Source organism: Ostrinia furnacalis, unplaced genomic scaffold (assembly GCF_004193835.3).
Source record: "Ostrinia furnacalis isolate ACB-3 unplaced genomic scaffold, ASM419383v2 OfSCF7341, whole genome shotgun sequence".
NCBI lineage: Eukaryota > Metazoa > Arthropoda > Insecta > Lepidoptera > Crambidae > Ostrinia > Ostrinia furnacalis.
Window position 1 is genome coordinate 593 of NW_021137580.1, and position 72,089 is coordinate 72,681.

The 72,089-nt window shown below is 37.3% G+C and overlaps 4 protein-coding genes across 4 annotated transcripts in view; all 4 read right to left on the bottom strand.

The window, feature by feature from the left end:
- Window positions 1-12,088: 12,088 nt before the first annotated feature.
- LOC114364043 (organic cation transporter protein-like) lies at window positions 12,089-15,247 on the bottom strand. The gene is made up of 7 exons (XM_028320024.1): window positions 14,863-15,247; window positions 14,258-14,462; window positions 14,086-14,186; window positions 13,800-13,951; window positions 13,108-13,710; window positions 12,634-12,815; window positions 12,089-12,388 (listed from the first exon to the last, which is right to left on the bottom strand). Exons 1-7 carry the CDS (start codon window positions 15,027-15,029, stop codon window positions 12,185-12,187), a joined length of 1,614 nt encoding a protein of 537 aa, XP_028175825.1. The 5' UTR covers window positions 15,030-15,247; the 3' UTR covers window positions 12,089-12,184.
- A 6,473-nt stretch (window positions 15,248-21,720) lies between these two features.
- On the bottom strand, window positions 21,721-24,001 carry LOC114364042 (juvenile hormone esterase-like). Its single transcript, XM_028320023.1, has 3 exons — window positions 23,779-24,001; window positions 22,350-23,605; window positions 21,721-22,006 (listed from the first exon to the last, which is right to left on the bottom strand). Exons 1-3 carry the CDS (start codon window positions 23,965-23,967, stop codon window positions 21,811-21,813), a joined length of 1,641 nt encoding a protein of 546 aa, XP_028175824.1. The 5' UTR covers window positions 23,968-24,001; the 3' UTR covers window positions 21,721-21,810.
- A 5,498-nt stretch (window positions 24,002-29,499) lies between these two features.
- LOC114364051 (uncharacterized) lies at window positions 29,500-31,608 on the bottom strand. The gene has a single exon (XM_028320033.1). It carries the CDS (start codon window positions 31,606-31,608, stop codon window positions 29,500-29,502), a length of 2,109 nt encoding a protein of 702 aa, XP_028175834.1.
- Window positions 31,609-65,402: 33,794 nt separating this feature from the next.
- The window catches only part of LOC114364044 (solute carrier family 22 member 3-like), an 11,341-nt gene continuing 4,654 nt past the window's right edge, over window positions 65,403-72,089 (bottom strand). The window contains exons 2-7 of the mRNA XM_028320025.1: window positions 70,765-70,876; window positions 69,855-69,955; window positions 67,472-67,623; window positions 66,552-67,160; window positions 66,116-66,297; window positions 65,403-65,675 (exon numbers count right to left, since the gene is read on the bottom strand). Of these exons, the coding sequence (XP_028175826.1) occupies window positions 65,430-65,675; window positions 66,116-66,297; window positions 66,552-67,160; window positions 67,472-67,623; window positions 69,855-69,955; window positions 70,765-70,876 (1,402 nt within the window). The 3' untranslated portion in view covers window positions 65,403-65,429. The remainder of the gene's footprint in view (window positions 65,676-66,115; window positions 66,298-66,551; window positions 67,161-67,471; window positions 67,624-69,854; window positions 69,956-70,764; window positions 70,877-72,089) is intronic.

Below are 72,089 nucleotides of genomic sequence, written 5' to 3' on the forward strand. Positions count from 1 at the left end.
TGTTATTCGTCCGTCTGTCTGTCAAGACCCTTTTTTTCATATGTATAGATAACAGCACTTAACATAAAAAATATGGTCTCAATGACGACTTTCAGTAGCAACAACAGGGTCAACAGCAACAAAAACATGAAATAAATTAATTTTCACTAAAAATTAAAACTGTAGGCTGCCAGTGCTGCCACCGACTCCGAAAATATCAATCATGGTAAAAATTTGACCTAGTAAATAAATAACGGAATATATTTTCTACTTTTACTTTACTTATCTAGTGCAGTTTGTTTTGGAGTCGATTTTTTTACACTAATAGATTCTATTTGGGTAGATAATAGCGTCCAAGCATGCCTTAATTCAATCGTATCGTCTGACTTAACGTACTCTATGAACAACTCTGACATAAAGTATATTGTCAAACAAAGGCTGGGTTGCACCATCTTATTTTAAACTAGCGGCCGCCCGCGACTTCGTACGCGTGGATCCCGTTTTACCCCCTTCATCTATCTTACGCGGTTTAGATTTTTTCATACAAATGTTTTTTCCCGCTAACTCCCGTTCCTGTGGNTATAGGCTATAATTTATGACGATCTGTGACAAACTAAATTTCACGCGGGTGAAGCCAAGTAGGCAAAAGCTAGTTTAATAAGGCTTCACAAAATTTCCCGGTAATTCAGGATTGTAGTGGTGTTTTCCACCGCAGAATCCATAAGTGGGTCCGTACTATATTAAGGGGTGCCAATCAATCGAACCAACTAGCAACTGATGGAACTAAGTACGGGTGCATTAGGCGATTAGTTGTCCCGAGGTTGTGAGCAGCCCTATTAGGATCGCATACATAATTTAGTATCTGGATGTGGGTAGTTGGAATTAGTTTGTATTACCTAATAGAGATCATAAAATAAGAAAACGACCCTCTTCAATATTCTTGTTTAGCTGAAAATTGTATGTCCGAAATGTAGCAAAAAAATTATTTGTGTACCGGAAAACGCAGCGTGGGACGTCCACCCACAAGGTGGACGGCCTGAAAATAATTATTAATAAGTTATAATTATTTTTTTTTGAAAAAATAGTAATAAAAACATATTAAATTAGTTTCATTTTCCATTTTCCCGAACAAACTTTACACAAACCACAGACAATGCATACTTTTCTAGTCTGTGCACAGACACGGCACAACGAAAAAAAAAACTGCACGTCATTTTCCACAAAAAATATTGTGCAGATTGACCTTATTTCTTTCCTATAATTTCTAATGTATCTTTTTGTGTCATTTCATTTTGAGTTATCTTTTTCGTTTTAGGTACTCACACAAATGGCAAAACAGTGGCAGTGGCGAAATCGTGGTTCTCAAAACTAAAAGACAAAAGATAGTCGGTAATTTAAAAATTGACTGCATCTGTGATATTCAGCCAAAAAGTGGGTAGTTCGGTAGTTTGCACATTAACGGTGTCACGCGCGTCGCGAATCATGAGCGAACTTCTGCTTATTTTCCGATAATATCGCCATTTTATTCGGTATAAACTATGTTTATTAACAGTGTGGTGTTATAGTGATTGTGTTAAAGTGTTATTTATTCGTGTTCGTGGAATCGGAAGAATGGCGGCCTATCGTGATGTGCTTCGTGGGGCGTTCCAGCTTTCTTCAGCTTTTTGTCAAGGTAAGTGGTTCCTACTTATCTTTTTCTTGTTCTGACGAATTATTATCGTTCTCTCGGGGAAAATGTAGTACGATTTAATACGAGCCTAAGTAGGTATATTCTTCAAATAATCGCAAAATTACGATGATTGACCACAATTTTTTATTGTGGGTGTATTTTGCAGTGATTTTTGTACTAGCTTAATAGTGTATTGTAGGATATGATACAAGATGGCTAAACCAGTAATTTATCATTTTGCAAACCAAGGAACTATTGAACGGCCAATAATAAAATTGCCTAGGTTGTATGTATTGTTAGTAGGATACGATTTAATTACCAGGCTTACTTCAGTACAAATTTTGCTTTACATTGAAATAAAACGATAGCTTTCAACATTTATGTAAAGTGCGATATTAATTAGATTTTTTTAACTTTTACTTAGTAATGTAATAAAATGTAAATCATATTACAACCAAAGCAACGAACAATAAATATTTTATTCCAGTCTTAAAGTTCACTCACACTATTCACTAGCACGTGAAAATCGAGTGTGTTCAGAGTCAATTTTTAAAGGTAAACCCACTCAATATTGTAAACATATTCGGGAGCGCCTTAAGAAGTTAATGTTTGCCGAGCCCCGGCGAATTGATTGGCGGTCTGAGTGACATGGGTCGAACACCTTGGCTAGACCGCGAGGTTGTGTTGGAGCCGTATTCTGGAGGAGGCTATATCGCAGGTTTTATCACTTGCCATTTTCTTACGTTATCTGGGGTTAGCACGGCACGGTACTATGTACTTTGGGATGTTAGTGTAGGGATAGGTATTTCATGAAAAGTTACTACTTTTTGGCTTTTAGCCCAATTGACATTGCACACATGGAGGGTTTTGACCAGCAGTGGACGTCTTTCGGCTGAAACGAACGAACGAACGAACTGGAGGGTGCGCATTTTGTAGGTCTTGTTGACATCATAAGTTTCTGTCTTCGATGTCTAAAAGCCTATTTCAATCGATTGGTGGTATCAGCTATCTAATTTGGACTTTTTATGTAATTGTAAAAATCACTCATGAACATCTCGAAAATATTTGTAAATGAGTTGATATTACTAGGTAGGTATTTAATGTAAATCGAAATTAAATACCGATACAAATCCAATATTATGTTCAGAAAAATAAAAATAGAAGTATTTTCTTCAAACTCACAAAACTCTTAAAACTCATTTATTTATGCAAGTAGGCTTTTAAAAAGCACTTTTACACGTCCCAGTAACCCTGCCACTGCTTCTGGAAAATAAATGGGCCAGTTCTTACCAGGCTGCTTAATTTTGTACCGAACGATTCCAGAATAACCCGTTTCCAATATTCGTGCGGAATTTGCGTAGTTCACGGAGGTGCGTTGTTTGCGAGAAATGAAATATACTGTCGTTGAGAAGGGCTGACGGGAGAACGTACGTACAACGCCAATTTTTGCCAAAACTCGTTTTAGATAGTGCCGAGATATCCCTCGTATCATACACTCATTTATTTCGGCCTTTTGAAATGAAAACAATGCGATTTATCAGGATTGTGTTATTCGTAACGATACACACTACGGCTGAAATTTCGAGTGTTTTATCTCATAGGTATGTTAGGTACATGGAAAGTTAATATTTTTGTTTTGCAATCCATTTAGTATTAAAATGATCATTTTTGTTATTGGTCTACAATGAATGAAGACGAATTTTTATTTTTAACGGAATAAATACCTATCTGCATATTACTTAGGTAGGTATCTTATTATAGCATTATGAATTTAAATGATACTTGTCCACCCTACTCTATATTTTCTAAAGTTTTACCCTACTCCATATTTACTTAGAACTGTTGGTTTTTTTTTCAAGAGTAATGATTCTGGCATGAAAACTATCCATTAACATGTGATGTTTGTGTTTTCTATTATCATAATGGGTTGTAATAATCCCAATGTAACGTATCTACTATATCTTTACCATTCAATGAATACTATCGGCAGCTCATTAATAACGACATTACCCCTAATCGGAGCAGACATATACAGCCTCGCATTACACACGTATAGGGTTGCCAGGTCCAAAAACACAAGCCGGACTCTATGCTTCATTTGGCCGGACATTTTACCCTAAAGCCGGACATGGCAGGGGGTGGGGGTGCAATTAGTGCCATAGCTCACGAGTGGAGTACTATCATCATCGGTTGCCTAACATCCTGATGCGTGCGCTTGATATTATTCTGTAGCTCGACTTTCGCCTAGCGCGGCAGCCACATAAAAAGCCTAACAAAAGCCGGACAAGCCGGACAAGACCATAAAAAGCCAAACATGTCCGGCTAAAGCCGGACACCTGGCAACCCTACACACGTAACGAATAAAACACAATATCTCAATTGGTACACAACGCAGTATCAATAACACAGTCATTAGTGACTAGCCGATCGTAAATGAACCTTAACGACTGCCCTCCGAAATCACGAACGTAATTTCGTATTTGTATGTTTTATATGCCAATAGCTTAATATGTTAGTAGTAATACTACTGATAATATTGGATACTTACGCATTCAAAGTGTATGTAATAGTGACTGAGTTTCTTGCGCTGCTTCTTCTCAGCACTGGCCCATTTATTGTCCCGAAGCAGTGGTAGGGTTAATACAGGACGTGTAAAAGTGCATTTCAAAAGCCTATTTGCAATAAATGAGTTCTATGTTTTAAAGATTTGATAGAAACTGCTGAAAAGCGGTTTAGGCTTTCATGTGTAGAAAGATCAAGCTAACTGCCGGAACACAATATTGCTGTTAATGGTGGTGCACAATAATGATGGTGGTAGCTAGCCAGGCGGACTTAGAACAAGCCCTACCACCAACCAAACCGAACAGAAAAATCTGCCCCCACTGAGAATCGAACCAGGGACCTCTGCGTCTGAAGCAGGTGGTCTTACCACTAGGCCACAGAGGCGGTTGCAAGTATTTATGAAAGAGAGTATGCTCGTCAGTGATATGCAAAAATAGGAAAGTAACCACGTTCCCGTCTTGACTTTTACAAATCATAACACGTGAAAATTGAAGGAAATATTAGTCAGGTTATGACCTATAAATAGGTATAGTTCTTGCAACTCACGAAGGCGAGTGAGCTTTAGTTGTGTGTGTGCGTGTACGTGCACATAACAATAGTGTAATGTCTATCAAAACTTTTGAAAACAAACACTAGCGAGCCACCACACATGTAAAGCTCACTCGCCTTCGTGAATATGCAACAAGTATACAATTTGTATTAACAGTACGCGTTGCATATCTTTAATTTAGTAGGTTACAAAAGTAAGAATACATGACTCAATTTAAAATGTGTCAGTACTTTAAAGTAGCAGCTGGTCTAGTTTCTCAAAACTACAAATGATGACATTTTTTTTTCACTTTCTATCATAACCATAAAGCCTTAATGCGCCATATTAAACTCAGGAAACAAGAAAACATGTTATTATTTTGCTCTTTAACTCCTTTGTGTGCCCAAAAAATTCACTCTCTGACGACTATAGCTCGTAGATTTTTTATTATTATGAAGTTTTCTTAATAAGTAGGTAGTTTGCGCATGGCCATCAAGTCTTAACTCTAAGTAATAATCCTACCGACTCAGCCTATTCTATGTACCGGCAGTAATTCATATGTTTTCCTGTCGGCTTATTATCATTAATAAGTAAAGGCGTACAAATAAAATAAAAGAGGAGTTTATTACTGTTGGGTTTTGTTCTTATGTGTTCGGAATTCGGCGCAGAAACGTGATACTAAGATAATAAGGTTTTCGTAAAGGTATTAGGTTCATTACGAAAAAGCTGACGACTCACATAAGTATAGCTTTGTATCTAGAGTCATGTTAATGACATAGGCAAAGGTATTACAAAAGCGTATAAGACGACTGGTTTGTTTTTTATTGGCGGTAAATCTGGACACACTGGATAGTATGCAGAACTGACGGCCGATGGGGCAGCAAGGTTCTGAAGTGGAGGCCTCGTACCGTAAAGCGCAGCGTAGGACGTCCACCTACAAGGTGGACCGACGACCTCATAAAGGTAGCGGGAAGGCGCTGGATGCAGGCCGCCACAAACCGGCCATTGTGGAAATCATTGAGGGAGGCCTACGTTCAGCAGTGTAAGTCCTATGGCTGAAAATGATGATGATGATGAAGCTGGACACAGGAGTTGCACTATTTCTGTTTAATTTATCCGATTTTAGCCGCAATAGATAACATAATATTGATTATGTTTTAGGCTAGTGTGATGATTGATAGAGGATCGTCTATGTTGGTAAAGGTTATGTCTCAGTCACCATTATCACTGGTAGTTTCACACTTCTAGGTTTTAGACCTTTCTTTAGGTGATGCGGGAAGCACAAAAGTGCTTAGTAGCGAATTAGTGGTATATTCCTCTTGCTCTCTTTACTCAGGTACAATTAGCATCGGATTGCGTTATTTCGCCGGTGTCGCGGTGTCGGGTGCCCTCCTCGTTAGTTAGACGATTAAGCCCATTTTTGCTTGGCAAGTCGCCTTTTAATTACTAACCTGTAATTGTCGAGTGAATACTCTTTGTGAAGATTAGGTTCCGCTTACGGAGACATTTATTTTGTTTTTTGCCTAGTATTGTGTTAGGGACTGTCGGTGGTTTACATTTGACTTAATTACAGAATAATAAGGCTGAGTTGCACCTCCTTATTTTAACCATGTGTTATATGGAGTTTGACTTGACGTTTGTTAAAGATAATGTTATATTGTGTATGTGTAACCCAGCCTTAATGTTGACTAATAGAAATGAGATTACATGTGAGTATCTTGTAAAAATTTTGGAGGAGATAAATTCCATTATTTAATTCCATTCCATATTTACTGATAGTTATTCCCGTAACATTGCAAAGGTAAATAAAATATTCTCGAGAATAAAATATCAGACTAAGAAAAACAGAAAATAAGTTCTAGGTTCGTCTATAAGTAAAGATGATGAAGGCTTAACAAAGACGTATTTAGGTTAAAGTAGTTTACATAATTATTTACATCTGACCTTATTCTACCGCGGTTTTAACCTCAAAATAATATAAGTCACACAGTGCCTCATAGTGCAGGAACCGGTGCAAGCACTTTGTATTGTAATTTTGAATTCTAATGCATACAAATTGCTACATAAGCTGCTTTGTGCTTTCATATACGTCTTGCATGTATATTTAACTAGCTTTTGCCCGAGGTTTCACCCGCGTGAAATTTAGTATGTCACAGATCGTCATAAATTATAGCCTATATGTTAATCTGGTTTATAAACAGTAATACTGTAAAGTTTCAACAAAATCCGTTCAGTAGTTTTTGCGTGAAAGAGTAACAAACATCCAGACATCCAAACATCCAGACATCATGACATCCAAACTTTCGCATTTATAATATTAGTAGCATTAGTAGGATTTCCTTGAAAATGTACTGAAAATGTTCAATCTTGTGCAGTAATTGAACGGATTAAATTGTTTGTGTATATCATTGCTGATTGAATGCTAATAGGGTCTTAAGTCTTAGAAGATATTCTGCAAAATTTAATTTGAATATGTGCGAGACACAGGAGGAAATTCGATTGGTTTTGAATTCAATAAAGTGTAAAGCCAATTTACTGAAAGAAAAATCTTTATACTGAATTTTTAGCAGACTGACCTGAAGTTCAGTTTAAAAATATTATGATATTCGTTTTTGAAAATCGTTCTCTTACGCTCTACACACTCTATAGATATCAGTAGAATGTGTAATTCTCGTCGTGATAGATCAATGAATTTTCCAAACCACAACCCGCATTGAATCATAAGTTCAATATGCATCCAGCCAGTCACTTGGCGAGTCATGTATTCTGCAGAAGGATGCATTTGTGCAACATATATCTTGTTCGACCGGCAATATATCGGTCTAGCGTCGTAAAACGGGCACTAAAATTGGTTATGTGGCTATAGTTCACTTTTTAGCCCGCTTCGAATGTAAAGTAAGCAAACGTAGAAGGCCCACCATTTTGTGTACACAAACAATGCTTCTGTTATCCAATTTTGTCGTTACGTTTTAATATAAAGACCTTTTAATGAATCAAGAGGTAGAAAGAGAGAATGAAAACCATGGAACCGGTCATTTCACAAGATTTTCAACAAAGAATATCTACCATAATGTTATCTGCCTTACTGTTTCATTTTGGTATCCTGACTTTTACCCCCTGTATCTTTAAGATGTTTATTATGATTTATAAATAAAATATGTATAGTTTGTGTAAAATGGGCACACTTTATCTCTTTACACTGTGTCCGGAGTCCAAATAGAGGTCAGTGTTTTAAATTCAATACGGTGCAGCACTGTACAAATTGATGGCTTTTCTACTCGGGAATTGATGAAAGGTCTATGATTATGGGAATCTATTAAAATAGTAACAATAAAAATATCAATCAAATACGTCAGAAATCGGTATCAATCCAGAATATCATGGTAAGGTACAAGATTCTGTCCTTCCTTTTAAAACGATTTTGACAGAGAGTTACTTTGTAGCCTACGCCATTTTTTTACTTTTATGCAGAAGAAGGCAGGTATTTAATCGCAATCACACCTGATATTAAGTGAGATGCAAACATTCAATCAATGATAGTTATTTACTTACCTGTAACATCCAAAGAACCTGAGTATCCTATCGTAAACTGTAACTATTTATTAGCAAAATAGTTAGAAATTGTCAGTTCAGACGACAGCTTTGACTTGATCCTAGAAAGGAATGCCAAATGCCACAAAGCATATCGCATCTTGGAAATTATTAACAATGAATTTCACAATAACATTCTGGTTGAATAAACGATGTCCTATCGTTTGTTGTTTGAAATGTACAATTTGTGTTGTAATATTTGAAAGCTACTTAGGATGCCATTCTTAAAAAACCTCGAAAATTATTTTATGAGAAGTAACGATCTTAAAATTATTCAATGAGCGTTCTCCGCATAACTTATTACTTACAATTGCGGCATCAAAGCAATAAAATACCATTGCAAACTATCTTAAAGCACTACCGTAAGGTCGTTAATGGAATACCCCCGTTTACACTTCCGCCTTAACTGTACCGTAAAAGGCAACGGATATCCAATGCGCTACGCTTGCATTACATACGTGTTCGGTATTCCAATAAATGTAACACAATTCGGTAATATTACGGTAATATTACTTGAATTGCATTTTAGCTATCTACAAAGGAATTTAAAGTGACTTCGGATGAATCGAATATGTAGAGAGTAGAGTTTGGATGACGGGAATTTTTAGGTACATGTAGGGTTGCCAGGTGTCCGGATAAAGCCGGACATAGTTAGGCTTTTTGATTGCGTGTCCGGCCAAAATAACCGATGTCCGGCCTGTCCGGTTTTTGTTAGGCTTTTTATTTGGCTGCCGCCCCAGGCGAAGCCACAGAATAAGGGGCGCACGCATCAGGACGTTAGGCAACCGATGANTTTAAGTCTGGTCGCCATCGCTGCACGCCGGCTGATCGCGTGTGATCGCGTTGGTTTGGCCGAACTATTTTATTTTTATTTATTTTATATTTTATATCCTTGGACATTTTACACTGCGCTTCTAGTCCCAAACTAAGCAAAGCTTGTACTATGGGTACTAGACAACGGATATAAACATACTTAAATACTTTTTTTTTTGCATACATAAATATTATACATAGAAACACACCCAGTCCAATACAAACAAATATGTTCATGCACACAAATGTTTGTACTGTGCGGGAATCGAACCCGCAGCCTTCGGAATAGTAGTCCGCTTCGAACCATTACACCAAACGGCCGACGTAAGTCGAAGTTTGTTGGGTAGACGAATTAGTCGTTACGTTTTAATATAAAGACCTTTGAATGAATCAAGAGGTAAAAAGAGAGAATGAAAACCATGGAACCGATCATTTAATTTTCACCTGATTTTCATTAGAATATCTAACATAATGTTATCTACCTTACTGTTTCATATATATATAAAATATGTATAGTTTGTGTAAAATGGGCACACTTTATCTCTTTACACTGTGTCCGGAGTCCAAATAGAGGTCAGTGTTTTAAATTCAATACGGTGCAGCACTGTACAAATTGATGGCTTTTCTACTCGGGAATTGATGAAAGGTCTATGATTATGGGAATCTATTAAAATAGGTAGTACAATAAAATTATATTATTAACCAAATACGTCAGAAATCGGTATCAATCCACCAGAATATCATGGGTAAAGTACAAGATTCTGACCTCCCTTTTAAAACGATTCTGGCATTGAGTTACTCCTTGTAGCCTACGCCATTTTTTTACTTTTATGCAGAAGAAGGCAGGAATTTAATCGCAATCACACCTGATGTTATGAGAGGTGCAACCATTCAATCAATTATAGTAACTATTATTTAACCTGTAACCTCCAAAGAACTTGAGTATTCTATCGTAAACTGTATAAGTTAGCAAAATAGTAGTAGAAATTGTGAGGTCAGACGACAGCTTTGACTTGATCCTAGAAAGGAATGCCACAAAGCATATCGCATCTTGGAAATTATTAACAATGAATTTCACAATAACATTCTAGTTGAATAAACGATGTCCTATCGTTTGTTGTTTCAAATGAACAATTTGTGTTGTAATATTTGAAAGCAGCTTATGTTCGGACGCCGTTCTTAAAATTCCTCCTCGAAAATTATTTTATTAGAAGTAACGATCTTTATATTATTCAATGAGCGTTCTCTGCATAACTCATTACTTACAATTGCGGCATCAAAGCAATAAAATACCATTGCAAACTATCTTAAAGCACTACCGTAAGGTCGTTAATGGAATACCCCCGTTTACACTTCCGCCTTAACTGTACCGTAAAAGGCAACGGATATCCAATGCGCTACGCTTGCATTAGATACGTGTTCGGTATTCCAATAAATGTAATACAATTCGGTAATATTACGGTAATATTACTTGAATTGCATTTTAGCTATCTACAAAGGAATTTAAAGTGACTTCGGATGAATCGAATATGTAGAGAGTAGAGTTTGGATGACGGGAATTTTTAGGTACGTGTAAAGATATTTTTAAACTTGTCTTTCCCAGAAACCATATTAATATTTTACCATTATATCACCCCAGAACTTTGCGACTTAACTTTTGGAAATAATATCATTCTAACTAAATGGAAAGAATGAAAGGATTCTACTGGCAATATCGAATTCTCCTTTGTAACTACATTTTACGGTAAACGAGATAAGTCAAATATAAATTAAATATTGACCTTAAAAATCATAATAATAAAAGCTATTCTCGGATGTTAAATAAAATTACCTCATTTGCCACTGAATTTCCCCCATTCTCTTCCCGCAAAATATAAAACGCTCACCTGAATTGGACATTTCAAAAATTGGCTATTCCAACGTGGTTGTCCAGCATCTAAAGTCGGGCTCTCATGTAATATTAATACAGCCGTGTGTGCTTCAAAGTACCAATATATATTTTAAAAAACTCTTTCCACTAGCTCGTAGTCCCTGAGTGCTCATAGAATTTTCTAGCGGCGTATTTGTTGCAACGTCCGATGCAATTTAATGTTTTCAAATTGAATTTAATGAGTTGTGGTACATTATTTAGGTTTAAAAGCAACCTGTTTGAGTATTTAGATATGAATCTGTCAAAATTATCAATATTAAATGAGTACAACCGAATTATCGTCATTTAAATCTGAACTCTACTCATGTAGCTCCATACATCTCCATAAGTCTCCTGTAACATAAAAAAATACCTTTAACCAATTCCGCTTTACAAGTTTTAATTGTTAAACAAAATATTACAGAGCAATTTAATGATAGAGCCACTTAAAATGATTATGGTAGGTAATCATTAAAAGTAAAGAGTTTAATTAATTTTAAATTGTGGTGACAGACGGAAAACTATTTTGAAAACCTTCCAATTTTATGTCCAATTTTAACTATTATTTATTTTAGTCTGTAGAAAATCGTCCCCCGTCAAGATAAATTCGTCCGTCCACCGGAGCGTGCATCAACAACTCGTGTCGCGAGCTCCGCAAATGTTTGCGGGCCGCTAATTACCCCGATATTGCTGTTGTCGGAAAAACAAGACGGCCGACATTATTGGCTTTTTGTTCGATCAGCTGTATCCCTGATCAACGTCTTAGCAAATGAAATAAGTAGTAGCAATAACTCTGTCTTTAGACGAACAAGATGAGGATGTTTGATGGGAAACAACTTCTCGTTTTCAGATGCCTATTTAGGTGCTGTAGCGTAGAGTGAAATTTTGTAAGCTCTACTTAATCGATGTAATTTTTTTTGGTGGCAGGTAAATAAAGTCAATAAGATATTCTCAAAATATTATTTTAATCCAAGAATGATATACATTGCCAGCCAGTCTTTGTACTTTTTAAGATAAATTCCATCTTATTTTGGTCCTTTCGCCCATTTTTCTGTCCTTGCTTAAATTTTTCAACAGTACAAAATCCATTACGTTTTATTACGTTAATAACTTTTGATTGATTTTGTCACTTCTAAGCACTTTCCGGATTTCGTATTTTTGTGTTATCATTCTCTACGCTGTTCAGTGGTAGATGGTTGTTGCCAAGGTTCTCAGCTTGTCGAACGTTGTCGGGTAAGGGTTCGTCGGCCAAGTCAGGAACGAGAAGAGTGGTTAGCCCGGCTACGATGGATATGCCTCCGATGAGGAGGGTAGGCAGGCTTTCCATGTACTGAGTCTGGAAATGAGAAGGTTAGTTCTACTTTAGAAAAGTAAATATCTTCAACACTCCCATATATTGTGTTGATGTATACTATTCTGTACCCTGACATATTTCCTCACACATACGCAAAAAAAAAATACTGAAGGCTACTATCTTGCAATATTATTTAGCTTGATGAGACGTCTTCAACTCTTCACGTCTCTATTCGAACACTCCTCTCAAATTGTGCTATTAATAGTAACATGGTTATGAATACTCACCAACAATGGGGTCATCGGAGCCAGTATAGAGCCCACTCTGCCTATCGCGGAGCAGAGCGCATGCATCGAGTTTCTGGTATACGTAGGAAATAACTCGGATGTGTACATGTATACGGTTGCAAACGTGAACGTCGTAACAAACCGACCCAAGAAATACAGACCAGTCGATAACCAGACGTATTCTGAAATAAACAACACTCAGTGTGCCTACCATGAGTTTACGTTAGGTGAGCTCGCTAGCGAATACGTCAAAAAATTATATGAAGATTTTATTTCTTGAAAGTAGCCGCTAGGGGCGCTGCACAATATGTCATACATTTAAATGTCATTTTTTTACGCAGTCGCTAGCGAGCACACCTAACGTAAATTCATGGTAGGCACACAGTTTAATATTTCTTACATTAAGTATATATGAATTTCATAAAACATTAATGCAGATATTTATTTTATTATTTTATGGTTGTAATAACTCACTTTTAGGCACAAACGGTTGGATCAGACAAAGCACACCAGCGCTCATAAATGAAGTGAACAATGGCTTCTTTCTCTGGAATCTCCTTAAAGTGTAGACCATAGCAAAACTTGCAGGTATATCAGACAAAGACATCAACCCCAAGTTAATATATTTATCTCCAGCCAAAGATACCACATTCACAACCATCCCAAAGCTGACGAATGTACACGTGATCCACCATATCAAGCAAATGGAAAATCTCTTCACAACAATTTTAGACCGAAAAGTGTCTCTCAGGGGAGAACTCTTAGTCTCAATCTGTTCACACTGAATATTATTGAGATCTTGTCCATTTAAATCTAGTCCATTATTTTTTGCCATTTTAAGCAATATTTGAGTCGCTTTCTTCTTCTTCCCTTTGCTTAGTAACCATCTCACGCTTTCATCCATTACGAAAAAGTAAAGCAAGTAAAATAGTGAAGGCAAGTAGATTGCTAACACGAAGTTTCTCCAGTAAGGTAATAAGTAGGCAGCTGTTGCTATAGTTACTCCTCCCATTGCAAATATTATGCTGAAGAATATTTGTTGCTCTAATCTTCGATCGTTATGTACCAGCTCTACGCCTGAAAACAATGATTAAACAAGTAAAACGGTAATTGGATTCTATAGACGAGATAAATTGAAAATGTTGACAGGAATGTTCCTGACTTACTCATTATAAATGCTGGTGAACAATTATCTCCAAAAGTAGCTTCCATTAGTTCAAGAAATAAATACATTAAATAGCCATTTGCAAAGCTTTTAGCGATGCCAAATAACGCGGCCGCTAAGCCTGCAATTATGATGGTAGCCTTTCTCCCGATCCTGAAAACACGAGTAGCAGCATTTTAGGAAGAATCCTGCAATAAAGTCAGGAAAAGATCTATGATGAAAATAAAGTAGTTAAATTTATAAATTATAATTCGTGTTTGTTTTAAAATTTTAAACAAAAATCATACTTATCGGATAGTTGACCTTGGAAAAAGAGGCCTAACATTAGTCCTACACTGTGGATCGTTCCGACGAAAGTTCGTTTCCATTCTTGACAAGCTAGTCCAAACTGAAAATATTCATATGAAAATTAGTTTGCTTTGAAGTTTCAAAAACATTATTCTCTTTTCTAAAACGTACCTCTGATACAAAACTATGTTCGTCTTTGTAAACCCAATCAGTGCACGGTTGAATAACCTCAGCATCGAAGCCATTCTCTGAGCATTCTGAATTATTTTGTGTGTTTCCATACCTATAGCAATTTCTGTAGTCTGTAGGTGCGGTGAAATTGTACCATTGCGCTTCAAACGTCTGAGTTTGAGACTCACATGCGTCAATTTTGCATCTGTAGGATTATAATGATTTTTTTAATATCAAAATTTTTAAATTAGATGCTATTTTGTTTGTTTAATTATTGATTTTTATCAGAGTTACACAGAATAATAATTTTTATATCATATTATCTTATGTATGAATGCTATGACAAATTTCCATAAACCAAATGAAATACCAGACCTTATTATGAAAATTCCCGTGAAAGAAGCGAATAAAAATTAAAACTACGCTGGATAATTTTCATCTCTGTCTGTCATATTAAGTAAGGAGAATATTAAATATTTGCTGATTTCAGTCTTCAAGCTGAGAGGATGAAATAATTATGAAATAAGATGATAATGAAGTCTTAATAGACGTACCTACCTAGGTATATTTTATTCAAAGAAAAATATGTACTTGTGTATTTTTACCTGTAAGGAGTCTGTTCGGCAACAAATATGTAGTTTATGCAATGCATGCCGTTGGTAAAAAAGGCGAATCCAACGAGTAGAGTCATTTTGGTTTGGTATCGCCCAAACAGGCCAAACCTTTGTAGTATATCATCTAGGTGTATTCCTTTGTCTTTCGGTTCCGCCATGTCTTGTATCTTTTCACTTGGAGCACTGAATAATGTTCACTTTATAAAAACACATTATAAAGACATTTTGTATGAATAATACTCCTAGATTATCTGACACATTTTTTCACAATAATTTCANTAAGTAATTTCAAGTACACTTGTGCTACCTTTTCCACGCTTTAGTTTAAAACCTTACTATTTATTTTTTCATTTGTATTACGTTAGCGTCTGTTGTCTCTGAGAAGGCGACTGGTCGGCCAATCTCCTTCCAATTGATTGTTTCCTCGGGAACTAAGGGGCAAATAGAATAAGTGCTAAGGAGCACCACATCTCAATTGATATATCCTCTCCTTGTTACTTTGTTGCACTATTTCTACATCGTTTCCGGATTTCATAAGGTTATATTAAGATAGAGGTTTAATGGTAGGAAATGATTGTTCTTATATTCAAATACTAGCTGTGCCCGTGACTTCGTATAATATTTCATGTTTTTGCAACATTTTTCTTTTTTACTGTTCTGCCCCTATTGACTGTAGGCCTTAAAGCCTTCTTCGATAAAATGGCTATCCAACACAAAAAAAAAAATCAAATGGACCAGTAGTTCCTGAGATTAGCGCTTTCAAGCAAACAAACAAACTCTTCAGCTTTATAATATTAATTATATTTATTTACCGAAATAATCTGATTTCAGGTGCTCGTACGATAATATTAATCTATCTCATATTTTTTTACTCGTGGATTACCTTAAGTCTGAATCCTATTCAATGCCGGAATTCCGCGAACGAATTAATGTCGAGAATATTATGACAACCTAATACCAGAAGTTCTTGGTAAAAAACCTTATCAAGTCTCTATGAGGGTGATTACAAAAAGTCGTTGCTAAGACGGAATTACTCTAGTACCCTTAGATTCTTTCCCTTTCGTTGTATTCCTGATTCCGGGAAAAATTACGTTTGTGAAATGGGACAAGATCACAAACGGTTGTGGCAATTATGTTAAAGGGTTTCTATCCCGTTTGTAAGTTAACCTTTTCAAACGAAACGAAACCATATTCGGGTCACGATTATTTTTCTTTGTCTATCTAACTATAAAGAAAAATAATCGAACTACACTATACTAGAGTTAAGACGTAAAAGTTTCTTCTAATATCTATAGCTTACTAGCTGTGCCCCGCGGTGTTACCCGTGGTAAAACGTAGCCTATGTTTTAATCTAGGGTGTCAGTTAACTCCATACCAAATTTTACTAAAAGCGTTCCAGCCGTTTAGACGTGAAGAAGTTAACAAACACACATTCGCAAACTTTCGCCTTTATTATATTAGTGTGATACTAAGATAAGCTCCATGGCACACGTTTAGAAAAGTTTTTAGGTTGAAAATTGAGTGCATATTTATAGAACAGCCATTCTTCTAACAATAGGCATGCATTTGGGATGTGACGCATGCAAGGGAGGCTGGGTATAAGGGGAAATAGCTCGGAGCGCTGGCTAGTAATCTACTAATTAAAGGCATTGTTAGAAGACGGAATCTCTATCTAGATTTGCCTAATTACCCACTCGAGCCGGTAACTTAGCGGACACACGAATGGAAAGCCTGGCGAATGAACGATTGATTCACATTTATAACGATGTGCAAAGTGATATTTACAACGAATTCTCGAAAGGATTTGTTCTTCAACAGTTGGTTTCTGGAAAAATATTTCTGCGTATGACTAATGCCCGTTTTCACCATCAATCCCTAATTTTTAAGTGACCCCTATGGTAACACATATGAGGAATTTTGTTTTCAAAGGGGTCGCTTAAAAATTAGGGATTGATGGTGAAAACGGGCATTAGTCTCCGTTCATCAAACTCCTTAATTTTACAAGTTTAAATTAAGTTTTATGTAGAGTTAATTATAAGGTCGCAGAAAGAATAACAGTTGACGTGTTATTTTTTATGTATAATATGACCGCAATCACACCTGGTGTTAAGTGAGATGCAGTATAGGATGGTACATATTGTACGCATATCAAAGATGTATAACCCGCAGATGTATTAAATCGTGGTTGATAATTGTTAGAGTTCATACCCAAATTCTAGCTAGAGCAAGAAGTCATATTTGACAAACTGGGGTCCCGTGTGTCAGTATTAATTTTAGCGGCACCGAGGGAGTCCAGATTTAGACGCTTCGGAGGCTAAAATTAAAACAGTATGATTGGTGCACCTCTGTTGTATGCAGATGAGCACTATCTCACGTGAGTTCCGCTTCCGCCGCTCTTAGTATGAATATTTACCGGAAACTATTCAGGATAGACCTATTTGAGACTGAACGTAAGAATAGATCTCAGATAGATGAATCTCCTAAAGAATTTGTGCGAAGATGCTTTCTGAAAAATTAAAAGTCTAACAAAACATAAAAAAGTTGATTCAGTACGAATACAAATGGGCGGTGAAATGAACGTGAAGATAGTTATTAATTATTTACTTTTAAAGAAAAATGTAATAAATAAAACGTCATTGCTCAGCTCAAAGCTAGTCTAGTTAATTAGCGAGCGAACGAAAAGAAAATTAATGAACTTCATGAAGCAACTATAGGGTTATTCACTATTTTAATGTTCTTACAACTGAAATGGTTTTACTAAAAAGATTAGGTCAAAACGTTATTTGCATTTTAACGGAATATTCTTAACTCTTTGAAAAAGAGTTATTAATCCTTTTACAAGTAAAGTAGCAGCTAATAACAATGATCCAAAGATTCATTTCCCAGATTCAAATCTACGGAAATATTTTGTCTCAAGAAACGGCACCATCGATCTCGAAAAAGCATAAACAATAATGATAACGAATCAAAGGCTGGAACGACTGTTCTTTATCTACGCCTCACGACAATGCCCATCTCCTTTATTAACAGTTCGTTTTGATGAGAAACAAGGCGACCCCCCATTAATTTTGAACGACTATCTTGGTTCATTATGAGGGGGGCGCTTTATACAAAATAATTAATTATAACCTGAAATATTACTGGTTCGGATATTTAAAGTTTAAATGAGTGTTTTAGGTTGATTGCAAGTGTCAAGCGGTTTTCATGACAACAAGTTAAATTAGTACCTACTTGTACTTTAACTATTGCATTCTTTATCTTGATTAAATATTTAGATCTAACGATACAAATTGACTGACTAACCACCTTTAACCGCCTCTGTGGTCTAGTGGTAAAACCACCTGCTTCAGACGCAGTGGTCCCGGGTTCGATTCCCAGTGGGGGCACATTTTTCTGTTCGGTTTGGTTGGTGGTAGGGCTTGTTCTAAGTCCGCCTGGCTAGCTACCACCATCTTACCTAAGTCTGTCGCCATAACAACAATGTTAACAGCATTGTTGTGTTCCGGCAGTTAGAGGTAAGATAGCCAGTTCCTTCGTGGTTGAGGATTCCGGGTGAAGCTCGCTTCCACCTTCGGCCTGATCATCACTTACCATCAGGTGAGATACAGGCCAAGAGCTTCCTCGTTGTGGATAAAAAGAAAAAGACTAAACACAGTCCCATTAGAAAGAACCATATTAAGAGATGTCTTAGCTATTAAAAAACTATTTTCATGTGTGTGAAGACCCGCAGACTCTTAATACAAACATTGTTTTCGATTCGCTGACTTCATAAAATGTTTTACTATGTTTGTTTTGGTAGTTTCAGTAATACAATATCCTATACAGTATTGCAGAAAGCTGTCAAAATAATTGACTCTAAAATTAAATGAAGCCACTGTTAATTAACAAGCAATATAATACTCTGATTAAATTACAAAACATGACTAACGGATAAACATTCATGGTTTTCATGTTGTGGATTAGTTCAAAATTTGAACCAATTTGAAGGGACTAATTATTGATTTATAGGAATCCCTATTAAGAACTTCCATAGAATATACATTCGTAATATTAACACTACACGCAGACTAATTGATTTGTTCATTGTAGCAGCCCATATTACACGTAACAACAATATAATAATAACAAAATAGCCTAAACATAAATTACTATATTAAATATCAATATTCCCAGACCCCAAAGTAAATCCCTTCTTGTAAAACTAAAAGGATACTGCGACACAAGCTATGCTTAGTGCAGAAGCCGCTAGTCATAAGAATACTCTGTACATTGATTTAATGGCAATAAATAATAAAGACTGTAAACCGTTGAAAAAAATGTCTGACAATAGTGACTGAGTTTCTTGCGCCTCTTCTTCTCAGGACTGCGACTGGCCCATTTATTATCCCGAAGCAGTGGTAGGGTTAATACTGGGACGTGTAAAAGTGCTTTTTAAAAGCCTATTTGCAAAAATAAATGAATTTTATGAGTTTTTTTCTAAATATTTTTATTATTATTACATAAATAACGGCACATCAGAATTATAATAGTTTATTACATTTTGCAAAATTGTCTCTAACACAATACCTATGTATAAAATTTAAATATGTACATTGTTTAGATTGATGTGCAGTCAGCTGTCTTCCATTTGTCAGCATCTACTATTGGGAGTAAATAAGTTAAAGCGATCAAAGACAAAACGAATCTATCTGTTACCGGCTTGACGTTAAAATTGGGTTAAAATTATCCGGATCCGAGTAAAATATCCGGTGTTCCATCCCAGTTGAAATGGCTTTAGGTTTTCATTAAAACCAGCTATAACTCAGCCGGTCAATGGGGTATCGTTTCTAGATAACGGACGTTATTACGTCAGCTTTCATTATGCAAGATATTTATGACGACCAAATTGAGATTATAGAAAATATTGCGCGCGCTTCTATTGTTTTGTTCGCGTTTAACGTTAACTTTTGTAAAGGATTGTAAGTTAGATAAGTAAGATGTAGCGATTCATTTGTCAGTGACACTAATTATAAATACCAAAAATAATACTTTAGGAACTGGTTTACTCACAAAAGTAACCTAATCCATATCTTTACTTAAATTACTATTGTTACGTTCCTGTCATATTTCGCTTGTCTATTGTATCGGATTTTTGTAAAAATAGGCTTAAGCTAGGAAATAAATGAATAAAAATAAATAAATATTTTTAAGTAATAATTGACATAAAACGGAAATTCAGTCAAATGACTCTCTCTTTATTTAAATTAGTATTATTTCGCCCGAAGAGATCGCTTGTTAGTGATAAGATCGCCTTTATCGTTATATTTTAGCTTGCTTTACTTATTAATCTTGATTGCCAGCATTGGTGTACCACGAGGTTTTATGTAGTTAAAATTTAAATTATCACGTAAAGAAAGCACAATTTTATTTGTATTCAGGGTCTTGTCTCCCAACAGATTTAAACAGCTGTGTGACGACTCGAAAACGTTCTAACTGAACATACACGTAAAAACCACTTGGAATTCGCGGCTGAGCGTTCGCCGGCAATCCATCAGAGGACGCGACAAGCGGGATACGTCTGAATCTAGACTTGGTTGGATGGTTACGTAGACCGTAAATATGTAGGTATAACTTGGTCCGCAGCACTGCCTCACTTGGAATCTACTTAAGAATGTTATTTAACATTGCAGTTATTTAACGATTTCCTCTTTGTTTAAATTCGGTATGATTAGGACTGTAGAGCTGCGTCATTTGGTGTCCATTTCGAATGTCATTTAATATTGCAGTATTGCTTTCAATGTTTAAATTCCTCACTTTTAATCTTTGAGTAGGGAAAGGACTCTACAAGTAGTGTTTTCCGATGAAGTAGTACCTATTATGAAAAATTGATAGGGGCCTGAAAATGCGGCGAAATGGTTCCAGTAAAGGATGGTACGGCAGTGTTTGCTTCGCGCTCGACTTGGCGCGGGCACTGCCGTGCCCCCAGATGTGATTTCCACCAGTTCCAATTTTTCTACACAAGCTTCTTTTAAATTACTAATATTATTTTATTTAAAAAAAGCGTAAGAAGCTATACTTTGTGCTGAATAATAGCTCATAGTTTTGCCGCACGTGAATTTTTTGACAAGTTTAGCACACTAGATACTAGTCACTTTATTATAGTCGAGACGTAGTTGTCTAATATAAAACATAACAGAAAAGCTTCATAGTACAAATCAGACCTGAGACGCGGCAGCTGCCATTCATTGTTCTAATATGACATACGAAACCCTTAAGATAAATAGACCCGCTGCTTTTTATCCAGAGGCCGATGTTCCCTTCAAGTACGAATGCCGCGATAAAATATGACGTGACAAAAAGTGAATTAATGAGAGCGGACGCTTCTGTATTAATTACGTTTCGCTTTCAAGAACGGAGCGAGCGGCAGCTCTTTTGAGCAAAAAACGGAGTTCACTTTAATTGTTTGCTGAAATGAAATGTCATGTTGATCGGTATCACTCTTTGTGTGGTATTGGTGTTACAAAGCTAAATGTAAAGAGAAATAAGTAAATAAGAAAGCGCTAAAATGCTAGAGAGACGACTAAGGTTTTTTTGTTTCTTAGTCTAGTGACCTGAAAATAAGAACAAACTATTTAACGTAAATAATTTAGCTGTAAAAGCTCTGATGTTTTAAATAGGGAAATACTGTTTAAGTTGGTACTGAGGATTGAAGAAACACCCTACAGTATTCAAAACGCAATGACTCCAGTTACCTTGATAAAATACGTACAAAAGGTCGAAATCTTATTAAGAAAATAGATTTTTGCCAAATTTTCATTATTAATATCAATATATCGTAAAAGATGCAAACAATAAATAAAATTACTAAAATGTTTACACAAATCCTTATTTTTTTTCAGTCTATACGGCTGGTTTCAGCCAACCTATAACATTATTATGAGTTATTGAATTCAAATAATATTAATCACTTCCAGGGTAAACAATTTCAAGGTCTCTGTTAGCTCTATAGAAAAGGTCCCAGAAGGCCATCCTGCGGTGGAAAGGTCTGGTGCCCATCTTGAGTTCCGAACCCAAGTCTAGGTAGTGGTAGGGAGATCCCTTCTTTATCGGCGTCCATTCGAAGGGCAGTAGTTCCGAAGTTTCAGGTGTAGGATTGCTGAAACAAAAATATTATCATTAATCCGATGTTAAAGTTGGTATATTCATGTTCTATGTTTTTAGACAGTATATCTTTTCCTCTATTCGCATCCTAATTTCAATTTCTACGCCTGCTTCATTCTGTGGATTTAGCTGCGATTCAATCGTTTTAAAAAGATGATAGAAGATGTATACCTACTCAAGAAAATGCAATGATTCGTTGAAGACTAAATCTTAGTTTCAAGTAATTTATTTCCTAAGAAAATATGATTGAAGACAATTGAACTGACGGTTTAACCTGTAGTTTAACGTTAAATGCGAGAAGTAATAAGAGGTTGGTTGTTTAAAAACAAAACACATACCCATATTTTGCAAAATTGGTCCACAAAGTTGTCATTTGGTCAATTACCCGTTGATCTTCTGCAGTCGGCGTCTCTTCATACAGAGATATATCAAATAAGTATCCGATTTCATCAGCATGAGCAGCACCACCAATATTTATGTTATTTTTTCTCTTGATAAAGTTTCTATTGCCCACGTATGAAAACATATAGAAATAAATGTTAGCTGCATCGTTATCCAAATATTTTGAGATGCTTCTATACGTTGGATGATTAAAATGGATGTCTGAATCAAAATCGATTATGTCCATTACTTGTTCAGCGCTTACTTCCTCATCACCTAGATAGAAACGTTGAGCAAGCTCCTCCATTCCATCAAAATTGGAGTCAGAAATATTAAATGCCAGATTTAATCTCGCCTTAAAAACATCAAAGGCGTTAAATTCACCAGCTGTATCACCAAAGTAATTTGATAATCTCTCATGATCATTAAAACCTATTAGTATAGGCATTCCGTTTACTTTCGGCATCGGAGCTTGCTTCCAATCTTCAGTAATAAAACTTTCGACGCCTTCAAATTGCTTCTCTACACAAGGTCTGAACCTGAAGTTCAATCCAAGTTCAGACGTCGCGTCAACAATCAAGTTTGTGTCTGCGTTAGATAAAAATGATAATGCATCGTTGATGTCATTCGTGACATAACCGAGGTGTTCGGCAAGGATCAACGGAGAATTTTTAAGTGGTTCCGGAAAAGTGGGTAGCAGTGAAGTTCCACTTTGGAGAATAGCTCTATCAAAAAGCTTTTCTTTCTGCGTTAGAATTTGAAAATCAACAGAAATTCCACCGGCACTTTCACCAAACAGTGTTATCTTATTGGGATCGCCACCAAATGCTTGAATGTTCTCTTTTACCCATCTCAAAGCGAGCAATTGGTCTTTGAATCCTTCGTTGCCAGGATTCTCGGGAGTGTCCAAGCACATAAATCCGTAAGCACCGACTCTGTAGTTGAGTGTCACTAGTATGACGTCATGTCTGACTATGTATTTCGGGCCATACAAGAGTCTTCCTGCAAACCCGATACTAAATCCTCCACCGTAGATCCAGACTAATACAGGAACGGGGTTCGCTGTGTTGGCTATAGTAGGGACGTAGACGTTGAGATGCAGGCAGTCGAGGCTACCGGTCGTAGTTTTATTGAATTCTTCTATTTGTGGGCAGATTGCACTGTCATCGTCTGCTTCAAAAATGTCGTCAAAGGGTTCTTGAGGTATTGCTTTCTGAAAAATATTATATTCTTTATTAAAGACACTAAACATAAGTCTGTAGTGACTTGACCGTTTTACGTTTTTCATCGTGTGAAGTGTGAAAAGAAACGACTCATATCAATTGATTCGGCTGTTGTGTAACATATTTTAAGTATTTATTGTGGTCATAAAGATCACTCACTCACCCCAAATGGGTTAGATGCGTTGACTTGCGCGTACGGTATTCCCATAAACATAGCATAGTTTCCATCTGTAGCCCTCACACCACGTATCAAACCCAAATTTGTGTTCACTAAAGGGTCCACTCTGAGAGACGCATCACTGCTATGCAATATTAGCAAGATTGCCACAAGCGTTGGTATGCAGGGCATCATGACTGCCTACTGTTAGTCCGATTCCGAAGCCAATGGATTCAAAATATNCCAAATATCAAGATAAGTTTCGCAATCAGCTGATATTACTTTGAAGGACGTTGATAAAGATGAGAGGCTCAAGATAGTGACAACAAGAAAGCCGTACGATGATCTCTTATCTAGATTGGCGGAGAGAAACTCATTGATATTATTATGCGACTTGTATTATACATTCGAAAATGTATTTTCACTCCAATTGAAGCCAAGAATTTTGGAACCGAACGAAACAATACACATGTTTATCAATTAATTTGATATATTTTATTGTTTGAAGTATTGTTGTTGTTTGATAATGAACAGCAAAATATACTGTAACAATAATCTAATCAATCCAATCGGGTTTAATCGGAAGCTTATTGCAATTTGATTGCCTGAAAGAAAAGAAGTACCCAGTATTTTTATTTTTTTTATTAGGTCTGCTAAACTGGTTTTACAGAGTTACATACATAAAATAAACTTAACTTAGTTGGCATTAATAATGTAAAACCTCCTAGATGCAAACACCGCATGCATACAATAATATTGTGTAAACAGAAAATGTTAAATGCCTATGTACTTAAAGTTTCATTTAACATTAGAGCAGCAATAAAATTTACTTAGTAATGCCCGTATTCACAAACATTACTATGAAGTCTCACAGTGCGCGTGGACGCACGAATAATGGTGACACACGAACCAATCACAGACTATGCTTCACTAAAGCAAGCATTGTTTGTGAATACGGGTGTAAGTCTAAATATAATATAACTCAAAGGTGACTGACTGACTGGCTAACTGACTGACTGACTGACATAGTGATCTATCAACGCACAGCCCAAACCACTGGACGGATCGGGCTGAAATTTGGCATGCAGGTAGATGTTATGACGTAGACATCCGCTAAGAAAGGATTTTACGAAACTTCACCCTTAAGGGGGTAAAACGGGATCCACGAGTACGAAGTCGCGGGCGGCCGCTAGTCTACTATATTTTTGTTTCTCGACAGCTCCAATGAGCAATACTATCTAACAATCTGTGCCAATACCTCGACATCGCAATTAACCATTTAGCGGAGTGGTTCTTGTAGGTAATTCGCGGGGTTAATAGAAAACTGTCAAAAACTGGAGGGCATTAATTTAACACGCCATTACCTCGGCTCGGAGCGATATCGCGCTCGATATTATTTCTCGCATTGGATATTATTTTTAGCTTTCCGTTAATTATACGTATCGGAAGTTTTGAGATGATTCTGTTACTTATTGTGTAGGGCAAGTTATATTTGGTATATGTAAAAGTATGGGAAAGGGTCCACAAAGATATTAAGGTTGGCCTTAGTCACAGACCGCTCTACATGATTGGAAACGATTCTTTTTGAATTTTTGAATCCATTATGGTCTTGTATGAAAATGTGTGCTTAAATATGTATTGTAAGGATTGATCCCCACAAACACTGCACAATTGATGTTTAGAAAACGTGAAATAGGAATGGAATCACATATACCTAACCAGTAACAACCTCAGAATGTAGGTAGCTACCGGCGTATATTAAACCATAAATCAGTTTAATAATGTGTCCGATGACGGACTATGACTGATGGCGACCGCAATCATCGCATAGCTGGTCCCCACCGAGATTTACTGTCCAGTTATTGCTGTTAATTGAAAATAGCTCAGCTAAGCAATGCACCAAATTAATAATACAAACAAAGGTTCCCCTGATCGCAATTTCGGTGGCCATTGTCGGTTTGAATCCAATTCGGATCCAATATTGAACGCTGTAAAATCGCGAGCTAAAGCTCGTAACTTACTTTGATTTTTTAAAGACTAACAGGTAGACTCATTCAAGCGGAACTTGAAGTGTTTTAAATCAAAATTATTATTTCTCAACCGTTGAGCTACTTTGTAATCGTTAACATTGTATCTTTGATTAATCATATTCTTAAATGTACCTTTGTAGTGCCCTTAAGTTATAAACCTATAGCTAGAACATAATATTTCATTTCATGCAATATTTAATCTACGAGTAATAAAGACGTTTTAAATTCGCATTCTCAACTAGTAGTTTTAGTTTATTGAACAACGGTGTCTGTGCTAAACATCTGGTTTACTAAATGTCGTACATTTAGTGTACTCTAACCATTTTTGGCTGGGGTGACCAGGCGACAGCATTCTTATGGATATTGTTTTATTTATTTATGAAGTGACTTAGTGGTGTTCCTTAACCGCCATAGCACAATCTACTTTAAATGTAACATGCCCCTATTTTATGAAAAGCCTTAAACAAAGTAATTTTGACTTACCATTCATTCACTTAAGGCTTATTTGAGACGCGCTCTAGTCCAGATTATTTATTTGTCGTATAGAGCAGTCTGTAATGTATTCTCTCAGAGTGGACGCCCCCTACTTTGGGAACCCCTTTTNATAGAGACATGCGATTTTTCGTTTTGCGAAGGTAATACGATAGAGAATAATACAAAGTAATAAAAACTACCGGTTATAGGGGCATTTTTTGGAGAAATTTATCAAATAACCAAAAAAACACGAATTTTTAAGCGGATTTTTTTCAAAAAGTATAATTTTTTTATTACTTGTTGGCCTTTTTTGTGTATTTTATGTATTTTTTTAGTATTGCTTGTTATTAAGCATTATTACTGTTTTTATTTTATTAAGATATACCGCTTAGTTTAAAAGTTATTATGTTTTCTTTACAATAAGTAATTGAAAGAAAAAAAATTCTATAAAAAATTAAAAAAAAATCTCAAAAATTTTTTGACCTCTTTTTTGTCGATAAAAATAGGTCTAGTTTCATCTATTTTCATATGTACACTGAATAAACCACGGATACTCTCGGCGCACTTAAGGGACTCTTATCTAGGTATAAATAAGACGTCAATATTAAGGTGACAATTTATTGCTTGACACAGGTTGTCAATGGTTCACAGATGTCAAAATACTCCAGGTATATAAAGCCAGGGAAAAAAATCTGGACACCGCGGTACAGCTTTACGCGTCTCAAAGTACAGTGACATCTATTGGCAACAAACATAAACAAGTTTCATGGAAGGTTTATACATATCGCCCACCAAGGACCGTCCTAGGTCCTTAACAACAGGAAAAAACAATCCAATGAAACTTAATGCGAATGCATCGCCCACCATGAAACATGTTACGGTACACATCAACAATAAAATAAAAATAAACCATGTAAAAAACCCTTGTACCGTAAAATAACAAAAACATATTAAATATACTCAAAACCTTAAAACTAAATAAACTAAAATTATTCAGCTTTAGGAAGGAGACCAAATCTTTTACCTAGAAACTGTACAACTTAAACATTGTCGTTACCGGGATGGACCACAATCACCCTGCCACTGAGCCAAGACCCGTAGCTAGTTGTCCTCCTTTATGACAACTAATCGCCAACTGTTAGGTTGACGAATTAACATAGTCCACCTCTATGTTTTTCTTTATGGCGCGACGTTCATAAGCCTGTGAGTTTTCAAGTCTCCAACCAACTTTCAACATGTTCACATTAGAAAAGGATCAAGAACCGGAGAGAAATACGTTTGGATAAGTACACATTTTTTACATTTCAACATCAGCACTCAAGTATCCAGATTGGCATGCAACTATACTATTCAACCCATAGCCTTCTATATCTCTACTGTTGTTGAATACCCATTGCGTTTCTCAAGCGTATCCTTTTTTTATTTCTAACCTTTCTTTTTGTTTCAGGTTCTTCGTAGGTCTGCACGTCGACCTTGTAGCGGTATACATCTTCACTACGGCTCCAGGTAATACCACCACTTTTTATTATTTCATTAGCTTTCCTTTTCAGCCCTTCTTCGTTTCCTTTCCGTTGACTTACTTTACCACCCTCTTTCATTGCCTTTACCAAATCTTCATTGTTAGTAGTCAAATTTTGCAACACACATTCTTTGTTCCGTCATCGTAACTTTTCGTTTAATTTTCATAATAATCGCGGGTATCGATGTCTCTGCATAAGTATCGATGTAGTGACAAAACGCAGTCAAACTAGGCTGCTTATGCGCTCCGTCCTTCGAGTTGGATTTTTATTGACAACTTGAGGGCAGTCACGCTTTGGAGGCCGCATCGGTCACATCGCCATATTCTATTCGAATCTAACGGGCCCGTCGACGCGTGTGCTAGTCACCCTCCCATGTGATCTCAACTTACCTCATCATCTACACGCCCAAATGTGCTAGAAACCGAAGGAATTCCCAACTGCTGCTGCCCATACTCGAGGTGGAACTGTCAACGATCTACTCAAGGTACGTGAGTGCATAGTATTTTGTCATTGCGTACTGCTCGTACAGAACATCGATCCCTTTTTTACCGGCAAGCCTTCTACGGTTTGATCCAGGTGTAGCAGGAAGCCACCAATCGCCTTTTAATCGTGGTGCGTTTGCTACATCCTTTTTGGTGCCGAAACCCGGGACAGTTTCCACCTAGCACCTGTAAATTGTACTGTATCGCGTTCCAAATATCGTGGTATTTCTGGTTGAAATACTCGGCAATTAGTAAAATCTATTCATTTCATTCATCGGTTATTGGTTGCAGAGTTAATCTATTTAATCAGTATTTACTTAATCCAACATCGTGCGGTATCAGTGCTTACGGGTCACATCAGTAATATCGTATTTATCCGAATTCCTATCGTTAAACATCGTTAAGTATTGTCTTGAATTATTGTAGGATCAAATTAAGCAATCTTTCATCATTAATCGGTGCTTAATTTATTCATCGGCTTACATTAATTCTATTTATAGACACTACATTCATCCACATTCATCTAGTACATTTGTTGTAATCGTTTTATTTATCGTACAATATCTAAAACATATTGTAATATCGTTTAAATATCGAAACTACATTCCTACATTTTTATTTTTACTTTCGGGTAGTTGCATTGTTCCGCGCCCACCGGTGATCTCTCGTACTTATCGCACCGATCCAGCGCCAAGCAACTACGAACAACATTTTAAAAGTAAAATATTTTATCGTAGTTCAGTTCAAATTAACGTAAACAATTTTTATATTTCGTATTTTGAATACGCTAACTTGTAATATTTACAGTCGTCATTTTGTATCTTGTAATCGTACCTGTAACGTTTAGCGTAACGTATCATTTAAATATCGGCCACTTGTTATCATTATTGTGCGTAACCTGTATGCGTGTGTGCATCATCAATTCAACTCGCAGCTGCATTCCACAGCGGCCGCACGTTTTTGTCTAGTCAAGCGTTAGGGTGGTAACACACTGAGTAAAATTAATATTTTTTATTAATTTCATATTTCGTTTTACACTTTTACATTTAGTATTTATAAAGTAAAATGTCACTCTTAAGCAAACGTTCGACGCGAAAAACGTTAAGAAAATCTAAATCTAAATCAATCGAACATGAATATTCTATGCAAGATTTACCGTCTTTGCGTCGAAAGCGAACAATTTCTATTAAACGATTGAACAAAGCTTTGGAAGTTGGTCAATTAGCGACAAGCGACCCTTCTCAGCGCGAAAATCGTGGTGCGTTTGCTACATTCTTCTTTACCTAACGTCATATTCATTTTTCTGTAAAGTTGACTCCCTTGATCGATAGTTCCGCAACCCATCATGAGATCGTCCACATGAAAGTCTGACAGTATCTTCTCAGCCGCCGTTGAAGAATCTTCACCGAGATCCAAATTCATGTCAACATATTCACTAACTACCTCTGTGTATTTCTGTTTCAGATCGCCATTTTTCAGTCTACGTGTTAATGAATACATTCTTTTTTCAGGTGTTTGCCGGGAATTCTTCTCATCGGGATCTTCATCTTTCAACGGAAGACAACGCACAATGTGTCGATCAGTGTCATCTCTATGAGTAGTTCTGGTAAAGTATCCTTCACGTGTCTCCTCATTTTCTGTAGACATTCTTTTCTTTGGCCACGGCATGTCATCTTCTAGCTTACGACATTTTCTTTGAAGCTGATTATCCTCCACGCTACAGTGCATCACTTTTATTGTTTCAGAGTGCTTCATGGGCGTGTGAACAACACCAGACAGAATCCACCCCAATGACGAACACTGAGCAAGTGGTGAACCAAGCGGTCCCTTGATGACTCCATTTTGAATAACCCGGCTATATACTTCTGACCCCAACAACAAATCTACACTGTTAGAAGTATAATAGCTCGGATCCGCGAGGACAATGTTCTCAAGCTCCTTCCACTCCTCCGCTGTTATCTTTTGGCTAGGCAAAATCGAAGTGATGGACCCTAGTACGTAAGCATTCACCGTCATAATAAAGTTTGGATCAACCCGTGATGCTATTTTTATTTCTACCATCGATCTTGTCGTGAGCCCGTTCGTGCCACCTACTCCTACTACATGCCCTCTAGCTGGTATCTTCTTCAAACCCAATAATTCAACCATGGCCTCTGTAATAAAAGAGGATTGGGATCCTTGATCCAGTAGAGAACGAACCGTGTAAGTTTGGCCGTATTTAGAAACAGTATCTACAAGTGCCGTCGCTAGCAATACCTGGCTACAATCCACAGTGCTTCTTGTAGACGTGCAGGAAATAACAGCATCAACTTTCTTGTTGTCAGCCGTAACCTCCCCGTTTTGGGGTTCCTTAGCAGCAATTTTGTTTGTAGGATGCAGCAGAGCGTGGTGCTTTCTCTTGCATATGCGACACTTGTATTTGCTGTGGCAGAATTTGGCAGAGTGATTGTTTCCGAGACAACAAAAGCAAACATTGTGAGAAGCAACAAATTCGCGACGTAAATCCACAGACGTATCCCTAAAACCCTTACACGTGCTCAATTTGTGCTCCTTCTTACAAAAGGGACAGACTAACGTGGTAACGTGCATGGCCTTAATTTGACTAACAGGCAAGTTTTTGTTAGGAATTGGTTTGGACTCTGAACTCAAAAACTCAAGGGCGCGGTAACGGTTTTTAAGAAACTGTTCGAACTGATCGTAAGTTGGTAGCTCGGTAGAGTTATTATCCGCGATGCTAAACTCCCATTGCCTTTTTGATTCAGGGTCCAACTTCAAAGTTATTATATGAATTACCAGCACGTCCCAGGTGCTTGTATCTATGCCAATATTAGACAGAGCGGACAAACAATCATTTGTGGTGTCCATCAGACCTTTCAAACCACTAGCCGACTCACAAGTTACATTTTTCTGGCTTAGTAGTCTCTTCAAAATGTGATGACAGATGTACCGTTTGTTGTTGTACCTCTCGTCTAATAAGCCCCAACAATGCTCGTAATTACTATCGGTAATCGGAATGTTACATAAAAGTTGCTCGGCTTCACCCTGTAAGTACCCCTTTAAATACAATAATTTTTGAGCATTTCCTAGTGTCTTGTTCGTATGTATCAAAGACTGGAATAAGTCTCGGAAGGTGTTCCATTCCGAGTACTTTCCTGAGAAGATCGGAATATTCACTTTTGGTAGTTTGACATTAGGCGCCTGTATCGTGGGCTGGTTGGAATCATTGTTGGACGAACTTGGGATTATAAAGAATTTAGCTAAAGCTCCTTTCAATCTACATTTATAATCGATGTAACAATCTTCTGCTTTGTCATAAGTATCGCTTTGCATATACCTAGACTCAGATAACACTTTAGGTTCCGTAGTGCGCAACAATTCCCTATGACCCAACAGAAATTCATTCCACAAACCTTCAAGAAGTTCCAACTTTCCCTCTAAATACTCCTTTGTCAAACGATCTTTAGAACTTTTTATGAAATTGACTTTTGATTTTTCTATTCTTGACGCAAGGTCAAACTGACAGTTCTCTAAACGTTCCATCATAAATGACAGTTAAATTGAAATGTAAACAAAACTCCAAAAATAGTAAAAAATTCTAAGTGTTTGACAACTCTGACAGAAAACGGGCATAGGTTCCCCGTAGCAACCGCTTTTTCAAAACTATTCTAAGTCCTAAAATATTAATCTAAAATTTTTCTAAGTCAATGTAAACAATTAAATTTTTGTAAGTTAAACTACCAGTGTAAATAAAGTCCAAAATCCTTCAATCTTCTTCTCAATAATAAAATGCCAAAAGAGTACTCACAGTTGTATCCGTTTCACTCACACACTATCACAATAGACGGCGAACTCTTCATCAAACACGAACTCCTTCGGGCTCCGAACCCGAACTCCTTTCGGGCTCCGACAAGAACTGCTTAGGGCTCCAAGACGAACTCCTTAGGGCTCCGACCGTGTCTCCACCAGATGGCACCACCTCAGCGCAGCACCACCATCATCATCTCCTGATCTTCCTCAACCAGTTGGTTGCCCTGACAGCACCACAGCTGGTACTGTCAAACTGGTGTCAGCAGCTCCTAGCTGACCCAGCTTCTTCACCTGTCCTGTTTGCGACAGCGATCCACTGTCCAGGACGTCACCCCCCTCCAAAAATGCACAAAGTGTGATCCCGGCACCTGCACCGTTACCAGTGCCCAATGGACATTAGCTTCCTGATGATATCCGACTCGACAGGACCATGAATAAACCACGGATACTCTCGGCGCACTTAAGGGACTCTTATCTAGGTATAAATAAGACGTCAATATTAAGGTGACAATTTATTGCTTGACACAGGTTGTCAATGGTTCACAGATGTCAAAATACTCCAGGTATAGTTCCAAAATACTGAACTGTCCTGTGCATGACATTGACAGTGGGGCGCCACCGTCAATACCGAATCGCTAGTTCCGATTTTTGCCATGTTGGAAACCATATAGTTGAACGATGGTAGCGCCCCCCTGTCATTGAGTTTGGCGGGACAGTTCAGCGTGGGTCATCTATATATAAAGCCAGGGAAAAAAATCTGGACACCGCGGTACAGCTTTACGCGTCTCAAAGTACAGTGACATCTATTGGCAACAAACATAAACAAGTTTCATGGAAGGTTTATACATACAAGGTTTTTAACGTGACTCACACTGTATAATATAACTCAAAGGTGACTGACTGACTGGCTAACTGACTGACTGACTGACATAGTGATCTATCAACGCACAGCCCAAACCACTGGACGGATCGGGCTGAAATTTGGCATGCAGGAAGATGTTATGACGTAGGCATCCGCTAAGAAAGGATTTTACGAAACTCCATCCCTAAGGGGGTAATGCGGGATCCACGCGTACGAAGTCGCGGGCGGCCGCTAGTCTACTATATTTTTGTTTCTCGACAGCTCCAATGAGCAATACTATCTAACAATCTGTGCCAATACCACGAGATCGCAATTAACCATTTAGCGGAGTGGTTCTTGTAGGTAATTCGCGGGGTTAATAGAAAACTGTCAAAAACTGGAGGGCATTAATTTAACACGCCATTACCTCGCTCGGAGCGATATCGCGCTCGATATTATTTCTCGCATTGGATATTATTTTTAGCTTTCCGTTAATTACACGTATCGAGAGTTTTGAGATGATTCTGTTACTTATTGTGTAGGGAAAGTTATATTTGGGATATGTATAAAAGTATGGGAAAGGGTCCTTGGCCTAAGTCACAGACCGCTCTACATGATGGGATCATTATTTTTGAAGGTGCGAACCATTATGGTCTCGTATGAAAATGTATGTCTAAATATTGTTAGGATCGATCCACAAACAAACACTGCAGCAATTGATGTTTAGAAAACGTGAAATAGGAATGGAATCACATTAATACCTAACCAGTAACAACCTCAGAATGTAGGTAGCTTAATACCGGCGTATATTAAACCATAAATCAGTTTAATAATGTGTCCGATGACGGACTATGACTGATGGCGACCGCAATCATCGCATAGCTGGTCCCCACCGAGATTTACTGTCCAGTTATTGCTGTTAATTGAAAATAGCTCAGCTAAGCAATGCACCAAATTAATAATATAAACAAAGGTTCCCATGATCGCAATTTTGGTGGCCATTGTAGGTTTGAATCCAATTCGGATCCAATATTGAACGCTGTAAAATCGCGAGCTTTAGTGTTACTTACTTTGAATTTTTAAGGACTAACAGGCAGATTCTTTCAAGCGGAACTTGAAGTGTTTTAAATCAAAATTATTATTTCTCAACTTAAAAGCTACTTTATAATTGTTAACATTGTATCTTTGATTAATCATATTCTTAAATGTACTTTCATAGTCATAGTACCCTTGAATTATACACTTCTATAGTTACATATTTCATTTCATGCGATATTTCATTTAATAAAGATGTTTGTAATTCGTATCCTCTGCTAGTAGTTTTAGTTTATTGAACAACGGTGTCTGTACTAAACATCTGGTTTACTAAATGTCGTACATTTAGTGTACTCTAACCATTTTTGGCTGGGGTGACCAGGCGACAGCATTTTTATGGATATTTATTTATTCATGAAGTGATTCAGTGGTGTTCCATAACTAGGTACCTAGCTCCCTAGCGGAGATTTGCCACTAAAAGTAACATGCCCCTTTTTTACCCGACTGCGCGACGCAAAGGAGTGGTAATTGATGAAAAGTCTTTAATATATTAAAGTTAAATTTTGACTCATTTGCATTCATTCACATATGGAATTCTAAATTCAGGCTCAACTCCAGTGCAAGCTTAACAAGGATAACCAATTAAAAAAACAAAGGCTTTTGGCTTAATGAAAATAAAGAATAAAGAACTTAATAATAAAAATCTGTTAGCACTACTGAAATATTTTTGAATCTGGTAACCCTATCCGTGGCCGACGCGGCGGGCCGGATTACGTGGCCGCGCTGGTCGGGCTGACCGATGGCCCCAACCGCATTTTGGACTTAGGGCTAATTTAAACGAATGACCACCGAACTTAGGACGATGCCTCCAACTTTAAACCGAGCAGCAAGTTATTTGACAAGGCTATTGCCTATAATTTTGACAGATAGCCAACCAATTTTATTTTGACAACGTTTTACAGAGCAAATTTCTACAGAGAGGTATTTTATTTATTTGTATTCTTGAGAATCGAATCCTAAACCTTCGGGACCACAGAGTGTCCTCTCTACTAAAGTACCATCAAATGCGTTAAGAATTCTACTAGTCTATGCAAATGAAGTCTATTGCAACTACGTAGGTAGATGTAGTAGATGGTTATTATAGACGGCCACTCGGCTCGGAGGTCGTCAATAAAAAGCGTCGTATCCCACCGCCGTATTCTGGAAAACGATTGCGATTATAATGTTTAAGTACCTTAGATTTTTTATAGTAGAAATAAGAAAAAAACATAACCCTCCTTCTGGCGTAGTCGGATAAAAAGTATTTTCATCATCATCAGTTAAGCCATAAGACGTCCCCTGCTAAAAATAGGTCTCTTCCAATGATTTCTAGTTCAAAGCGGCTTGCATCCAGAGGTTTCCTGAAATTTTATTTATTAGAAAATGTCTAAAATATAAATTCGAAAATTGGTATTGGTAATGGTAATGGTGCTTAGGTATTTATGGCTGTCAATCATAGGTATTGGACATGGCAAAGGAAAATTATGAAGAATCCCTCTTTTTTGATAATTATCAATATTATTTGAGTATTTCTCAAAAAAAATGTACATTTTGAAAAAAAAAAGTGTGCTTTGAAACAGTTCAAAAGTTTTATATTTATAAATCATCACACAAAAAAAACACACACACAATTTTGAAGGATGAATATTAATCTTTAAGATAACGAAGAATTATAGCTATAATCCTACTTATTACCAAATATTTAGATATTTTAAAAATAGTCCTTTTTTACCTTTCATACAAAAACCTGTTTGCCACCCTAGCTTTTTCATGTATTTTTTTTTCATAAAATGCGATACGTAACTAAATTATTGTAAATTTCTTTGTATTATCGTTCTACAGTAATCGCAGTTTCTGTATCAAATTGATTTTCTAGAGCGGATTCAGCATAAATATCAACGGCGAGCACATCACCCAGACAACAGACGATATCGTAGTCATGGCCGAGATCGTGGACGATCTAGGCACAATGCTCGATGGCCTCAATAGAGTCTCTCAACGAGTGGGTCTCAAAATGAACATGGACAAGATTTAAAAATCATGTCTAAAGACCGTGTTGCACCCACTCCTCTAAAAGCTGGAGACTACACTCGAAGTTGTTGACAATAATGTATACCTGGGACAAAAAGTCTAGTTAGGTAGGTTCAACTTCGAAAAAAGGTCAATCATCGAATCCAGCTCGGCTGGGCAGCCTTCGGGAAGCTTCACGATATTTTCACGCGGCGTCTCCGTCGCGTTGCCGCTCCGCTTTAAATCCGCTTTGAATCCGCTTGCAATCCGCTAGGGTGGCAAGGGCCTTAAAACTCAGAGGCACACTGATGTTCAAATACCGTAGCCGAGTCCTAAAGCCGCGGTACGCGTTCGCCACGAAAAGAGTGAGCAAGACAGCAATATCTCACTCACACATGTCATGCCTTGTTTATAACGACTAGTCTTAACGCCCAGTTTCGAAACATTACAAATAATATCACATAAACAACAAAATTTAAATTAAAACTAAATGTATTATAACGAGAACACTGAGAATATTCCCGGGAGCGTTCTCGGTTCTCGAGAATATTCTCACTGGGAATATTGCCGGGAACGAGAACTTTCTCAGCGGCACATCTCTAATCGTGCCCCCTGCTGTTTTCAACAGAGAAGAAAAGTACAAAGCATTCCAGCTGATGGCAATCGCATTACGTAATACGACGGCCATAATGCCTCCGCGGGCCTTGAATAATGAAAACTAATTATTTCTCCGACATTATGAGTATGAATCGCTTCATCTTCCATCTCCCTATTTTTCCCAGACTATAAACGACTGCGAAGTGATCTCGAACAATATTGTCCTTTGGTATAATGAAAATAAATAGTCAGTTCTCTTGAACAGCGCTTAATTGCTGTCTGAGTAATGAAGGCTTTGCCTTTTGGGAATCATTAAGTAGTGCTTTTAATTTTGTGTCATAAGTCTTGAGCTTAGTTTCTTTTGCGCTAAGGTATCACTTAGCAAAAATTTTATAACTATTTACGCAAGAAATAAAAATCAGTTAAATAATACGACCAAATACGAGTATAATCTCTAAAAATATAAAATCATATGGCAATAGTAAGTTAAATAACGCTTGGGTGTACAAGGACTAACAAATCTAGTCATTTTTAAACAGGTGCCAAATTTTTTGATTACATAGATTTTTTACTCGTAAAAGTTCATAATCGTGATTCTCTTCTTGAAAGTTCGGAAAACTCTGAAGAAAATTCATGAAAGATTTGAGTTACCCCACAAAGTTACGCTTGTTTTTATCACTCAATTAATTTCACCCCTCCACTGACCAAGATCAAGCAACGGCGTGATTATGTTAAACACTTGAGCGCGAGCACTATTCCGCTATAGCACTAGCGCACTATAGCACCAGAGGGCGCTATAAACGGAATGAAAGGTGTTGCGGCCGACTGTACGCGGCCATTGGCTCCCGCACGCTTGTCAACTGTTATGCTGAAAGGAACCAGAATATTATTTTATTTTTGTATTAATTTATTATTTAGGTTAAACAAAAAACAAAATATCCGAAAAAAAAACTCGATCTAAAGTTATCAATTTAGGGATTTATGCCTGGTTATGCTCTAGAGATAAAAAGCAAGCCAGAATCATGCATAGTGTGCGTTGTTTTAGTCTACCCATGTAATTTTGCACTTTTTCACGAATCACAGAAAGTTTGTTTCGAACTCAGATCATAGAATTCGAACGTAAAAATAAAAGTAAAGTTTCGATGCTCTACTTATAATACTGTTAATTTCTTATTGACAGTATCCATTGCGACGATTTTAACACAATACGGGTCCTAATATAATATTTTATTTATAGAATATTATAATTTGCTTTGATAAGCACAAATGTAATGCTTTCAGACATCTAATTCCAGCGAAGACGAACTCACTTCCTATGAAATGGATATCTTTCTCTAGGGACCATTACTCTTATTTAAAAATAGGAGTAACTTAATAATGGAGAACAGTTTATTATACAAAAGAATAGCGTTTTACGTTAATTAAAATGTAGCCGTGGCAGAAGACTAATAAATAAATGCTGGTAGGGCAAAAAAATAATGAGACAGGTGAAGTAATTAGTCTAAAATTTGAGACTAATAAATAATTAATTAAAACTAAATTTATTTTTGATTAAAAATAAATTCCAGTAAGCACCTAATGTGCGATCTGTAAGCACGTATAATTTTGTCCAATGACCCCAAGCTACCCATCCTTATCGCTCGCGTGTAAATATTGCTGTCGCGACTGTGGGACGGGCGGCCGGCAGTAAGTGTGCGAGCGCGACAGCAACATAATTACGCGCGAGCGATAAGGATGGGTAGCTTGGGGTCATTGGACAAAATTCTACGTGCTCACAGACCAGACTATAGCAGAGTTTGAAAATGAATAAATGTCAATCGGAGTTTTGGCATAACGCCATCCAAGGTAGAGTATTCATGGCCAACATTAGGGAAACGCTCTGCGTAGGGCCTTTGTATTGCAATATATTTTTTTCATGAGATGTGTACCCGGGGCCGGATGATAAAACTAAGATTTACAGTTATTACGGAGATCGCCCGGTTAAAGTGTTGCTTTATTTAAGGGAGGAATAAATTGGAGTGAATATTTGAGGCTTTCTCTTGGGGAAACAATATTTGTTGGTACTTACTCTGTTAGTAGTACCTATCTGTCCTATTTCACGAAATGTGTTACGAAGTTACTTATTTTGTAGTTAGTAGATACTGTTATAACCAAATTCCAACAAATGCTGTCGAACACAGCTATCAGCATAAAGCTTTCGATTACTCTATCTAAAAAAATATGTGCATTTTTCTCGATTACTAATAGTTTCAAACTTTTACCAGGATCTTAGTTTTTTTGTGGTTTGGAATCATCAGTATCTGATTAGAGTCTCAGATAGTGTTATCAATATTTGTTTGCTAATGTTTGCCCCATAGTAGATATAAGATAAACTGTGTTTAGAGGTACGTATAAAATTTAAAGGTACACCCATTAAAAGTTGTAACAATTTATTATTAAGAATCTCCTATTAGGTACCTACCAAAGAATGATGACTTGAGTGAAAAAATACGCACGTTTTCCGGACACCGTTACGATCCCGGTAATAAATCGACCCATATAAAATTAAACTAACTTGCTATCCTCAATTAATCAAACAAACATTATTATGGCCCAATCCGGCGTCCAAACAGAGATTCTTATTATCTGGACGACGCAAATGACGTCATAAATTATTATTTCTTTGCGCAGTAAATTCGGGCATAAATCTAAATTTCGAAGCTAATAAGATGCAAACAAAAAGAGTCCGTTATTAATTTGTAAGGACAATAAGCCGGGTATCCCGGGTAATGGATGAGTGTTCGGGAAACTTCCAGGTCCGAGCACCTGTACCGGCCCGGGAGAGGTATTGCCGTTATTGACTTAGCTAAACACCCGGTCCGGCCCGGTCACGGTACAAAGTACTATATTTATTTTAGAAAGTTTAGGTACATACAGACTGATCGGGAAATTAGGGCCAGAGGGTATTTAGAAAAGTGAAATGATGAACTGATTTAACTACAAATGTAGTTTTAATTACTCTTGATTCGCTCAATTCATTGAACTATTTTTGAGTGCTTGTTTTCAAGGGACAATGAATAGGCACTTACAAGGCAGATATATATGCATCCCAGACTGTATCTCATTTAACACCAGGTGCGATTGCGGTCAAATATTTGTCTTATTATGCATTTAAAAAAACTTTAATTAAATCGTTATTTAAGTACGAGTATGTAAATTAGTAACAGTAAACATTTCATAAATCTATATCTATAAAAGCAAAATACCTAATAAAACTACTCCATGCATGCAAAACCACTAGAAATCCCTAGTTTACATGTAAAGTAAATACCCACTAAATTATACTGCAAGTTTCCTAATGTAATGTTAATAAATACGTATTTTCCATTTTAACTTCAACCAGGAACATCTAAATTTGGATCCATCATTTTGCTTTTTCTATGCCAAAATTTTGATGAATACTTACTTACCAACTGGAAAAGGAAAAAGTTTAGAATGATCTTTTTATGAGAAAACTTTAATCAGGTTTAACATTTTCACCTCATAAAAAATTGTAGGCCAGTTTTGCGCCAAAATTATTTGCAGTAACATCGCGGCATTAGAACTTAGTATTTATAAAAAGTTAGTATACATTTTGTACACTAATTTGATTCTACTACTACTTCTGCGTAACGATTGTCGTAGAGCGTTTAAAAAAGCCACCGCCATATCAGCACAAAGTAAGTTTTTTTCAGTAGTTTTGCAGAAAATACTTTCTGAAGACGACGCATGATCACTAACACTGACACTTTATAGAGTTTTTATAAGCGCGTTTATGAGTTACCTACTAGCTTTCAGCCCGCGGCTTCGCCCGCGTGGAATTTTGTCTGTCACAGAAAAAAATATCGCGCGCGTTCCTGTTACAAAAACCAAGATGAAAACTATCCTATGTCCTTTCCCGGGATTGAAACTATCTCTATGCCTTTCATCAAAATCGGTTCAGTGGTTTAGGCGTGAAAGAGAGAAAGACAGACAGAGTTACTTTCGCATTTATAATATCAGTATAGATTGCATTAAAACTGTTTAGTTGACATTCGGTAGTAAGTACCTATTGATTCAAAAGGGTACTTTTACGTTTCGTTCGTTCACCGCCGCCAACACGTTTTCTCATACGTCGGGCACTAATGCACACGACAGGTAATTTTCTGGCCCAAAGAGCTTTTAAAATAAGTCCCAGTATGGTATACTTCCGTCAGTTTAATTATGAGCCCCGTGACTGATAGACTGTGTCTGAAAAGTTACTTATATTCAGAAATGTTTGTGGTGCAAAATGTATGAAATTGTTATACGCTCTTAGAAAAATATTATATTCATTTTTCTTATTTTAAGTGCTAGGCTATATGTATCAGCACTGGCATGTTTCCCTAAATATTCTTGACCTTATAACCTGACTATCTTTGGATCATTATCAACATGATTAAGTGGTTAATCTTTGAAATTGAAAGCAGAATATTCGGTGAAGAAACTAACAGCAGAAACGTAGGTAAAATGTCTTCGCCCTATTATTTAATTACTGTTTTTTACGGAGCAATTGAATGCTTGGCAAGGAAGTGGTGAATTGAGACTTAAGACTTAGGATTAAATGGCAACGAAAAATAATATGAGACTTAGGCTGAGTTGCACCACCCTATTTTAACCGTAACTTTAACGATAACCGGTGTATTTTGTATGGAGTTTGACAGATTTTTGACGGTTCTCAAAACTAACGTAAGATGGTGCAACCCAGCCTTAGTTAAATCCATTTACTTAACATTTGAACCGTCTCAAGATACGTTACGGTGTATGAATAAAACATAAAACGCTGCATATGTTTCTATTTCATTTTTAAGCGATTTTCCGGGCGTAAATTATATTTACGTGCAGTCCGATACAGCTATAAATGTCATCGGGCGGTAAACGGCACCGCCGGGAGCGGCCGTGTCAGCTGTCGCTGGCTGGCGGTGCGAGCTACAAGAAATGCGCTAGTATAACTAAATACCAGTTAATACTGCTGACTTCTAGACTCTTCCTTCCACTGGGCACACTGAGTACATATGTGCCTACCTCCCTTTTTAAAAAACCGAAAAAGGCAAATGATCCTTAGATGCACAGGGACCAGGGCGGTAAGCCAAATACGGCCCTGCTGATTTTGAAAAAGTCTAAAAGTTAATCAACACTTCCTCCTAAAAACTGAATTTTTTTTCAATCGACTGTAATAAGTCCTCAAACAAGTAAAGTCCTATGCCACATTTTAAGGTATTATTTTAAGGTAGAGCCGCGTTTTGATATTTCATGCCCACGTGCTACTTAGCCTTGTGAAAATGCCAGTTCCTCCGTGGTTGAGGATTCCGGGTGAAGCTCGCTTCCACCTTCGGCCTGATCGTCACTTACCATCAGGTGAGATACAGGCCAAGAGCTTCCTCGTAATGGATAAAAAAAAAAATAGATTTAGCATGACCACAGAATAAGTAGGATTACTCCGCAAGACGATTTAACCTCCTGGGGCCTGGCGTCATATATTTATTACATAAAACAAAAAAATATAAATCAACGCTATCTGTTGAAATTTACCAGAACTTTTACGTTAGTTAGTTAGATGGTGCATCTGTCCATCATTCTTAGCTGTGATTGGCTAGTGAAGTGACATTTATATATTTTTATCTTTAATTGAACTAGCGACGGCGCCGCGACCGGGAACAAGTGGTTAGTAATAATGAAATTTTTACTAAAATATAAACGATTTCTATAAGCCTTTCTTATTATTCGTTTTGGGATTTGAACTGTTTTATTATCTGAGTATCACTGATTGTGGAAATACGTATGAAAACTACGAAAACCATGGTGAAATCTGAATGTCATACAGGTATTACATGAGGTCCCAATTACTAGTGTAAACTGACAGAGCCCAGTGTAATACCTGTATGACATTATACATTTTCTATTAAATAGCATACAATCTGATATAATTTTCTTATTTGTTTAGGTAGATATATGCGAATATAACATAGTAGGTTAGGTTCCTATACTATCCTAAGAATTATTGATTACCTACATGGCCAACATACCTTTCAGCATCTTTGGGAAGCGAAAAAAAAGATGAATCCGGTAGATTACTTTTCGAATTTACACACCCGAACGCCGCACAATATTTCTTTCTCTTTATGTCCATTTTTAAATAATACTTCGATCATAGAATTATAATCATACTACAACGCACGCCAGCGTCCTGACGAGCGCGCGCGTGACACTCGACTGATATAATACCCGCCGGCGGGGCGCTTCGCTGTAGGTAATTATCGGATGTACCGCGCGGAGTGAGCCAGGCCTGGCATGACTCATGCAGAATGAAATTGATATGGACAAAAGTGTGTGAGAGTGTATTCTAAAATAGTTATTGAAACTTGAAAAGCTTAAATACTTGGGCCACCATAGAGCTGGTCGCCATCAAAATTTACTTTATTAAAAATTTATCGCACATATCGTTAACGTTTCGAAAACGGCAACTTTATTTCGGAAATATGTAATAGAGTTTGCGCCGTTCTTCGTTCGATAGATTAAATTGGTTGCTATACATAGCCCTGGAGAGTATGGACGATGCGATAGTGAACTGGATATTAAATTATACATACTTTAAGGACGAGAGTTAGTAGTTGTTTATTTTGTGAATACATGAGAAATTGTGTTTTGAATATCCTATTTCAGTATCAACTGCCTGCTGCTGTCTTTCCTGAACACTATATTCCGGGCCTTTTCAAGGCGAGAGTGAATAGGCACTTACAGGGCAGATATTATTATGTATCATCCTAGACTACATCTCACTTAACACCAGTTGCGATTGCGGTCAACCGGACTGCCTTGTCATGCATAAAAAAATAACTTCTAGGTTTTTCAGTACTACTTCTACATATACTTACCAAACTTTATTAAACTTTCAGTGGTTTTAGTGTGAAAGTTAACCTACATATTACATTGTTCCACTTTGACATCTATTTCACCGGCATACCTACAAAGCAGTCTTTAAGCAAACCTAAGTAGCTTTTTTGACCTTTATCATGTAGCTCCTACCTAATTAAAAGTCATCAAAAAACCTTTTTATCTCTATTATGAAACATCAAAGGTACACTCCAACAACTTTGACCCCATCAAATTAACGAACGTGATCAATCAGACTTCAATCTACGAGTTTTGTTCAACCTGCTAAGCACTTTTTAAGAGCGGGATTAATATTGTTAATGCGGGATATAGCACCTAAATTTATCCCACGACTTCGTACGCGTTTTACCCCCTTAGGGGTGAAGTTTTGTAAAATCCTTTCTTAGCGGGTGCCTACGTCATAACATCTACCTGCATGCCAAATTTCAGCCCGATCCGTCCAGTGATTTGGGCTGTGCGTTGATGGATCACTATGTCAGTCAGTCAGTCACCTTTGAGTTATATAATATTTAAATTTGTTTGTTACGGTTTTACGTACCGGAAAGTTCGGTTTTTCCAATGTAGAGTCTTTCACCCGTATTCACAAACGATACCTGCTTAAGTGAAGCAGCAACGCTTTGCAAAGTCGAACGCACAGCGTTGAATAGAGCTTTGTGATTGGTTCACACTCACTCAAGTATTGTCTATGAATAGATTTTTGGGACCCTGAGCGTCCACGCACACTATGAGACCTCATCGTAATGTTTGTGAATAAAAATAATCATACGGTTTTCATAAATTAAAAGTTACAGTGAATTCAGGTGTAATAATTACAAGGAACGCATAAATCACGGGCGAGATTAACGCCATATAAGATAATTAATTTTGCAGATCTGTACTAATTTTCGACAACATAAAATTTACAACGTTCGTTTTTCCATAGATGTAAAGCAATTAAAATATCCTGAAATTCTTAGCGGTGTCAATATTTTTTTGATTTCAAAGATAGGCTTCCCTAATCAACTTACTTGGGATATAGAAAAATCTGTTTTACTTAGAAATCCTTATAGTTTACACGGATAGTTGTAGATGATACAACCCTAGAGTAGAAAATGAAAACTTGGGGTCATATTCGCCTCTTAATACGTTTTTGTTGAACCTCGTATTTGATACATGTTTTTTTTTATCCACAACTAGGAAGCTCTTGGCCTGTATCTCACCTGATAGTAAGTGACGATCAGGCCGAAGGTGGAAGCGAGCTTCACCCGGAATCCTCAACCACGGAGGAACTGGCTATCTCACCTCTAACTGCCGGAACACAACAATGCTGTTANAGAAAATACTTTCTGAAAACGACGCACGATCACTAACACTAATATTTTATAGAGTTTTTATAAGAGCGTTTATGAGTTATTGCAACAAAACTGTTTAGTCGACATTCGATAGTGATAGTTTTTTTATGCATAACAAGGCAGGTATTTGACAACAATCGCACCTGATGTTAAGTGGGATGCAGTCTAGGTTGGTACATATCTGCCCTGTAAGTGCCTATTCACTTTCGCCTTAAAAAGACCCAGATTATAGTCTTCAGGAAAGACAGCAGCAGGCAGCGAATTCCAGTCCCTAGCTGTTCGCATTATAAAAGAGTCATCAGAGTACGTACCTATTCATTCAAAAGGATACTTTTACGTTTCGTTCGTTCACCGCCGCCAACACGTTTTCTCATACGTCGGGCACTAATGCACACGACAGGTAATTTTCTGGCCCAAAGAGCTTTTAAAATAAGTCCCAGTATGGTATACTTCCGTCAGTTTAATTATGAGCCCCGTGACTGATAGACTGTGTCTGAAAAGTTACATGTATTCACAAATGTTTGTGGTGCAGAATGTATGAAATTGTTATACGCTCTTAGAAAATTATTATATTCTTTTTTCTTATTTTAAGTGCTAGCCTGCTAGGTTATATGTATAGCAGCACTGGCATGTTTCCCTAAATATTCTTAACCTTATAACCTGACTATCTTTGGATCATTATCGACATAATTAAATGGTTAACCTTTGAAATTGAAAGAAGAATATTGGGTGAAGAAACTAACAGCAGAAACGTAGGTAAAATGTCTTCGCCCAATAGGGCGAAGGCATTCAATAGCTCCGTAAAAAACAGTAATTAAATAATCATTTAATTACTGTTTTTCGGAGCTATTGAATGCCTGATTCAGCAAGGAAGTGGTGAATTGAGGCTTAAGACTTAGGATTAAATGGCAACGAAAAACACACATTTTGTTTTTCGTTGCTTAGTTAAAACCATTTACTTAACCTTTGAACCATCTCAAGATACGTTACGGTGTATGAATAAAACATAAAACGCTGCATATGTTTCTATTTCATTTTTAAGCGATTTTCCGGGCGTAAATTATATTTACGTGCAGTCCGATACAGCTATAAATGTCATCGGGCGGTAAACGGCACCGATGGGAGCGGCCGCCGTGTCAGCTGTCGCTAGCTGGTGGTGTGAGCCACGAGATACGGGCTTGTAGTGCCAAATACCAGCTAAAACAGATTTGAAAAGAAGACCGAAGTAGTGGTCATAGTCCAAAAGTTCATACCTACATTACATGAGTCAGTATTTAAAGAGACTTATGTCAGCTGTCACTGGCTGGAATGGCGGTGCGAGCCACGAGAGACGGGCTTGTAGAGCCAAATACTAGCTAAAACAGATTTGAAAAGAAGACCAAAGTAATGGTTATAGTCCAAAAGCTCATCCATTCAAAGATCAATATTTTAATCGGTCTATGTCAGCTGTCGCTAGCTGGCGGTGCGAGCCTTAAGAAACAGGCTTGGCTCTTCTTTTTTAACTCCTATGTTCTTCTGATTAATTTCGTTGCGGGTCCAATGACAGTTTAACTTTCCCCCGGGACAAACTTGACCTTCACTGGTTGGGTTTTTATTGGCGGTCAGGCTGTAGATCCTGGCTATACAGGAGTTTTAGACTATTCTTTGCTACTGGGCACTTTGGGCACGTGCTCTGGTGCCCTTCACGACTTGTACAACAACACGTAAGTTGCTGAAAAGTTTCCTAATTTTGGAATTTCCGTTCGCGGAAAAGGAAAGTGCCATTTGATCCAGGCCCAGTAAACTAAAGACTTTGACAGTGTATGTTATATAGAGTAAAATAGTGACGTTGGATTATGCCATAACATTATTTTAAGGTGGAGTCGCGTTCGCTATTTTGACGCTCACATGCATGCTATTCAGTATTGTGAAAATAGATTTAACGTGCTACATGCGGTAGAATGGAATAAGGATGGAAAAAATTGTGTAAAAATATTCTTAAATAGGTAGTTGTAAAAATTTTGGAAAGCTTATACTTGGGCCACCATAGAGCTGGTCGCCATCAAAATTTACTTTATTAAAAATTTATCGCACATATCGTTAACGTTTCGAAAACGGCAACTTTATTTCGGAAATATATAATAGAGTTTGCGCCGGTCTTCGTTCGATAGATTAAATTGGTTGCTATGCATAGCCCTGGAGAGTATGGACACTGTGATAGTGAACTGGATATTAAATTATACATACTTTTAGGACGAGAGTTTGTAGTTGTTTATTTTGTGAATACATGATAAATGTTACCCGCATACAGTACGTACGTACTTGAATATCCTATTTCAGTATCAACTGCCTGCTGCGTCTTTCCTGAACACTATAATCCGGGCCTCTTTAAGGCGAGAGTAAATAGGAACTTAGGAACTTATAGGGCAGATATGTACAATCCTAGACTGCATCTCACTTTACACCAGTTGTGATTTCGGTCAAATACCTGCTTTGTCTTGCATAAAAAATAACTTCTAGGTTTTTCACTACTACTTCTACATATACTTACCAAACTTTATTAAACTTTCAGTGGTTTTAGTGTGAAAGTTAACCTACATATTATTATTACATTGTTCCACTTTGACATCTATTTTACCGGCATACCTACAAAGCAGTATTTAAGCAAACCTAGTAGCTTTCCGCGACCTTTATCATGTAGCTCCTACCTAATTAAAAGTCATCACAAAAACCTTTTTATCTCTATTATGAAACATCAAAGGTACACTCCAACAACTTTGACCCCATCAAATTAACGAACGTGATCAATCAGACTTCAATCTACGAGTTTTGTTCAACCTGCTAAGCACTTTTTAAGAGCGGGATTAATATTGTTAATGCGGGACATAGCACCTAATCCTTCGTACGCGTTTTACCCCCTTAGGGGTGGAGTTTTGTAAAATCCTTTCTTAGCGGGTGCCTACGTCATAACATCTACCTGCATGCCAAATTTCAGCCCGATCCGTCCAGTGGTTTGGGCTGTGCGTTGATGGATCACTATATCAGTCAGTCAGACCTTTGAGTTACATATATTTAAATTTGTTACAAATCGGTTTTACGTACCGTAAAGTTCGGTTTTTCCAATGTAGAGTCTTTCACCCGTATTCACAAACGATACCTGCTTAAGTAAAGCAGCAACGTTATGCAAAGTCGAACGCACAGCTTTGAATAGAGCTTGTGATTGGTTCGCATTCATTTGGTTTTCACAAATTAAGAGTTACAGTGAATTCATGTGTAATACTTACAAGGAACGCATAAATCACCCGCGAGTTTAACGCCATATAAGATAATTAATTTTGCAGATCTGTACCAATTTTCGTCAGTATGAAATTTACAACATTTATTTTCCATAGATGGAAAGCAATAAAAATCGCCCGAAACTCTTAGCGGTGTCAATATCATTTCGATTTCAAAGATACGCTTCCCTAATAAACTTACTTGGGCTACTACACAAAAATCAGTTTTACTTAGAAATCCTTATTGTTTACAAGGATAGTTGTAGAGATAGGTACAACCCTAGAGTAGAAAATGAAAACTTGAGTCACATTCGCCTCTTAATACGTTTTTGTTGAACCTCGTATTTGATACATGTTTTTTTTTTATCCACAACTAAGAAGCTCTTGGCCTGTATCTCACCTGATGGTAAGTGACGATCAGGCCGAAGGTGGAAGCGAGCTTCACCCGGAATCCTCAACCACGGAGGAACTGGCTATCTCAACTCTAACTGCCGGAACACAACAATGCTGTTAACATTGTTGTTATGGCGACAGACTATGCATATGTTTTTACTATGCATCTATCCCGCCAGTCTGAAAGTCCACACAAAATTCAGAAATTAATCGGATGCGCTGAAAAATGCGAAACGTACGCAATGCGCATCGAACAATATTCCGTACATATCGGCTTATCGAGAAATTGCATATTTTCACCATTTTCGAGTATCCGAATTGTGATGTCGGCCGCCCCATAGAGACTGGCGGGGAATATATTTAAACACAAAATGCATTTTACACACAAAATGTCTGCCGGTATTGTGCGATATGAATACCTGGGCGCTTGTGTCAGAGGTGCAGTGCAGTATTTATTATTTATGTAGTTTTATTTATTGTGACTAATGCTAAGCATATGTATGTTCCTGTATGTATCCAACATAATGGCGTGACGAGCCTAAAAAAAACAAGGACACTATTTTGAACCCCTGTTACAAATTAAAGAAAAATCTAAACCTTATAATACTTTTGTCCAAACGCGATTAAAACATACTAGTTATCATCTCTATTTTATTTCATGTGAACGAAAACTGGAGAGGGCTATGCTTGGTGTTTCTTTGCGAGATCGAATCAGAAATGAGGAGATCCGTAAACGAACCAAAGTCGCTGACATAGCCCGACGTATTAGCAAGCTGAAGTGGCAATGGGCAGGGCACATAGTACGCAGAACTGACGGCCGATGGGGCAGAAAGGTTCTGGAATGGAGGCCGCGTACCGGAAAACGCAGCGTGGGACGTCCACCTACAAGGTGGACCGACGACATCGTAAAGGTAGCAGGGAAGCGCTGGACGCAGGCCGCTACCAATCGATCAACATGGAAAGCATTGGGGGAGGCCTATGTTCAGCAGTGGACGTCCTGTGGCTGAAATGATGATGATGAAATAATGAGGAGATAATAAATTACTATCGTGAATTTCATACTTTCCCATTTATTCAAAAGTAAGGCATTGGTATCAACAGATCAGCAGCAGCAATATTTGTATATTTAATAATAATTTTAAGTAATTAATTATTGCTTACATACTTACTCTGATTTTCTTTCAGGATAAACAGCCAGAGTTGCCTCGCAATCAAATTCAAGTATTGGTGATGTTTTTGATTTGGATTCTGTTTTTGACTCCAAGAAAAGTTAAACTAAAAGCACTACTGCGCCGTAAACAAATGTTTTGTTGTCGATATGTTTACATAATAAAGAACCTTAAGTTTCTTTTTTGTTTTACTTGGCATTCTAAAATTTATATTCGACTTTTGTAATTGACTTTTAAATAACATATTATACCTACATGTAGTATATTACACTATTTAATAGAAATAAATAATCATCTACACTTAGTTACTTCGGAGTAAAAATTAAATTCATAGGTAGGTAGGTACTATCTATGCCTATGGCCAGTCATGTCGTCTCGTTCTATCGCAAAGAATCACCATTAATTGATGAGAGCGAGAGCAAAAACGGAAATGGATAGTTAATACTGTGGCCGTGTGTACTTATTTCACTTACTTATTTTTTACTTGTTTAACATCTCATTAAAAAATTACATAATTTTACCCCGAAAATGGGGGTGTCACACGGCGCTAGTAACACTAAAGGGGGTAGAGGGGTGCGGGAGGGGAAGTATTTTGGACACAAGTTGCCGCGTAGAAATGTTATCGAACACTCCTTCTGGTTTGTTCTGTATTCTGAGCTTGCACTATTATAGGTACTGTAAAAGTCAAACCTGCCAACATAACCGTGCAAGAAACAGTGCTGCTAACATTTAAATAAGTATGACGTTTGCTAACGAATAAGGTTTTGCTTGTTTATTTTTCTATCCCATCAGTGCAATGTTACAGAATGTAGTTTTTTTTATTTAATAGATAATGGCAGGTTGAACTAACAAGAAGGTTTTAGTTTATCAATCATAATAATCTTCTTGACAAGTTAAATTGTCAAACAACTTTGATCTGAATAATTTTGAACTTTACTGGCGAACAGTTAAAGATTATTTTCTCTAACTCGAGATTATTCTGTAACATAGTTTCAAAAGGTAATATGTGCTCGCGATTCGTTGAAGGAATCAATTTGAAAACTGACGAACCTTTTCATTCCGTGACTGTACTTTTATTTATTGTAACTAATGCTAAACAAATTGAAGTGACGAGCCTAAATAAAAACAAGATATAAACTATTTTAAACCCATTACAAATTAAAGAAAAATCTAAACCTTGAATACTTTTGTCCAAACGCAATTAAAACATACTAGTTAACATCTCTATTTTATTTCATGTGAACGAGAACTGAAAAGAGAAAATATTGTACTGAAGGTGTAAGTTGTATTTTGTTGATAGTGAATGAATTCATTGATGACGAAATCACGTATTTGCGAGTACTTTGAGGTTTTTGATTAAATTAGAATAGGCGTAACCTTACCTATTTCCCTTTTGATGTATAACAAAAGCATCATAGCTCAAAATCAACTAAACAATGGCTAATAAAATTAGATTAAACATTCCGAAGGTGAAACGCTTCAGCATAAGCAAATCAAGTTGGTTTGATTAAGCACGCGGAATTCAATTAAACAGTTTAACTTGATTGCTAAATCCGCCATGTTATTCTGTTAACTTCACTGTTCTTTCTAACGATGCCGGTGATTGGATGTTCATAAATAAATAGTAAATGGTATCGTGCTTAAATATGGAAATTCTCGCTGTGTATTCTTAGAGATTGATTGTGTTCTGCAGCGGATGTCTCTGAGACGATGTAAAAATGGTTAATATTCTGTAAGCTTTCATGGCTCTATTATTTTTCTTTATAAGCTATTATTGAGTGACTTTCTTAACTTTTGAATTTCAGTTTGATTATAAAGACAGTATCTTTAAAATCTAATAGAATGAGACAATTTTTTCAAGTATTAAAGTAGGATTAAATATTTTGCCGAATATTTTTGGTATTGTTTTTATATGTCTGTTTTGTGAGTCAGATATCAGACGCGATTTTCGATGTCCTTAGATAAAGGTTTAACTCTATTCCAATAGCAGACAACTTTGCCTATGACGTCACCCCACACTTCACTTGCAAATGGCCGCAAAACCTAACATAAACTCTTGACACTTAAGCCTTCCAAGAAACGAAGTCCCATCAGATGTCGCGGTGCAAGCCAAAGATTACCAAGTCCAATTAGCGTAACGGCGCAGTTATTAACACATTACACGCCTACTGCGACGCAATCTGCATGACAAATGAACGGCCGCGTGTTTTTCAGGAGCAACTGTTGTTGGGGTTGGTGCACACTGTTCGGTGGAAGTCATGTTATTGTTGTGATGTTTATGTAGGAAAATTGATAAGCACTATCGTTTTAGCGCAACAACTTTAAGGGTCCTCGCCCACGGCGACAGCATCGCTACTAACGTGCGTTAGTCGCATTACAGAAGTGATGCCAACGCGCTACTAACGCGCTACAGCAGCGCGACTGCATCGCTACAAAAAGATGTCGTGGGTGAGGGCCCTAAAACAGCGGATACTATGCGTTGAATTTAACTTTAATTTTAGCTTGAATACGTTTTAAGCCGCTTTTAACATTAGGTACTAGTTTATTCAGACGGTCGTTACGACCGTTGGCATTGCATTTGTGTCAAATATGGCCTGCTCTACCATTTAATTTTGAATGTTGTAGCTATTGCAATAATTTTAAGGAAAGGCAATCTAGAAAGTTTTGCTTAGTATCACTAAACGGAGGTAAATATCTCATTCGCAGTGATTTGAACGTAGCTAGGTATGAACTTAGTAGTTATTTAATAATAACACCTCACTTACGAGTATATAAATCAAACAAGTTGTTTAAATGTAAACAGATTCAAAACATATTATTAAAAAAGTTTTTCACTTCTACATTTACTCGTATGTACATAAAAGTTCTATGTAAACTCCCCAAACTTTACCTAAAAGCAATCATATTTTCAATAATACTATTCATAAATGCAGCAACCCCATTGACATTCCGCGACCTCGTCCCCAAATTGCGTCGAACCCACACGTCATTCAAATGAGCCCGTTTGACGTCACACGCTCCCTCGTGTGCACTCCCTTACGATGCGACTTGTACTCCTTACGATGAGATTTTTTATCTTTAAGAACAATTTTAGTTACAAATATGAAATACTAGCTTTCCGCCCGCGGCTTCGCCCGCGTGGAATTTAGTCTGTCACAGAAAAACTTTATCGCGCGCGTCCCTGTTTCCAAAATCGAGATTAAAACTATCCTATGTCCTTTCCCGGGACTCAAACTATCTCTATGCCAAATATCATCGAAATCGGTTTAGTGGTTTAGGCGTGAAAGCAAGACAGACAGACAGAGTTACTTTCGCATTTATAATATTATTAGTATATTAGTATAGATTATGGTGTGCTCTAACCATTTAATTTTAAATGTTGTAATTAATCTATGGCAATAATTTTGCGAGGAAAGACACTATAGAGACCCTAAATTGCGTCGATCGATCCCACACGTCACGTTTGACGTCACGCCCCAACGTGTGCACTCCCCTTACGATGTGACTTCTTGTCCTTACGATGGATTTCTTGCACTCCCCTTAATGGCCAGTTGACGTAATTAAAGCTCCACTGTTAAGAGGGCACGCTTCTTGGGCAGGCTTTTTTGAATCAGATAATGTTACTTAAGGAGGTTAATTGGGGAAGATTGCTTGATATTTTTAAAGTTAACGGACTACATAGTAATGCAAAGTACGGTGATCTCCTATGAATTTGAAAGACGTGGTATTGTCATTTGCTGTCGACTGCAAGTGAAAATTAATCTAGTAACAAAATTAAATAACGTTTGCTCATATCTTATAATTCTTAAGTTTATTTAAGCCCCGAAAGGTAACAAAAAACAACGTAATAAAAGATTTACTTTTATTTTGTGCGATTTTTTTTCCAATAGATAATTAAAGTTTTAAAGTTTTTGTTCTAGTTAAATAAAAGTAGGAAGCCGAAGCAAATTCCTTTTCCTCCACTACAAAGGAAGACAGTGTTGCCAAGTTCACATCCTCTGAAGTCGCCTGCTTAGCACCAATTACCACAAATTAGCGAGTCAAATGGAACCATTAATACTTTTTGATTTACTGTACAGGCAACACCGAGCTCTGTTTTGTGACAGTGGCTCTGTGGGCGCAATCTCTTTGCAATTCCAATTTGATGGCGGCAATGTCAGAATTAATTCTGTTGGAGGCATTCAGCTGCAAATTAATGGATGAGTTTTTTATGAACCTCTTTTTTGTCTTTTGGCAATAAGTTAAAAGTGCTATGAGCGAAATTGGAACTTCGTCCGGTTTCGTCACTCACAATTACGATGTTTTCTCTTGAAATAAATAATTCTCGGACTTGACGTTAAAGTTGAAAGCATATGAAATTTTTGATTTTATTTCAGTTTTTTGATTTTTTGTAGCTTCAAGCAGGTCTTTTTCTCACATTAGGTTTAAACAAAACGTCTCTAATTTAAGTTTTTTTTTAAAGATTATTAGAAATTTGTATTGCACAAATGACTAATAGTCCTGTTAGCCCCTCGTGTTAAGCTAAATAAGCTTGTGTTACCAGTGGGCTCACCACAATAGTCGAGCGGCGGTGGGATTCGAACCCTCGTTCCTCGGATCTCGAGTCGGCCAGTCCGACCACTTCACGGTTGCTTGGGCTATCGTGTCTATTTCCAAGATTTAGATTTCGATTAGGATTGCGTTTCCAAGACTCCAAACATTTAACCAGATGACCCTTAAAACCACAAACAAAGAGCCCTATCTCATTCCACTACCTTGACTCGTCGACCACTCAAACAGTAAGCACATAACCCAAACAATGTCAGGGGCGTTCAATCAACGCGCCTCGAGTCGGCCATGATTAGCCAACTCTGTCGAGATTCGCGCCGCGTGTTGATAATCAAGAAAGTTGGCCGACGACGCTCCGTGGACGTGACGACCATTCTGCCAATATGGCACGTGACGCACGCCTAAGAATATACAACGGGAGAGAATGAGATTCTGCCTACACGAGGAAGCGCGCGCAGAGACACCTCTAGACGTTAAATTAGATATTGTTTATCTATTTATTAGGAGTTACCTACTTATGGCTGCGACACAAGCACAGCTTAGTGCAGCAGCCGCTAGAAGAACAGACTGTAAACCATTTGTCAAATAAAAACTTACTGCTTATTTCATGGGTTCTAAAAGTATATGTTTATTTATTTATTTATTTTATAGAAACCAACAGCGATACATTGAAAATGTTAGTTATAAGATTTAGACTGATAGTATAGCCAATGAAAGGTTTCCCTTTTTATAAAAGTACATATAAAACAACAAGTTTTTTTTTATTCATGTTGTACAATGCAATTATAATATTAAAGTAGAGAAATTAAGGAAGGCTACTACCACTATCATAATTTAAATTTTTTTTTATAGAAATACATACAAATAAAAAAACACGAACTGAAATTGTTTTTAGAACATGAATTCAAAACTGCTACACAAAAAACCAATGCCCATAGCCATTCAATGCACCTGCGAATGAAAACGTTAACAATTTCAATAGTATTTTACCGAAGCGAATAGATAACATTTTGTTGTGTTTTGATTTTCTCGTATGATTTAGGCAGAAATTAAATGTCACATCTGTACCAAGCGAACTCTGTACCGATTCTGAATTAATGAGAAGATCTCCTCTGCATTAGAACGAAGAATCGGCGCATGCACGCCACGACGCCGTAGTAAATATGCTAGGACCACCATGCAATTTATTTACTAATTTAGCAAGGTTAAGGTTGTGCAACTTAGGTAACTTAACTTACGTAGGTACGGTAATATTATTTTTCTAAATACTTGTATGTAGATCTTTACTAATGTTATTCCTGTAATCCTTACTGTTAGTGTAAAAGATTGTGTACAAGATTCTGTTTACGATTACGATTGGTCTTCGATGTCACTTTTTTGATAGGGTCAAAAATTCAAAGTAAGATTTCAATTTTATAATTTAGTTGGACGCCCTGAAAATGATTTGTGGAAGAATCCGAATATGCATTAGCAAATTAAAGAAAATGCTACTAATTTGCAGAATCGCGGGCCGTATTTATCATCAGGGCATAATATCCCGCAATCGGCCCATTAATCTGATTCCGCTGGAACTTAATTGGCGTGAATCTGTGCCCTCGGTGCAGTCGCTAATGATCCAGTTCCGATCGACGTGTAATTAATACTCCCATCTTAATTACAAATCATTAAGAGGCCCAATTTGCGCAGGTTTTGGCAGGGCGTCACGGAGTCGCGGTTGATGGATTGCTTTAGAGATACGGCCCGGAATGTAGGTGAGAGCTGATATCGGATTAGTTGATTAAGGTTAATTTGATCATGCATAAGGTTTTAATTAGAAAGATTTATGATATCAACTCATGTTACATTTCTCGTTATCGCTTGTCCCTAGAAAATTAGCTATTACACATAATAAAAAGTATAGCAAATTCACTTGGGTGGGAGTTGTTAGAACAGAAGTAAGATATTTTTCTTTGAGTTTCGGTAATTTCGTAAATACAAAACTCCCAGACTAATAAAAACAGATGAAGTTGATGCACACAAAATTAAATGTTTGTATTCTGAGGGGATCTAACCCACAATTTGTGACTTAAAGTCTGGAAAGTGAATCAATAGGCCAGGCGGCAGTTAAGTAGTTTTGGGTATGGAAAATGATTTATTGACCAGTGTGCTTACCATGAGTTTACGTTAGGTGTGCTCGCGAGCGAGTACGTACAAAAAAATCTATGAAGATTTGATTTCTTAAAAGTAGCCGCAAGGGGCGCTGCACAATATGTCATTGAATGTCAGTTTTTTACGCAGTCGCTAGCGAGCAAACCTAACGTAAACTCATGGTAAGCACACAGATTGTAGAGAAAGCCTTAAACTGCAGATACATATCTCTAAAAGTTTCTTCAAACTTTACTCATTTGCCAGTTTAGAGAAAAAATACACCTTGCCAATTTTATCCAGTGCGAACTAGCTAGCTACTTTCGGATTTTTCGATTTTAGTCGGTCGCGGTGTAACATTCAGATCACACGTCTCTATGACTTCCCGGTCATTCCTCCGGGCTAAGTAGCCAGTTCCCAAAGCTTGTTGCGAAGGCCCATCGCACATTAGGGGATCGATACCAGGGCTGGCGATGGGGGATTGCATTTTGAAGTTTTAAATTGGCGGCATGTTGATACATGTGTTTTGTCAGATAATAGTAAAATTGTAACAGAAGGTTTGGTACAGGCATGGCTAACATACTTTCACAACTAAGGAATGATTTATTGATTCACGGTTCTTGGGCTTAGGTACTGTCGTCGCATATTTATTAAGCACTACAAAACACAATTTCAGATAGCAATATAAGTAAAAAAGCGGAAAAATCTAATTACTTTACTGTCTTTGGAATGAATGAGCCATCAAGTAACCAAAAAACAAATGCGACCGAGGACGCCTCCCAGCATACCGCCACCCAATTCGAGACGGATCGTTACTGTAATTTAGCATATATAGCATGCCATTACACCTGCGTCATCTGTCAATTAATGAAACGTAGTTTTTTTTAAACTCCGTTGACAGCCCTGCACAGTGTGTGGGCATGCGGCTCACGTCCCGGCGCGGAGATCAAACGCCGTGATTTCGCCCACTGTGCCGCTTCTTTACAGTTATTACTGGGGAATACTATTCCTTTTGCTGTATTAGAAAATAACTGTTACGACCAGGCTAAGACAACGATGTGAAGGTGAGGACAGTGTGACTAAATGAGGCTCATTGAATTTAAGAACTCAAGCCTGTTTTAGTTCTTATACCCGTATTTACAAATATTAAAGAGGTCTCACAGTGCCCGTGGACGCACAGGGTCCCAAAAACCTATTCATAGACAATAGGTAGGTACTTGAGTGATACACACGAACCAATCAAGAGCTCTATTCAACGCTGTGCGTTCGACTTCGCATAGCGTTGCTGCTTCACTTAGGCCCAGTTTTTTGATTCATAGTTAAAATTACTAATTGTTAAATTTTGCTACTTATGGTCTGATATTTAACCACTTGTCATTTGACATTTGTCAAATTTGACTATTAGTTATTTTAACTACGAATCAAAAAACTGGGCCCTAAGCAAACATCGTTTGTGAATACGGTTGTAAGACGTCAACTTTACGGATGATGTCAAAGTTATGGATTAAAGTAGGTACAGCCTAAAATGGAGAGTAAAAACAAATTTAACGGGACATTTAGGGTTCAAGTCAAGGGTAAATCGCAATGTCAACCTGTCCTCTGAAACTTCGTGAATAGTTTTATGTTCATAGTTTTATAACAATTTGACTTTAGGCACTGTGTTAGTACAGGTAACTTAACAATGCTTTAAAACTATGTTAGTGAATAACTTTTGGCAACGGTGGGGTCGCTTCTTTGATTATATTATGTATTATGCTTTATATTACGTTACATGTTACATCAATAAGATAACGAAACACGACTATTCTTTTATTTTTTTACGTGAAAAAGTTTTAAAAAGACACATTTTAATACTCATAAAATGCTTGTACGGGCAAGCCATCGTACATTGCACTTACCTTTACGCTTACGTTTGCGTCCCACTTTTTGGGCGCGCGTTAGTTACTATTTTAAGTATTTTTCTTTATTATAACTCAGTACGTCAACAACCATCCCACGTAACACTACTACTCAAGAAAAGATTTGCCACGATAACTCTGTCAGTATTTTCCTACAATATAAACTTTAAACTTTGGAGATCTTTTCTTATCGACGTGCTCTTCAACTCTACTTCAACTAACTTCAACTCTACTTAAATAAATGTATGGCCCTACAAACCATACATTTAATGGTCCTTCGAGTATAAATTCACCAGTGAAGTGTACAGTGTGTGATCAGTCCTACAAACCATACAATGCTTAAGTATAACTAGGTCTATCTTAACTAATCTTAGCAAATATTGATCAACACCAATCACCAAACGTAAAAAGTTCCAAATTTTCGCACCAAAAATTAATTATCGTTTTTTTTTCAGGGTAAGTGAAAAATGTGAATATCGTGGCCGATGCCGGCTGGGCGGGCGGAAGGCGAAGGGCGGCGTTTCCGGCGCCGCCCGCCAGATGGAGCGGCGCTCTTCCGGCCGGTCACCGGTCCCGGATGCACTCCATGATGCTTCGCGGGGTTGATTCAATGAAAATCGCGCTTCTAGGTACGCAATTTTCTTGTTTAATACATACCTATCACAAACTACTGATAATGTACACGTAAGTAATTGTATATTTATTTACTTTATGTACGAAAAAAGTCAAAATTGTCCAGTTACTTTTCCAGTTGATTTAAGTTTATGTTTGTCCTTTGGGACACCATTCCATGAAGGGACTGATCGACTGAGAAACGCCTATAAAACTGCTTTTAACTCTCATTTTAGTATCTGTGAACTTCAGGCATTACTCTTAGATGACGGTTTCGGATCGAATTTTCATCGAACAAAAGTTACCTAGATATTTAGTAATGGACGCTATATGCTAATATGCGTATTTATTTATTTATGTCAATCATTATCCCGCTGTATTAGGCGCCAACCAACAACAAGTAAGTACAACTTATCAAGCAATCAGGGCCCGTCGCAGGATATTCGGGGCTTCCATCTCAAAGTGCGTCAATCAAAATTCAAATGGTGCCCTCGAAAAATTACACATTCTAAGGGGCCCCCGAAGCAGCGATCTTAGGGATTATTTAAATCTGCAGATTATCGTTCCCCCATTTATTACTGGATCTATCTCAGCCCGGATCAATGGTCTCGAGGTGAACTTACTTTGGAAGGAGAAGGGATAAGAGGTGTAAATGGCGGGCCTGTATTTTGTTTGTCAAATCGTTTCCGAATCAAGATTTCGTTGCCCGAATTGATGTTTTAAGAAATACCGGTGTAAATTTTTTAGGATTGTTATGGCGTTTCTTTTTAATATAAATTTATTGATATGATTTAATACCTACGAATGACTGGTTCAAACAGATTTGACACGATACTGGTTTGTGTTTATGCTAGAAAATATATTCCTTTCTTATTCAATGAATGGTTGAAAGATCGATGGGTTAGGTGTATTGATATGCTTCTTAATGTTACAGTCCGAAAGTTATAAATATTAGCTCTTCTATTTACCTAGGCCCAAATTAAGCAGAACATACATAAACTACGAGTTTAACGTACAAGATCTGCTTTTTTTAATCTATTTAGATAACAGATAAACATACTAAAATACAAACAATAGCACATATTATGAGTAATTCAAGAGCATATAGGTAGTTGCTATTCCCAAATCAAACTACTCGCTATAACTCTAGTTCGTACGTATGAACGTCAGGTAGTTAATACCCTCAAATCGTTGCTCAAAACGTCTGGAGTCCCTAATAAGTCGGTTGTCCCATTTTTATGTCCCGGCACGGACTCGGAGCTTAATAGTCCCGCATTAGAAGGCGACAAACAATCTCTTCTTAGCCACTTTATTTTCTTTGAACTTTCGCTAAAATATTTTTTAAGATCTTGCATAATATTGTCAGTGGGGGCGTGGGTAGTAATCATGTGGAACTAGCTTTTGCCCGCGGCTTCACCCGCGTGAATTTTAGTTTGTCACAGATCGTCATAAATATAGCCTATACGAGTATGTTATTCTGGGTTATAAACCATGATACTGTAAAGTGTCATCAAAATCCGTTCAGTACTTTTTGCGTGAAAGAGTAACAAACATCCAGACATCCACACTTTCGCATTTATAATATTAGTAGGATAATATTCTGGACATGTCTTAAGACTTGACTGCCTCTTCAGAGTAGGTACAACTTGTTTATTTTCCCATCGTTCAAGGTTGCGAAAGATGGCGGCTTTCTTTGTGGATCACGTATTCGGCGATCTTCCGTCTTCCACTAACAGCGGAAAGAGAGAGCTTGAAGATGATTGTAGTGGGTATCTACTAACTTGACGAATGACAACGTAAAGGTCGTTATAGTCAAGGTACTTACCTAGTTACACATATTTTGGATACTGTTGTCCATAAGGCAGCAGGTAGGTAAATACATAGCTACATTGGTCCAAAATCATAGAAAATTTTAAATCATATTTTCCTAGACAGCATCTCACTTAACATCAGGTGCGATTGTGGTCAAATACCTGCCTTGTTCTGCATAAAAAAGCAAATAGGTTGATTAAAATAAGGCGATAAACGGTTTATTAGTAGAGTCCGGTAAGAGCACACGAGTGTACGAGATAAATCATTTCGTTTCATTCATCAACTGCTCACATCTTGATGACATAATAGAGACAACAAATTACTATTAATCACCCGTCTAGCCAGACCAGGCGGTGCTTATTCACCCGCCACACAAGCCCCTGATGGAACAACTGAGGCAAATCGCAGAAATTGCGTCCACTTATTAGGGACCGTATTTTGTCGGGAAATAAATAATAACTCTCATTACGACCCAACAGCCTCTGTTATGGCCACGTTATTTCAAAGAATAGCAAATAAACGTGTACAAAGAAAAGGTATTCCTTGAAAATTCACCTCTCGAGCGGGATAATAAAAAAGTAACATTGAAAGTGTGTTTAAATAAAATATAACTGTAAAGCGCAGTGCACACTCGGCGGGGAACAATTTTAAGTGATTTTTTCGTTAATTCAGTTAATCATTATGAGATCATAAGTAAATAATTTAACTATATGGAATATAATTTTAAGAATACTTTAAGTGACTATTTTGTGGCTTATAACGGCTGTATAAAGCAATTAACAAACTGTTATGTGCAACCCACATAATTTATCAACGACCTTTTGAATTAAGTTACCATGCTCTGTGGCTATGAAATTACGCACCCAAAGCATTTTGCTCACATAAATGGCTGAACAGACCAGATAATATGTATATCTAAAGGAAAATACTGGTCATAAGGTTATAGAGAAAATGTGAAGGACACACGTAGTGTACCTATTATTGGTGGAATCTGCGGTTTGAAATTTTCAAACTTGCAGCACGTATCTCAAAATGATGCCTACCACTGTAGCCGTAGAGCCGGGTGAATATTACATCAAATAACAATTTATTCTCTCAGTGTACCTTACGCCCAACATGTATCGAAGTAAGATCTCTTCTCGATATTCGTTTATTAACTTTAGTGTTACGGCCACTACATTATTCCGAGGCAAGTTTCCCTCGCTATTATTATAACGAAATAAACAAAAAAAAATCTTCGACTGTCCAAAATTTCAGGCCGTCATATTTGAATTTTTCATGGAAGCCTTCTTACAGGAAGTGCTCTAATAATATTTTTAGGAGTAGATTTTTTTTTCCCTGAAATTGAAATTATTTTAACCGGCTCAGTAATTCTAAAAGGTGTTAATTAATCTAATTAAAAGTTGGAAGTAGGACAGAATGAAATATCGTTTGGAATCTTAAAAAATGGTGTGAAAATTTTTGGTGAAGTCAAATTATTCTCCCCTAAAAATAATTATAATCCCTGAATTATTGATGCGAATCTAAACACAACGCTCACATTACTACAAACCGCTGCATTGAAGTTGTAAACATGGCGCATCAAGTTTAACTCTGTGACATCTTATGCAGTTGCAACAGGGACTATTTTCAAAAACGTTTAGTTCGATGCAGTCGACTGTTCCACCAAACCGCAGATACATGGAAGCCAGTGCATCCCAGTCGCTGGCATCTGTGTAATTGCGCCAGTGAGTGTCCCGTCAGCTATTTTCAATTTGGCGGCGCCACCTGCGGCATTAATCCCTGAGTGCGGCCCTGCGACTGATTGTTGCCACGCTAATGGACCGCACTCAGTGCACTAAAATGGAACAAGGGATGTTGGCTAAAATTTTTACGGTCACTTCAAACCCTTTTTTGAGTGAAAACGATGATTCATGACGTTAATGAGTCCGGAACATGATTTGTCACTTGAACAAATAAATGGGACGTTTCGTTTGACGGGTCACTGCTCTGATTACTGATCTATAGACACATTTTGTCCCTACCATAAAGCTAGTTTTCAGGACTGTGATTAGCGTTATCCTCTATGTAAATACGTTCACAAATTTCCACATTAATTATTTTTATAAATACGCATGCAAAGCATAAGAAAATTAAACGGCGGTAAATCCTTATCATAATATTTAATTAACTGTCTATTTATATAGAGTATGAGGAAACTTTTAATTATTTTATCGACTCTACGTTCGTTCGTTTCAGCCAAATGATGTCCACTGCTGGACAAAGGCCTCCCCCAAGGATTTCTATAACGACCGATCTTGCGTTGCCCGCATCACGGTTCCGCCCGCGACCTTCACTAGATCATCGGTCCACCTTGTGGGGGGCCTATCCACACTAAGTCTTACGGCCCGAGGTCACCGCTGGAGAACTTTTGTGCCCCAACGGCCAGCTACGAGTCAATACATAGGTTAAATTTAATCTATATAAACTACTGAGATCGTTCTGCCTCCTTTCAATGGCTGCTGTGCCCTAACTGGGTCCACATTGTTCTGCTTGAATTGTAAGACCTAAATGCTAATGTGGTGAAGCAATAAAGTATTGAGTATTGAGTAATATTTTTATTTATTTATTTAATAGGCACTAAGCCCTGACTGCGACCCTGCACGACTGATTGTTGCTCGCAAATAATGTTGCGGGGAAATGCCGCGTTCGCCGCTCCACCGTGAATTGTAATAATCGACTGGATACGTGTTTGTGGGTTTAGATGACTGAACTTCCTATAGCACTGAATAGTACAAAGCTATTTCAGTGTATCGCTGCTACAGTAGGTTAGGTACGTATAATTGTCACTTCATCTACGAGTATGTTTTGTTTAACGCACGACATAAATGAATATCAACAATAGCGAATTATTAAATTATTGCTCCCTTAATTAAACCTTACAGAACGACATTAAAAATTTTTTTTNCGATGATTCATGACGTTAATGAGTCCGGAACATGATTTGTCATTTGAATAAATAATGGGACATTTCGCTTGACGGGTCGCTGCTCTGATTACCGAGCTATAGATACATTTGTCCGTAACATAAAGCTAGTTTACAGGACTGTAATTAGCGTTATCCTCTATGTAAATACGTTCACTCCACTTTAATTATTTTTATAAATACTCATGCAAAGCATAGGAAAATTTGACGGTGGTAAATCCATACCATTATATTTACTTAATTATATTAATAGAGTATGAGGAAACTTTTCATTATTTTATCGACTCTACGTTAGTTCGTTTCAGCCAAATGATGTCCACTGCTGGACAAAGGCCTCCCCAAGGATTTCTATAACGACCAGTCCTGCGCTGCCCGAATCCAGGTTTCTCCCGCGACCTTCACCAGATCGTCGGTCCACCTTGTGGGGGGCCTGTCCACACTACGTCTTACGGCCCGTGGTCGCCACTGGAGAACTTTTGTGCCCCAACGGCCAGCTACGAGTCAATACATAGGTAATACCGGTTAAATCTAAATATATAAAAGGAGAAACTGACTGACTGACTGACAGATCAACGCACAGCCTAAATGGCTAAACGTAGGCACTTGAAATTTGGAAGGGACGTAGCTTAGGTACCGTAGAGGTGCACTAAGAAAGGAATTTCCGGAATTCCCACGGGAACGGGAATTAGCGGGAAAAACGGGATTCACGCGTACGAAGTCGCGGGCGGCCGCTAGTTCAATCTATACAGGGTGGAATTTGTTAATGCCACCTGGAGGGAAAGTACTCTTAATATTGTAGATAGAAAATTTTTCTCAAAGAAAACATTCCTTTATTTTTGAAAAGAAATAGAATTGTAATCAAAGATTTACAATAATTTGCTTGCCACACCCGGGAATGGAACCAACTAAAATCTGCTTAAAATTACACCCTGTATTTTTATTACATCGATCGTTAGGGTTAAGTATAAGGATGAAATCTCTCTAACAAACTTGATAAATCAATCAAATGAAAGGAAAACCATGAAATCTTAAATTATTTTAAATATGTACAGGAAATTGTATGGTATGGTAGAGAATTTTCGAAAAAATTTCGAAAATCTTTGAATGCAGTTCTCTTTCTTTTCAAAAATAAAGGAATGTTTTCTTTCAGTAAAATTTTCTATCTACAGTATTAAGAGTACTTTAACTTCAGGTGGCATTACAAAATTCAACCCTGTATAAACTACTGAGATCGTTCTGGCCTACTTCCAAAGGTTGCTGTGCCCTAACTGGGTCCACATTGTTCTGCTTGAATTGTAAGACCTAAATGCTAATATGGTGAAGTAAAAAAGTATTGAGTAATATTATTTAATCTTAATAGACACTAAGCCCTGACTGCGACCCTGCACGACTGATTGTTGCTCGCAAATAATGTTGCGGGGAAATGCCGCGTTCGCCGCTCCACCGTGAATTGTAATAATCGACTGGATACGTGTTTGTGGGTTTAGATGACTGAACTTCCTATAGCACTGAATAGTTCAAAGCTATTTTAGTTTATGGCTGCTACAGTAGGTTAGGTACGTATAATTGTCACTTCATCTACGAGTATGTTTTGTTTAACGCACGACATTAATGAATATCAACAATAGCGAATTATAAAATTATTGCTCCCTTAATTAAACCTTACGGAACGACATTAAAAAATAAGGAATAGTATATTCTACAGGGCAGATTTTTAAGGTGAATAATCATCAAACAAATAAATATAATTTATTTAAATGTAAATAAAACTATACTAAATCAAAAATCACAATCTAGACACTTTTCCCTCTCTATTCACAACCAAATTCGGCCCTGTGTCTTCTTTACTGAACGCGTGGTTCACTTCTCCCTCCATGGCTCGTTCCTTATCAGTCTTGCCTAAGGCTTCAGCTTGCTTGACCGTGTTGGGCAGATCGTTGTCGCCGGTGTCTGGGACTAAGAAGGTTAGCAGGCCTGCTAGCAGAGATGATCCACCAAAGATGACGGGCGGTAGTCCTGTCCAGTAATGCATCTGGAAAAAAATTTTTTGTGGAATTTAATGGGAAATTCTTGGCAGTGTGGTTCCGGCAGAGTGTCTCTCTCCTCTTCACGTGGATGTCGTTTATTGCGATAAAAGGACTTCTTAGGCTTTCTCAACCCATTTGCTTCTGGTAAATTTGAGAGAGTGGTCTTCCTGCAGTAAAGATTGAATGCCCCAATGTTGATGACTATGAGACTGAGGTTAAGTAGTAACGGTCTGTAATTGGGACTATTAGGAGTCTTACCGCTTGAGGTAAGTACTGCTAGCAGTACTAAAGCAATTAGCTAAAGTTACGACTATTTGCCTATTTGTATATCAAGTCTCGCTGTAAAAAAATCAATTGCCTACATTTGATGCGCCCTGTGCCAGAGGCCTATTTATCGGGCATGCAATTTTTGTCAAGTATCTCCTTTAAGTATTATTATGCTTACCAGCAACGGTGTTTGAGGTGCCAGCATAGACCCAATCCTGCCCATAGACGAGCAGAGAGCGTGCATGGAGTTCCTGGTATAAGTCGGGAACAGCTCGGAAGTGTACATGTAGGTGATGTTGAAGTAGAATGAGGACATCAGCTTGCCGGCCATGTAGAAGGTGATTGATAGCCAGAGGAGAGCTAGAAAAAAGAGAAAAAAAAAATAGTTAAATTATAAAACTTGATGTGGAAGATTTCAATCCTCGAAGATTTGTTGATATCTTTTATGTAACTTGGATATTATCGCTAATTTGTATTTAATCTCAATTACCTATATCTACTTTTATCCCTTTAAACTGACAAATAGGTGTATCAAAACTTCTTCAAATAATATTATTTCCACACATTTTTAATGCTAATAAAAGTAGAAAATATGTGTTATTTTTTCAACTCACAAGTTGGCACAAACGGCTGAGACACACACAGCACGGCTCCGATCATGAACGACGCGATCAGTGGCATCTTTCTCTTGAAGTGTTTCAGAACGTAGATTATCATCAGATTCCCTATGACGTCCACTCCCTGTACAATCATGTAGTTGATATACTTGTTCCCTTGCAACGATACCGAGTTGATCGTCATCCCGAAGTTGACAAACGTCGACGTAGTCCACCACACGATACATATTAGACACCTTTTGGTCAACGTTTTCGACGAAAAAGTGATCTTCAGTAGGTTCAAGAAACTTATGCCTTTCGTTTCTTCGCACGTTATTTTTTCTAACGTTGATTTTTCAAGTTTCATTTTGTTCATATTTGCTGCTTTCTGTAGTATGGCCACAGCTTCGTCCTTTTTGCCCTTTGTAAGGAGCCATCTGGGGCTCTCATCCATAAAGTATAGGTATAGAAAGAAGAATAAGGCTGGTGAGTAGATGACCCGGAGAAAGTTTCTCCAGTATGGCACGAGCCAGGCTGCGGCTGGTAGCAAGATTCCTCCAAGGGTGTATCCAAAGCAACAGAGTATGTAGAAAAGGGCGCGCTTCTTTGTTGGCACTATTTCTATCGCTGTAAAGCAATGGAAGTTACACATTAATACAAAGAACTAAAGAATTCTATTTAACAATGTAATTATTTTAATGTCGTTATCGCTGTAATGACAACAACTTTATTAGTTTCTAGATAGCCAATGGCACGTTCGTAACAAATTCAACTTCGTGATTTCTTTACTTCTCTCTAGGGCTGATACGGCATCAATCGACGTCATAAGTCAATGTGCTACTACAAGTTTGACACCCACCAAGGTTATTACAAATACTACGCTGGACAAAATGAACATAATCAACAACGTGTTCTTTGAAAGGGATTGTAGAACTTACTCAATATAAACATTGGGGAACAATTGTCCCCAATAGCAGCCTCCAGAAACTCCAACACGATGTAGATCCAGTACCAGGGGGTGAAGCTCTTCAGGATGCCAAACACGCCCCCTAGTATCCCCGTAATTACCAACGTCAGCTTTCTTCCAAGTCTGAAACATTATAATAATGTAATAAATACTAGCTGACTTGAATTTCGTATCGCCCTATTTGAAAATATTCTATAGCAAGAGTAATCGACGATTCTAATGGTGAAAGAATTTTTCAAATCGGTTCAGTAGTTTCGGAGCCTTATTCCATACAAACAAACAATAAAGTCTTTTCCTTGTAACATAACATTTGCGTAGGAAATAACTTGAAAGAAAAAATAACCTTAATTTACTCAGATCTGAAGCAATTTCAGACATTCATTTAACACTATGATACCAGAAAATACTGTTAAATTGTTCTTAAAGAAATTAGAAAATAATTTCAGGAAACGTACGTAATAAAAATTGGCATTCTTTTCAATAAACAATAATTACACACACACACACAAATGTCCATAGTGAATGTCACCTTCTAGATAATTTACTTAGTTGTATAAAAACACATCTTCCTTTGCATTTTATTTTAATATCATTGTTCATTGTGCATGTGCAATTGAGTGTATCTAATCTAACATCTTCGCCCAGATTGAGTCATCATTCAAACCTATTGAGAAATTTTAAATTAAATATTCACGTAGGAGTCAAATTAAATACCTTCTTTCGTAAGTCATTTGCATATAATTGAAGGTCGCTGTAATCATATTCACTATGCAGAAAGAATTGCACATACTTGGTTTCTTCCTACAGAAAAAAACGTTGGATAAATAGGATTTTGTTCCAACAACCTAATTAATTACAAATACTTAAGTTAAAAAAGTGCTTACTATAAGCAAAAAGATACAGAATAACATAATTATACAGATACATAATGAATATACTTTATAAGTACTTACGACAGCACATCAGGTTACCCATTTTTGTTGCAAATTCGCCCATAATACAACTGCACAAGAACCCACAGTGGTTACGTTGACGTGCCGTCGTCTGTACATAAATTACTATAAATTAAACCGTATACGAGTAGATAGATAGAATACACCCACAATGTGGACCGACGACCTGATAAAGGTAGCGGGAAGGCGCTGGATGCAGGCCGCTACCAACCGTGCGATGTGGAAGTCATTGGGGGAGGCCTATGTTCAGCAGTGGACGTCCTGTGGCTGAAATGATGATGATGATGATGATGATGAGTAGATAGATAGCGCTTAATTCAGTCAGTACCTGAAGTATGAGAGGTACTCTCATACAAACACCCGTTTTTGTATGAGAGTACCTCTCATACAAATCAAATACAAATCCCGTTTTTGAGACGTCAACTAAGATATAGATGAACCACGCTGAACTCTATTTAACAATGTAATGTAATGTAATGTTTCTTTGTCGGCCGTTTGGTGTAGTGGTTCGAAACGGACAACTATTCCGGAGGTAGCGGGTTCGATTCCCGCACAGTACAAACATTTGTGTGCATGAACATATTTGTTTGTATTGGACTGGGTGTTTTCTATGTATAATAAGTATGTATTTACAAAAAAAAAAAAAAGTATTTAAGTATGTTTATATCCGTTGTCTAGTACCCATAGTACAAGCTTTGCTTAGTTTGGGACTAGAAGCGCAGTGTAAAATGTCCAAGGATATTTATTTATTATTATTATTAACTGTCCCACCAAACTCAATGACAGGGGGGCGCTACCATCGTTCAACTATATGGTTTCTAACATGGCTAAAATCTGAACCAGCGATCTGGTATTGACGGTGGCGCCCCACTGTCAATGTCATCGACAGGACAGTCCAGTATTTTGGAACTATATGCTTCAGATTTGTATACTCTGTCACGATGTCAATGTCACCACTTCCGTACTGTTAATTATGAAAAATCCAAAACGTTAAAATAACGGTATCGTTGTGGCCAATGAGATGCTGTCATAGTGACATTGACAATACGTCAATGTTACACGAGAATCAAACGTCAGTATAGCCCTCTATTCTGACGTTTGATTCTCGTCGCGTCCCTACGCGCGGAGATGACTCCGCGCGCTTTTGTGCTAAGTGATGAATTGTATCTAAAATAAGGCAATATAATGTGAAAGATGAGTATCCAGTGTTTTATTTATGAGAATAGATCTACCGGCCTTTAATAGTACCTATCGCAGTTATGCACTTGACCATTACAATATTTGCTCCCTACTAAATTAGAACCCGCAACCAATATTAGAAAGAATTGGGGGAGGCTTATGTTCAACAGTAGACGTCCTATGACTGAGATGATGATGATGATGATAATGAACCAATATTACCTGTCTGATAGCGGTCCTACTACGAGGAGACCCACCATGTAGCCGAAGCTGTGGACTGTACCGACGAGCGTCCTTTTCCATTCTTGACAGGCTAGCTGGAACTAAAACAATACTTTTATGAAATTTTGTCATTCTTCTTCGTCACTATACTATTGACAGAGAGGTCGTGGTCGTTATACAGGGTGGAAACGATAAGTGATCTCACTCGATTATTTCTAAACTATACAATACAAGATATCGAAAAACTGGTTACTGATCCTGAAAGTGCTTCACAAGCTCTTTCAAACGGTATCAGTAATAGGTTACCGAAATTAACTGGATCTATCCGAAAATTCAATGTTTTCAGCCTAAGATATTATGATAACTGAGAGTTTTATATTTCAAAAGAGTTTTATTAAAGCCTGTGTAACTCACAGAATCTTCCTTGTAGTCTACCTGTCTAGTCACAAATTGTTTTGATGATTCAATTATAAATAGGCAGTACAATAATTACAGCATAGTACTTTTTTAAGTTCTCAGTTTCACAAAAATCTTTGTACGCCCTCATATTTTAACCCATATACTTTAACCTTAAAACCCACAGCATTCCAACCTACAGTGATATTGAGATGATGTGTTGAAGAAAAAAATAAGGTTGAATTGAACTAGTTATGGTTAATTAAAAGAAAAATATTACGCGAAATAAATTAGTTAGTATGCGCAACATGTCTTTAAAGTGCTAATCTGGCACCATTACCTGTCAATTTTCATGATGTTAACGCTCTATCCAAGCCATAATAAAAATTATAACTAAGGTACTTCAAAATCATTTTTGTTCGACTGTCTTGTGATGAAACACATTGAAAAAATCATTATTTTGATTGAGTCTAGTTTAATATGGACCTTTATTATTTAAAAAAGATGAACTTACTTCTGCAACAAAGGTGTTAGGGTTTTCATAGATCCATTCCGTACATCGAACGGTCGCGTTCTCAATGTTTTTCATGTAGCAGGCATTGTCACCGAAAGCTTCATCCGCACATCTGAAGTAAGAAAATATTAAAATTAGCAAACATGAAATATTCTTGTTTATTTAGACGAGGCGACGAGGCAGGTATTTGACCGCAATCGCACTTGGTGTTAATATGATTTTTACTTGGGGAAGTAATTTTTTGGGTAGGACTTTCCGGATCGATTTTTGGACGCTTAGTAATTTCTTAAAAACCACAATTTAATCATAATAATTGTTCCTTGTATCTAATGACAATATTTAATGTTTAACACCTTTAGTGGCACATAACTTTGACAAAATAATAGTGCGACATTTTAAAAAGTTTTCAAATGAATTGAGCAAAGGCATTTTGTCTCTCGTATACTTATTTACTGATGCAGTTTGTTGTTTTTTAATTAATATTTAAGATGACATCATAAAAACTTCAAGATTTAGAGCATATTACTCGATTCATTGTTGTAGAGTTTTAACGCGTGTCATACTGCATTACTACTTTTTTTTAATCCACAACGAGGAAGCTCTTGGCCTGTATCTCACTTGCAAGTTAAACATCCGTTTGTTGCTATAGACTTTGTTCCGCCTGTTTTAACGGACGTCTGCTACGCAAGGAGCGTTGTTAGGCCCCTTTATGATCTAGCAGTTAAAGATTTGAACTCTCGAGGCTTGAAGGTTTAAGTGGATGTAGGAGTAGGTAAATTGAAAAAAATATTTTGTGTTTTAGCTCCCAATGGCATGACATGCTTGTGCGAATCAACACGATAGTGATGAAGATACAAAAAAATGTACTTGGGACTTTGGTTGATGTGTTAAATCTGACATTAGAGTGACTGCCTATCAAATCACTGGGTCATTTAGAAGGGCAGGGAAGCGATCTGATAGCAATCCAACGCGAAAAGCTAGACGCGTATCGCGCCGGGAGGCGTCCGTTTTCTACCGGTCGTGAGTTCAATTCCCGCCTTAGGCAGTTCGATTTTTTCAAGTTGTTTCTAATTTTCAAACTATGATCAGGCTTGGATGATCGATACCGGCTGCCAATCCGTCCTGTATTTTAAAACAAGCGAATGTTTTATTGATTTAAGTGCTAATTTTTCAATCGTCGGATAACTTTTAACTGAAGAATAAGTTTGGCACATTGACAGTTTTAGTATGAGAAATATGTCAAAATGACAAGTTTATTCTTCAGATAAAAGTTATCCGACTATTGAAAAATCAGCCCTTAGATAAATATTTATTGGAACCTATTT

What these genes read in the sequence shown, in the direction of transcription:
- LOC114364043 (XM_028320024.1), bottom strand. Translation starts at nt 15,029, where the DNA reads ATGGCGGAACCGAAAGACAAAGGAATACACCTAGATGATATACTACAA. An exon ending in GCCGAACAGACTCCTTACAG is followed by an intron (nt 14,463 to 14,862) that starts GTAAAAATACAC and finishes ATAATCCTACAG; the next exon opens with ATGCAAAATTGACGCATGTG. An exon ending in CAAGGTCAACTATCCGATAA is followed by an intron (nt 13,952 to 14,085) that starts GTATGATTTTTG and finishes TCGTGTTTTCAG; the next exon opens with GATCGGGAGAAAGGCTACCA.
- LOC114364042 (XM_028320023.1), bottom strand. Translation starts at nt 23,967, where the DNA reads ATGATGCCCTGCATACCAACGCTTGTGGCAATCTTGCTAATATTGCAT. An exon ending in ACGCATCTAACCCATTTGGG is followed by an intron (nt 23,606 to 23,778) that starts GTGAGTGAGTGA and finishes AATATTTTTCAG; the next exon opens with AAAGCAATACCTCAAGAACC. An exon ending in ACCAATTTTGCAAAATATGG is followed by an intron (nt 22,007 to 22,349) that starts GTATGTGTTTTG and finishes TTTTTGTTTCAG; the next exon opens with CAATCCTACACCTGAAACTT.
- LOC114364051 (XM_028320033.1), bottom strand. Translation starts at nt 31,608, where the DNA reads ATGCAAAGCGATACTTATGACAAAGCAGAAGATTGTTACATCGATTAT.